The sequence below is a fragment of the Lactuca serriola genome, chromosome 1, assembly GCF_051521515.1.
Source record: "Lactuca serriola cultivar US96UC23 chromosome 1, Lser_US96UC23_V15, whole genome shotgun sequence".
NCBI lineage: Eukaryota > Viridiplantae > Streptophyta > Magnoliopsida > Asterales > Asteraceae > Lactuca > Lactuca serriola.
Genome location: NC_136408.1, coordinates 33,840,767 through 33,912,855, shown reverse-complemented (window position 1 = coordinate 33,912,855; position 72,089 = coordinate 33,840,767). Strand labels below are relative to the sequence as shown.

At 35.6% G+C, this 72,089-nt stretch overlaps 5 protein-coding genes across 6 annotated transcripts; 2 read left to right on the top strand and 3 right to left on the bottom strand.

The window, feature by feature from the left end:
• Nucleotides 1-19,440: 19,440 nt before the first annotated feature.
• LOC145082239 (protein NBR1 homolog) lies at nt 19,441-22,108 on the top strand. Its single transcript, XM_079023306.1, has 4 exons — nt 19,441-19,470; nt 19,927-20,750; nt 20,840-21,177; nt 21,303-22,108. Exons 1-3 carry the CDS (start codon nt 19,453-19,455, stop codon nt 21,150-21,152), a joined length of 1,155 nt encoding a protein of 384 aa, XP_078879432.1. The 5' UTR covers nt 19,441-19,452; the 3' UTR covers nt 21,153-21,177; nt 21,303-22,108.
• A 284-nt stretch (nt 22,109-22,392) lies between these two features.
• LOC145053371 (uncharacterized) lies at nt 22,393-22,767 on the bottom strand. Its single transcript, XM_079001415.1, has one exon. The coding sequence runs from the start codon at nt 22,765-22,767 to the stop codon at nt 22,393-22,395; it is 375 nt and encodes a 124-aa protein (XP_078857541.1).
• Nucleotides 22,768-23,762: 995 nt separating this feature from the next.
• On the bottom strand, nt 23,763-34,503 carry LOC145082213 (protein DETOXIFICATION 16-like). Of its 2 annotated transcripts, XM_079023303.1 has the most exons (8): nt 34,177-34,500; nt 33,473-34,017; nt 33,308-33,394; nt 25,524-25,580; nt 25,178-25,416; nt 24,598-24,716; nt 24,430-24,516; nt 23,763-23,965 (listed from the first exon to the last, which is right to left on the bottom strand). In XM_079023303.1, exons 1-8 carry the CDS (start codon nt 34,393-34,395, stop codon nt 23,918-23,920), a joined length of 1,401 nt encoding a protein of 466 aa, XP_078879429.1. In that variant the 5' UTR covers nt 34,396-34,500; the 3' UTR covers nt 23,763-23,917. The 2 variants fall into 2 exon arrangements, with proteins under 2 accessions (XP_078879429.1, XP_078879430.1); XM_079023304.1 differs by lacking the exons at nt 23,763-23,965; nt 24,430-24,516 and having other exon boundaries at nt 24,598-24,715; nt 34,177-34,503.
• A 21,111-nt stretch (nt 34,504-55,614) lies between these two features.
• LOC145082197 (plant intracellular Ras-group-related LRR protein 9-like) lies at nt 55,615-58,984 on the bottom strand. The gene is made up of 3 exons (XM_079023302.1): nt 58,112-58,984; nt 57,082-57,248; nt 55,615-56,449 (listed from the first exon to the last, which is right to left on the bottom strand). The coding sequence occupies exons 1-3, from the start codon at nt 58,838-58,840 to the stop codon at nt 55,804-55,806; spliced, it is 1,542 nt and encodes a 513-aa protein (XP_078879428.1). The 5' UTR covers nt 58,841-58,984; the 3' UTR covers nt 55,615-55,803.
• Nucleotides 58,985-63,137: 4,153 nt separating this feature from the next.
• LOC145053361 (WD-40 repeat-containing protein MSI5-like) lies at nt 63,138-63,981 on the top strand. The gene is made up of 5 exons (XM_079001404.1): nt 63,138-63,302; nt 63,412-63,479; nt 63,578-63,677; nt 63,783-63,862; nt 63,966-63,981. The coding sequence occupies exons 1-5, from the start codon at nt 63,138-63,140 to the stop codon at nt 63,979-63,981; spliced, it is 429 nt and encodes a 142-aa protein (XP_078857530.1).
• Nucleotides 63,982-72,089: the final 8,108 nt, after the last annotated feature.

Here is a 72,089-nt window from a genome sequence, read left to right as displayed (position 1 = left end):
GTAATCTTAATTTCAAACCCTTAGAATTTTACAAGTTTAAAATTCAACCCTATACTATTATATATTATTACAAGCTTAATTAATATATATATATATATATATATATATATATATATATATATATATATATATATATATATATATATATGTATAACTTAAAATGCTAGTCTTACCGTTAGTAGGCCTCATTCACGAAGCCGATCTATAAGGTGGGTATAAGGTTGCTGCCTATAAAATGGCGCTTAATGGGTGTACACTCACACCTACCGCTTGCTTGACTGGTGGAGGGTCGTTAGCCGAACGGGTAAGATAGGGCAACCCTCTCCTCATTAAAAGTATAATGTTGATTATAAAGTAACTACATGTTTTACAAATTCCCATTCCTAGTTACTTTAGGGTAAAATGTGAAAATGATGCTAATCCATGGAATTACACTTCGTACCCTTGTCAAACGTTGATGGAGCGTGTGTGGTTAACCGACACATCAATTTGGGGATGACATTGGTAGCGAAGGGTGACTCGATGTTTGTCATAGATCAATGGAGCGTGTGTTACCGGCACATTGATTAGGTGATAGAGACATTGAGTGCACCACGTTGATTCGCATGGTTATTCACAAATTTGTTTGCGATCCTCGGCATCCCAGTCGCAAATTTGAAATGCATATCGAGATTTAAACATGTCATTGAAAAAGTTCAATGAATCTCAAAGATCTAGGAGTCTTCAATAGATTTAAAACCTAAATTGCTTTTTCGTTTTTCATGGTGAGAATTAGTGAATCGTCATTTACTTACCTTCAAATTATTTACTTTTAGAGTACGACATCCCTTTCTAAGTTGTAAATAATGTTGTTGGATCCTAGCCCTAATTTCTCATTTGGGTGTTTAATTAGGGATTCATTTCTAATCAAACTTTGTTCCCTTCTTTTTCAGATGTCTGCAAACAACAACAAAAACAACAACAACAACAACGCTTCTGGGTCATTCTCGTTGATGAACTTGTGTCAGAAAGTGACATTTGATGGTTCAAACTTCAATGAATGGATGAGGTATATCCGCATGATCACACGCTACGAGGAAAAAGAATATGTCCTCGATGAAAAGCTTGAGAAGATCATCCCAGATGTTGCTACTCCTGAAGAATTGGCTGCCTTTGAGGCCCATGAGCATGATGCCACGAAATTTCACTGCATCATGCTGGCCACCATGAACCTCGAACTCCAAAAGTCCTATGAGGACATGTACCCATATGAAATACATCAGGATTTGCTGGACAGGTATCACCAGAGCGCGAGGCAAGAGCGCTATGAGATCATTACTAACATGATCACCGCTAAGATGGGGAGTGGAGAATCCCTAACCTCTCATTTGCAGAAAATGTAGAGGTATGTTGATCGTCTTCTCAAACTTAATGTTAAGTTTGATGAGGATTTGGCTATCGACATAATCCTCCACTCCTTGCCCTCCTGCTACAATCAGTTTAGGATGACCTACCATATGAACAGAGGAGGTCTCCTTGAGCAAGCTCCAAGGACTCTTGAGGACTGCTGAGAGAAACCTCAAAGACAAATCCGTTGCACCGTCCCCTGTTGTGGCCGCTCCTGTGATGGCGATAGGTCAAGGAAAGGGCAAAAAGAGGAAGGCTCCATGTAAGAGCCACCATAAGGCAAAACCCCGTGATGGTTCATCCTCAAGTGGGACCAAAGCAGGCCCCGTTAAACCCTCTTCCGATCCCAAAGAAGCACAGTGCTTCTATTGCCACCAAAAGGGCCACTGGAAGCGAAGCTGCCCACAATATCTACAGGACATAAGAGATGGGAAGATCAAGCCCACTTTTGCAGGTATGTATTCTATTAAATCTAATAACTCATCATTTTCTACTTCATGGGTTCTTGATACAGGGTGTGGTTACCACATTTGTTCTTATATGCAAGGCCTAAAAAGAAGTAGGGAGATGGAACATGGGAAGATGAACGTGATTATGGGAAACAGAAGATCGTCGCCTGTGACCAGAGTCGGTGTTTATTCTTTAATGTTAAATAATGGGTTAGGGATAGATTTAGAGAATTGTTGTTATGCGCCAGATATGGCAAGAAACATTATTTCTTTTTACGGGTTGTTTAGACAAGGTTTCAGATATTCTTTTGATAATAGTAATGGTTCTATTAACGTTTATTTGAGTGGTGTATTTTATTTCAATGCATTACCTTGTAATGGGATTTATGAATCTGTGATGATTGTTGATAATTTAGGAAATAATGTTTTGAATATTGATTCGTCTACTATTCTAGACAAAGCATGCTTGTGGCATTGTCGCCTTGGCCATGTCAACAAGAAACGCATAGCCCAAATCCAGAAGGATGGAGTGTTGGAGTCATTTGACCTTAGGGACGATGACACATGTGAATCTTGTTTACTTGGGAAGATGACCAAGTCACCCTTTACTGGAACTTGTGAAAAGGGTGAGGGTTTATTGGATCTCATACACACCGATGTATGTGGGCCCTTTAGATCCACCACAAGGGTTGCTTGCCGCTTCTACGTGACTTTTACAGATGATTATAGCAGATATGGATATAACTACTTAATCAAGCAAAATTCGGAAACCTTTGAAAAATTCAAAGAGTTTAAGAATGAAGTGGAGAATCAACTGGGCAGGAAAATCAAGATGCTTCGATCAGACCGAGGAGGAGAGTACCTAAGTCTTGAGTTTCACGACTATCTAAAAGAATGCGGAATCGTTTCGCAATTGACGCCTCCGAGGACGCCACAATTGAATGGTGTGGCTGAGAGACGTAATCGGACCTTGTTGGACATGGTTCGTTCTATGATGAGTCGGACTTCGTTACCAATAGCTTTCTGGGGGTATGCCTTAGAGACTGCCGCCCACATACTTAACTTAGTTCCCACCAAGAAGGTTTCCAAGACTCCTCACGAGATGTGGACAGGGAAGGCTCCCTCGTTGGCACATATCAAGGTTTGGGGTTGCGAGGCTTTCGTAAGACGAGAGACTCACGACAAACTAGAACCTCGTAGTGAGAAATGTTATTTCATCGGCTATCCGCAAAAGTCTTTTGGCTACCTTTTCTATAGACCGAGTGACAATGTTGTCTTCGTTGCTAGAAGAGGAGTTTTCCGAGAAAGGGAATTGATAGGCCAAGAAGACAGTGGGAGTCAAATTGAACTTGAAGAAATTCAAGATCAAAGTGATGAAGGAACCTCTGACACTGGCACTCAACTTGAGGAGGAAACTCCTGTTGAACCTGTTGACGAGTCCTTACCTCTTCGACGTTCCACTAGGGCTAGTGTTCCACCCCAGTTTTATGGTTTTCATATTAATACTGAAGGGGATACATTTATTAGTGATAGCACACTAGTAAATTTGGATGAACCTAGCAGCTATAAGGAAGCCATGGCAGGCCCAGAGTCTGAAAAATGGAAAGAGGCGATGGACAGCGAGATTCATTCCATGTACGACAACCAAGTTTGGAATTTGGTTGATAATGTACCGGGTCGTAAGACAGTCGGGTGCAAGTGGATATTCAAGAAGTAGACGGACATGGATGGGAAAGTGCATACTTATAAAGCGCGATTGGTTGCGAAGGGCTTTACTCAAACTCCCGGAGTTGACTATGATGAGACCTTCTCACCGGTTGCGAAGATAAAGTCTATTAGGGTGATGCTTGCCATAGCTGCATTTCATGATTATGAAATATGGCAGATGGACGTGAAAACCGCTTTCCTTAATGGAAAGTTGGCTGAGGATGTCTACATGAATCAGCCAGAGGGTTTTGTCGATGCGAAGTATCCAAATAGAGTATGCAAGCTTGAGAAATCCATTTATGGATTGAAACAAGCGTCTCGCAGATGGAATCTTTGTTTTGACGAGAAGGTTAAAGAGTTTGGCTTTCTGCGAAGCGAAGATGAATCTTGTGTGTATGTCAAAGCCAGTGGGAGTATAGTAAGCTTCCTCGTATTGTATGTCGACGACATGCTACTCATAGGAAACGATGTCCCAACCTTGCAGGAGGTCAAGTCCTGGCTTGGGAATTGTTTCGCTATGAAGGACCTCGGAGAGGCTGCTTATATTCTGGGAATAAGAATAGTAAGAAACAGGGAAAAGAGACTGATAGGACTCAGTCAGGATACATACTTGGAAAAGGTACTAAAGCGTTTTAGTATGGAAAATTCCAAGAAAGGGGAGTTGCCAATCCAAAGCAATACCAAGCTGAGTAAGACTTAGAGCCCGAGTACAGAGGCAGAGATAGCTGATATGAGCCGAGTACCTTACGCTTCCGCAGTAGGCTCTATCATGTACGCTATGACTTGTACTCGCCCTGATGTGGCCTTCGCTTTGAGCATGGTCAGCAGATATCAAGGCAATCCTGGTAGAGCTCATTGGATTGCAGTTAAGAATATTCTTAAGTACCTTCGGAGGACCAAGGAATGGTTTCTAGTCCTCGGTGGGAGTGATGACTTAAGGGTACGAGGGTACAGTGACGCTAGTTTTCAGACAGATCAGGATAACTTCCGATCGCAGTCGAGCTGGGTCTTTACCCTAAATTGAGGAGCAGTGACTTGGAAAAGTTCCAAGCAAGAGACCGTGGCTGATTCAACGTGTGAATCAGAGTATATTGCGGCGAGCGAAGCGTCAAAGGAGGCTATATGGTTGAAGAACTTCATTGGAGACCTTGGATTTGTGCCATCAATAAAAGAGCCGATGGAAATTTTCTGTGATAATGAAGGAGCGGTTGTCTTGACCAAGGAACCGAGAGATCATGGCAGATCTCGACATATTGACAGAAAATACCATTTCATCAGACATCGGGTAGAAGAGGGACTCCTCGTTGTGAAGAGGGTATCATCAGAAGAAAACCAAGAAGATCCCCTTACGAAGGGACTGAGTAGGGTCAAACACTTGCAGCACGCTAGGAGCATTGGGCTGAAGGATGATATAAGTGTGGATTAGATAGGAAATGTGTAATAGATAGTTTGTACTTGACATTCGATGAATAAATAAAATGTGTTATTTATGAGTAAAGCTACTATCTTGTGTTGGTTATTTATCTATTGTTTCCATTTTGCATGTTTTGACTTCCTGAATGATATGATTGTTCAAAAGGTCCACAATCGGTCATATTTTGGAAGTAGATATGAATGAAGACTGTCATGAATTGTTTGTAGATTGTCTAAAAGGTTTTAGACATAGCAAAGGTTTGCTGCAAAGTTCATGAGTGCTTATGAATATGAGTTGAGCATTGGATAAAACCCGAGTTTGCTGTATCACTTTGTGGTGTTTTATCTTAAGTGATCGCAAAGCGATAACATCATATAGTCTTAAAACTTAGAGATATGGTTGTTGTTTTCTGGTTGGTTGTACATTGATAATGTGTAAACGCATCAGTAACTTGATGTTATAAAACACATTATTGTGTATGATCCATTAGTAAATAATAGATGCATATGAGTCGAAGTTGATCTGTTCCTTTTATTCTATGAGAATAAAAGTGATATATTGGCCACTTGATGATTTGGTTTGACTTATGTGTCGGGCCCGGTCAGAATGAGGTTGATGTGTTCAACTAAATTCTATGTCGAACAAATCGGAAATCAAGGAACTACAGCTGGACAATAAGCATTGTCAGCATGATATCCAGAACAGAGGATTATACGATCCCTTATCTAAATGACAAGTTGATCAGAGTTGACAGCGAAGTATAAGAGCTACGATTGCTAATCGGATTCTGAAGTCATATGTGAGATATAGTTACTAGACTTATCCAAGTGGGAGACTGTTGGAATAGTGTCTAAGCCCGTAACTATATTTGGTATGTACTTGACCCGGTTATGCATGGTCCTTTTGGGTTGCCTTCTCCAAAGCAACTTGACAAGGTAATTTAAGGAGAAAGAGAGAGTCTTATGATTTATTAATATATTATAAGAATAATATATTAAAGGAGAAATCATATTTATTTAAGTAGTATTGGTCATAAATTAATTAGGAATTAATTTGATGATCAAAAGAGATTAATTGAATAAAGGGGTATAAACTGTCAAATGTATGATAGTTGAGTTTTAGGTTAAGGAAACCTAATGGGCTTAAGGGGGAACGGAATTATGATGGGTAACCATCATATTTTCGTCCAAGGCCTTATTCCAGAAGGTTCCATGGGCTGCTTAGTGGCTAAGTTGTCCATTAGGGTTTAGACTGAAACCCTAGTAACCTGTAACTATAAATATGACCCCTAGGGCATTGAATTCGGCTACCATTTGATTCTAAGAGACCCCTAGGCCGATTTCTAGCCTCTCTCTCCCTCTCTCATATTGCCTTCTTGCTTGTGGGGTTTGTGAACCATTAGAGGAGTTGCATTTGTGACTCTAAGCTCAAAAAAAGAAGAAAGTGAAGATCTAAGCCGACAATTGAAGAGGTAAACATCTAGATCTGATTCTATATGTTAATTTAGTTGTTTATATGCTATATTAGGGTTTGTAAGTCTTGGAATCAAAGCATGTTCAATAGTGAAACCTAGATCCAAGCATTAGGGTTTGCATGAGCACATAGGAATGTTTCTTATGCCTAAAACCCATCAATTCCGCCGAACAACTTGGGGGCAAATACAATAAAAGATGTTGATTTAGTTATTTCTTCACTTAAAACCTAAATAACCGCATACCGATGAAAATCTATCAGCAAAATTGTAACATCCTATTTTCATGAGAAAATTTTCATTTTTAAATAAGGTAAAATCATTCTTTACATAGAATCCAAGTTATAAAAACCCATTTGTTCTAAAATACAGTTGTTTGAAAATCAGAGTAATATAAATAATGTGAAATCTTCATTGATGTTGATGTGTGTGTACAACACGCCTTCGCCTTTCCATGATCACCAAAGGTACATGAAAAACATTTAATCCACAAATTTAAGCCAAAGCTTAGTGAGTTCCTCCCAAAATATCACATACAACATAGCATAATAAAGAACTGTAGGCTATTAGGAACCCTGGGGACTATCAGTTATCTCCATGGGCTAACAACATGCCCTGTGGGTTATGAGAAACCTGGTGACTATCAGTAGTCCTAATGAGCTAACAACACATCATTTGGGTTATCAGCAACCTTGGAGACTATCAACAGTGCCAATGGGCTTACAGCTTGCCCTGGAGCTATTAGTGGCTCAGTAACACTTAACAATAATATGTAAATAAGAACATAAACACAAGCAACACCTACACTAGTCTACTAGACTAACAGCTTACTACCACATGTCAGACCTCAAACTATAGACCACTATGGAATGTATAATTATATTTAATCAGAGTTGAGATAGACAATCGAATATATGATCCTGCTCTAGAGCCACAACCAAACAAGGAACATGCAGGAAAGCCTAGATCAAGAGTTCTCAGGCTATCATACATGACTACATACAACCCCCAAGGCATTCAACTATATGATCAATAACCTCCTGACACTCTAACCAATGTACCCTTACCCCTATGTCAATATAAACAACTATAGGTTATCAATAACCCTGGGACTATCAACAGCCCTAGAGTTATCAACTCGGTAAATACTCATAACAACTATCAGATACTAAGACTCAACTAGTCTAGCATGCATCCTATTATGACATAGGTAATATAGCGAGAAAACTCACTTGAATTGAAAACCCAAGGAAACACAATAACACACTCACTCACTGCACTGATCGCTCTTATGAACCGACAAACACCAAACCAGGGTGGAACCTTAACCGATACCCCAATTCCTTCATGTTTTACACAATGTCAAACTGGTTAAAAAGTCAATGATCAACGGTAAATCCTCACCATGATGTGGAAGACTCTTAGGTACGTCATGGGAATATCTAGATAAAATAGTCGCGAGGTCTTCAATCGTCACGGCGTGACAGACATGTCATCACGTTGTGGGAACTGACTCTAGACAACTTAATGGATTAATCCCTTAATCCATTAAGCCACACAATTATCTCCCCTAGAAGGCTTCCTTACACCCAAAGATTCACAAAAATTATTTCTTTATAGATATGCATGCCCTATGTAAGTCTTTAGCTCAAGCTAGGTCACAAATGATGAAAAAGAGGTCAAAACCTCTTTCATGAGTTCAAAACTCTACCAAACTTCAGATTTAAAACATCTAACCACAAAAGGACTCTAAGGATCCATAAATTTGCCACCTTTATGGAATCCAAACACTCCAAATAGTCTAAACATGGAGAATAATGCATAAAAGTCTAGATCTAGCAACATAGAATCATAAAGCTTGGAGCTTGAATACTTATAAAGGTCCAAAATAAGTGCTAGAAGATGATGATGATGAGGCTTTCAAGTTGGATCTATGCACCAAGGATGATCCATTCTCCTACAAGGCACCAAAACACCATAAAAATCTTAGGAACTTAACAATGGGTGATAGTGTTTCGTTGAAAGGGTGGAGACTGAAGAGGATTCCCTAAAACTTGAGTTTATGGGCTTAAATATGGAAGAAACCCTAAAATATCATGGGCTTGGGCTGCAGCTGAGGTCACGTCGTGACCTTCCTTTCGTCACGTCATGAAAGCCATCCCAGATATGTGTTCATTCAATTGGCATGTCACATTGTGATGCTCTATTTATCACGTCGTGACACACATTTTTTGCCAAACACCTTACCTTTGATACATTTAAACCCTTAACAGATCTATTCTGGAAAATAGGTGTTACAAAAACTGAAAACAAAAGCCCACCAATCGAAAATCACAACTCAATAATCAAATCTTTTTGTTTTTTACAATCACGATGGAAAAATGATCATCTTTCTCAATCGATTCATCCTAATCATACAGACATCAATGTTATTTGGGAGAAAGATATGCAGAATGGGGAAAACCTAGAGCTGTTAGGGATTAGCCTATTGTTCATCGTCTTCTTCTTGATCCTCATGCTCATTTTGTTCATTGTCCATCTCGCAATTACTTTTCTTCATTTTCATCATCATCTTATTCTTCTTGGATATGCGAGCTTCTTAGGTGTGTGCCTTACCGGGAATTGGGTGTGTGCCTAGCCGGAAATCGGAGAAGATGAACACAGAGGTATACCCATCGGAAAGTAGAGAAAGAAAAAATGCATAGGCATACGGTTAAGTATGGGGGCGTAACTGGATTTTAATTTTGTTTTAATATTAATAAAATAAGGAAATAAATGAAAAATGAAAATAAAAATCATTTTGGGGGTATATTAGTAATGTTAAGTTGGGTTTGGACCAAATACACAAAAAATAGGTTTGAGAGGGACTAAATTCATCGAAAATTTATGATTTTGGACTAGTGGTGCAAGTTGAAATTTTTTTGGATCCTATCCACAATTTTTTTAAAACTACTGGGACCAAATTTGCAGTTTAGTATAATATGAATAACAAAGGATTCTATACGAATCATTTCTTTATTTTTAGATAATATTACTAATGGTCCTTTATATTTTTCGTTTGTCCCTACGTGGTCCTTATGAAACTTTTTTCCTATCGATGATCCCTACAGAGCAAGCCTTGCACATAATGGTCATTTTAGTTTTAAATTTGTCCCATTACTTGTCCTATTGATTAAATCTATTTAAAATGTCTAGTTAAACCTATATGAAAATACTAATATACCCTTAATGAATATTTTGTTTTTTATGATAATAACTCTCCCCCTCTCTATCTTTCTCTTTCTCTCTCCATTACCACACTATAGACGCAAAACAAGAGAAACACAAAAAAATCCCTTGTTCATCTTCATTTTGCTTGGATTCTAAGGCTACAACTTCTTTTTTCTTCCATCAAAATACAAACACGCAAACCATTGAAGATAGAAATACCCAAGGCACCACAAACCATCACAAACTTAGGATTAAACTTAAAGGGTATACAATGAGAAAATATGTGTTATTGTTTCTTGGTTCTCAGAATTATAAATGCATAAAGGGGGTAGACACACATACACACAAAAGCAAGAAAAAAAGGAGAACAGGTTCTAACAGTCTAAACACAAACAAGAACGCTGATCGTAAAGGAACATACTCAAAGGATGGTGATGATGAAGTTGATGATCAAATTATTACCCACTAGCATCGCCATTAAACATCACCACACCACCTGCCACCCACCTTCATTCAATAGTACAAGTGTAACGTCCCAACAACCCAAGCTAATTTTTTCATTTTTAAAATAATATAACATCCGTTTTCAATAAAGTTACATTCCAAATGAATCATTTTTTCATGGACCATTATTTAGAAATCAGAGTTTTAATGAAGACAGTGCAAAATCTTGAATCATAAAGTTGTTGATGTGTGTGTACAATCACGTCTTCGCAATCTGAAAAGTACCTACAAAAAGTTTAATCCACAACTATAAGGATAAAGCTTAGTGAGTTCCCCAAATATCTCATACAACACACGATATAACAATAGATCTGGAGCTATCAACAATATTGAATATCACATACAACACACAATATAACAATTGTGGGTTTTCAGCAACCCTAGGGACTATCAGCGGTCACTGTGGGATCACATCATGCCCTGTTGATTAACAGCACACCTCACAGGTTATCAATAACCCTAGGAACTACCAGCAGTCCCATGGACTTACAACAGTCTAGGAGTTATCAGCAACCCAGTTCACATACAACAACAATCAACAACTAAGACCCAGTTGGTCAACATATACTACCACACAGGCACGTATAGTGAGAGGACTCACCTTTCAAGTAGCAGTTAAACACCACATCTCTCACCCGACTAATCCTACATGGCACCTAACAGCAATAAAGAGTACCCTCTCAGTTTGCACTCCAAAACCCTCAGTTTGACAAAAACTCAACCCATGCCAAAAGTCAACGGTCAAAGTCAAATTCAATACCCGATAATGCCAACTAACCAACCTCACATCGTGAACATACCTTGATCACGTCGTGAGAGTCCACTCGGTCCGATTCCAACTTGTCTCGACCCAACCTAGCCAATTCAGTCAAGGAAAATCATATGAGTTGACCTCACGACGTGAGCAGTCTTTTGTCACGTCGTGAGCCCCAAAAAGCATAGTAGAAACGGGGTCATTCACTCCTTACGTCATGAGACCCTATGTCTCACGTCGTGAGCACAGTGTAAAGGCAAAAATCCAACGATTTAAGTCCTTAATCCATTAAGCTTTTTATTCTAATTTTCCAAAAGGTCTCATAACTCCATAGGACACTTAAAAGTTGATGCTATATGGACATGTATGTCAAATACATGTCTAGATTTCATTTGGGACCAAAAATGTAGAAAAGGTCATCCAAATTTCATGAAAAGATTCAAAACCCAACCATTCACCATATCTAAACCTCATGACACTCCCTTACAACCCATAAAGTTGCCAACTTTATGGTTTCCAATCATTAAAACTTGCTTAACAAAGAGAAGAGCGGGACAAAACTTAGATCTAGCCATATGCAACAATAAAGGTGGAAGCTTTGACACTTACAAGGGTCCAGAGACAATATGAGGTGATGATAATGTTGATTCCTTGCAAGCTCCACCAAAAGATTACTCTCTTTTTTCTTTTCTTCTTCTTCAAGCCAAGAAAAGCTCCAAAAAATCTCAAGAATTAAACAAGGAATGAGTGTTAGGGTTTTCTAAGGTGAAAGAGAGTTAGAGGCTGAAAGTGAACCCTAACAATGGTTTAGAGAGGCTTAAATACGAAGGAAACCCTAAAAGATCATGTGCTTGGGTTGTAGCAGTTCTCACGTTGTGAGCCTCTATGCCTTACGTCGTGAGATTACTCCCACACACAATTGACATTTTAACCTATTTCACGTCATGACCACTCAAAGGTCATGTCGTGAGACTCTATTTCTTCCAACAATCAACCTTTGACTCCTTGAAACCCTAAAACAATCCATCCTAGGAAAATGAGTGTTACAACTCTCCCCCACTTAAATTAGATTTCTCCCCTGAAATCTGCCATTATCAATCACTATGAAACTGCCCCCTCCTAAATCCCCTCGAGGGATCTTCTAGACCAACTACTTCTTACTCGAGCCATCACCACCCTGAATGCTCGTATCAGTGACTGAAAAGCCCAATGATTTTTAAATCAGGTGCACACGCCAAATCTAAGCAAAGACTTCCCAAAGTCAAAAATGACGTCCCCCGACAAAGAATGAAGATTCACGTCTCACAACCAACCGAAACAAGACAAACTGGATCCCTTGACCTAACCTGAAAACTTTATGAACATGTCTGCCTCCCTGACAAACAAGGCCTCCTTCCGCATCAACCATGCTGACCAACACTCAAAGATCTAACCCAAACAAAACCTCCCCAATCTTATGTCATCCCGTTGACAGAAGAAGACAGGTGATGTGTGCAAATAGATACCTATCTAGTTTTAAATTATAACCTAACAAACTTCTACTAACTATTCACCTATAGGCAGTGTACCTAGTCAGATTATAGTATAGCTTTGGGTAAGTCGGGTATTGAACACAGGGAACGATATTGATTAGTTAACCTACTTACTATTAAATTAACCTAAGATTCTAGCAAGGTAATGGTTTTTATTTAATTTTGCAAGTTTAGACAAACTCAAATTCTCAAACACATTGATGTGCCGGTTAACCACACACGCTCCATCAACAATGATAATTTTTCGAGATGCCCATCATATCACTTTATAGTCCATATTAGTTTGTTGGTTAACCACAGACGCTCCACTAACGACATATAAAATATGATGTGTGTTTTCATGGATTAACATACATTTCATATTTTTCGTAAAGTAACTAAGAGTGGGATTTTAAAAATAGTTTAGTTACTTTATGTCATCATACTTATTAATCAGATTATGTCCTATCAAATATGTCCGGCTAATGACCCTCCACCACATAGGAGATCAGTGGGTGAGAGTGGACATCTATTCAACGACCATTTTATAGTTCGTTTCCTTATACCCCCTTTTATAGCATGGTTTCGTTAATGAGACGTACTTGCGATTTAACTGACTATTCTTATACATATAATATATATTAAACTTTTAATTATATATACATAGTATAAGGGGTATTTTAAAACACTTTAAAATTGCAAGGTTTAGTCTTAATAAATTAAACTTTTTAATTTAATTAAATTTAAACCATTTTATGGATTTATTAATTATCTTTTAATTAATTATTTAATTAAATTAAAAATAAGATCTATAAGGATAATATTAATTAATCTTATAATTAATCATTATCTTTTCTAAGATTATCTCCTAAAATTTAGGGTTTTATTTAATTATCTAATATGACCAAAAATCGGATTTGACAGATTTAACAAGAGATAATTACCAAATAACAACCATATAAATCAAATTAGGCAAGAAAATCAGAAAATTTGAAATTCACTATGCTCACGTCGTGAGTACAAACTGGTAGAAAACAAAATTCTAATTTTATTTGTGTTCACGTTGTGTGGATCCAATCTCAGGTCGTGAGATCAGTTTGGCAGGAAAATTTTGATTTGTTCAGCTTCAATCAATGTACATTCAATTGTTAGACAACCATACGTTCCGATACCACTGATGGGTTTTACATGTATTAACGTGGATAAATCCTTAACACTTAAGGGTACATGCAACTTATTAGATCTATGTCATAACACTATTGAAGTAGCATTCTATTGAACAACAAAAAACTATGAACCCTATGCTAACTTCGAAAATCGCAAACAAATTAGGGTTTACATACCTTTTTTATTGTTATAGTAAACAATCAAACCTATCATTTTTGAAATACTCTTGGAAACAAACACCACAAGTGGCGTGCCTCTAATGATTCACACCCAAACCCTAGTAACCAAGGAACTTGAAGAGAGAGAGGATAGAGGTAAGAATTTTTGGCCTAACCCTTCAATAGAAATCATGGCCGAAAGTTGGAGGTATAGGGGTCCTTATATAGTGCAACTTGGAAACCCTAGATAAGCCCAAAACCAATATAATAATATTATATTGAATTGGTAATTATCTAGCTTCTTAATTATCCTCCATGGATAATTATAGAACTCTAAAACCTTATAAAAACCGTCCAAGGCTTCTAGGAAGGTTCTAGAATGCCTTTTGCTCAACTATTGAACAATTACATTTTAACCCATGTATTTTTAATTAATCCAGTTAATCCTAAAATTAATTTTAATTAATTTCTTATTAATTCTTAATTAAATAATAATATTTATGATTAATATATTATTCTCATAATATATTAAAAATCATTTATTTTGAATTCTAATTAATTATTAAATATATAATTAATAAATCAGTCTCTCTCTCTCTCTAAAAGTTATCATATTCAATTACTAGGTTTGAGGGCAACCCAAAAGTATTGTGTTACTATCAATTCAAGTTTATACCAATTATAGTTATGGGCTTAGACACCCAATCCAACACTTTTCACATACGAGCTCGCAGTAGAATGCTCTTCTAGGAACTCCACCAATGTCAGGTCGATCAGCACAACCATATGCTTCGAAAAGCCACCACAAGTTGCCTAGATTCCTAACTTAGACTTCCTCTTATGTAAGTTCTCACACTAGAATACTCTAGTACTCCATATGATCATTAGGAATACTCACTCCCACCATACTATCAGCTACGACAGAAACTTATACCAATGTCAACAAACTATCTTACGAATACAATTACATGCAACAATGATTAAACAATTCTTCGACTAAAAGATCTTGTACTACAACGATTGCACTTAAACAAAACTTGCGCAATAGGCCAAATCGGACATTCTAAAACTATTTAATTCTTACGGCATGTAACTTAACGTATTCCTTTAATAGCTAACTAACGTTAATATAAGTTTCACATAGCATAAAGCAAATAGAATTCAAGCAAAAAACCAATAGGCAAAAGGAATCATAAAGATCAGACAATTTCTAACACACAATTCCTGAGGATCCTTAGCCTACACATCATCCTACATAGGACTGTTTACTATTTGGATAAAACCGAATTATCCAATTGGACAATTTGGATTGGATTATTTGGTTCGGATATTCAGATTTTTGGATTGGTTTTCAACAAAACCGAATTATTATTTTGGATTTCGGATTGGTTTGGTTTATAAAATAAGAACCGAATAGTCCAAAAAAACCAAATAAACATTTTTTTTATCTATTTATAATATATATCTATAGTTATTTATTAATTTTGTAATTTTTTTTCAAATAGGAACGTTTCACCCGATAAAAAAACATTAATATGCATTTTCACTTAAAAGTTTTCTATCTATAAAATATTTAACTATAATATATCTTCTTGTTAGTTGTTTATAAATTTCAAATCACAATTAAGTAATTTGTTTTTGCTTCTTGTGTAAAGTTTATTAATATTATAATTATTTGTCGTTTTAAAATGTTTCGGTTTTTGAAAACCGAATTATAAAAACCGATCCAACCGAATTGTAATTGGATCGGATCGGATTGGATTTACATTTAGTTTGGAGTATTCGGATCCATGTTTTGAAAACCGAAATCAATTTGGATTCACTTGATTGGATCGGATCAAACCGATTCATCCAAACGAACACCCCTAATCCTACATCTCTAACAACTCATATATCACACATACAAGGACTCTCTCCTAAGCATGCACTCTAGCTTGCAACCCTGTGTGGATCCTTAGCCTAAGTTATAGCATTCACATCATACTATAACACATATAACAACTCAAATACAACATATATAAAGCAAGTATGGATATCTTAGGAAATCACTTTTTCCGATCTGTTGTTGATTGTACACATCACATCTTCTCTTTTCTTATCTTGAAATGAATCTTTTTGAAAAAGGTTTATAAAAACTCTCAACTTTATAGTTTAAGTTTGGAATTCCATGAGTGCTCATCCAAATCCCTCAAACCATGACTCTGATACCAACTTGTAACATCCCAAAAACCGAATCTAAAATTTACATTTTTAAAATAATATAACATCCATTTTCAATAAAGTTACATTCCGAATGAATCATTTGTTCATAAACCATTATTTAGAAATCAGAGTTTTAATGAAGACTAAAACATCCCAAAAATCATGACAAAAAAATTTCGCTTTAAATTATTAAATAACCCATAATTATCAAAACCATCTCATCAAAACATACATCATAGTATCTCAAAACATCATATCAAAAACACATGTAAATATATTAGAGTAAAACATCTCAAGCTAAAACAGCGTGGTGTGTGAAATGCAGTCATCCCGAGCTCTTCCCCATATACCGAAAGTATGTGAGACCAAAACTAAAAACTATAAGCACGAAGCTTAGTGAGTCTCTCCAAACTACCACATACCATACCCATAAGCACATATAAACATATCGTGGGCCCCACCCAACATCGGACATTATCCGGTATCGGGCCCCGCCCAACATTGGAACGAAATCCAGAAGCATACAAACATTCCCCGTGCATTGCCTTGCATCGGACCGTAATCCAAAAACATACAATACATAAACATGCAAGAATCACGAAGACATCAAGCATACAAATATTCCTCGAGCACCGCCCGACATCGGATCGGACTTCGGAAACATATAAATATACATCGAGTACTGCCCGGCATCGGACCTTAGTCTGGAACATACTAACATACATAAACGGGCCGATATTGGTTCCTTCGACCTATTCCTACAAGAGGAAACTCACCTCGCAAAGTTGAATGCAAAATCTCGCGGTAAGGAATCTCTAACGGTTGCTCCAACGACTCCCTGAGCTATCATTACCAAAATAACACTTAGTCAAAATCCAATAATCCTTCTTAGGGAAAAATGTCTATTATACCCCCTAATCTAATTGGACCATAACCTAGGCCCAATTCCATAACATCCATGGTCCAATTCTATATAGCCTTTCCAAGCCCACTTATAGCCCAATTTTCTAAATTGGGCCCAACTTCTCAAATGGGCCTTCCCTTAAGCCTAAACATGTCCTTAGCCCAACAACTAACTTCTAATGGCCCACTAAGGCCTAATAGCTAAGAAGTCCAAAGATCGGCCCAAACCAAGGCCCAGATGACAAAAACCCATATCCAGTGGGTACGCGGGACGTACTCCTCTATACGCTAAGTGTACAACTTGCATGGCTTGTACGCTGCGTGTACGACCAGCGTACTACCCTGTTAAGCCATAAACTCCAAAAAGGCTTAATCCCTTAAGACCGTAAGCTCCAAACACAAATCTGAGTCCAATAAAGTGTCTTAACCAATAAAGTTGATTACTTGGTGTCTTGCAACCCACCAAATGGACCCAAACTTGAAATATGGCAACTAACTTCCATAAAACTCATGCATGGCCACAAAAAGACCTTCAAGATGGAAACTTTTCTGTTTTTGGGACTCATATAGCACTAAGGGTGGCAACCCCGAGCCTAGAAACGGATTTGGACCATAAAAATCCATTCTTGGGACCAAAAAGGTCCAAAACACCATTATTATAGATCTAAGCATACATGAGGCAAGTTGTGAGCTTTTTACCTCAAATGAGTGCTAAATGGTAAGGATATCTCACATCCTTGAGTTCATGCTATTCAAGTTCTTCTTCACCAACTTCCTCTTTCTCCTTCCAAGCTTCAAACCACCACAATGAGCTTTACAATAACAAAATCACACAAAGATGAGGAATGGTTGGCTTTCTAGGGTTTCTGAGTTTGAGAGGTTAGTAAGGAGGCCAGGGTTTGGGAGATAATGTGGTATTTATATGGATTAAACCTTAAAATTAAGGTTTTGAGTCAGATCGCGTACGCGATGCGTACTCCTTGGTACGCTACACGTACGCGCATCAACCCACCGCATCCAATGCCTTCATTATGCCCAGCATACGCCAAGCTTACGCCCAACATACGTCTTCAGTCAGCCCAATATACAACGGCCCACTCACTAAGGCCTAACTCAAAAATCCAATATTAATCTCATAGTCCAACAATTAATTATAAAGAAATTAAATAGTTATTACCTCAAGTCACGGGTGTTACAAAGACAGTGCGGAATCTCGAATCATAAAGCTTCTGATGTGTGTGTACAATCAAGTCTTCGCAATCCAACAAGTACATGCAAAATGTTTAATCCACAACTATAAGCGCAAAGCTTAGTGAGTTACCTAAATATCTCATACATCACATGATATAACAATAGCACTAGAGCTATCAGCAATACTGAATATCATGAACTTGGGCTGCAGCAGTTCTCACGTCGTGAGCCTCTATGCCTCACATCGTGAGATCAGTTATGGACACAATTTACATTTTAACCCATGTCGTGAGACTCCATATCTTCCAAAAATCAACCTTTTGACTCCTTGAAACCCTAAAACAATCCATCCAGGAAAACGTGTTTTACAACAAGAGACAGGAGAGTGGTCAGAGCTCTCTTTTTCCTACACTCATCTCTCCATGTCGACACCTCAATTTAGACTCCAACCATCAAGTGGATAAAAACCCACAAGTTCATATCCAAAATCAATATCCAAAGGTCCCAAATCCAAAAAAACCCATTAAATAGCACAAATCGAAGAAGCGATCAAGACCATTCCATTTCCATTTCAACATAGACCTCACATAGTCTCCTTCTTTATCTTCTCTTCAACCATCATAACCACAACCGAATACCACCTTTTGTTTATTATCCCTCGTTTTGACCTAATCATCATCATCACACCACCCAAACCATCATCATCACACTCATCGTCTACAGACACAACAAAGAAACCCTAATCCCAATTTGTTATATTCTCCAAGTCTCCAGTTCATCATCGTTTTCTTGTATGTGGGGAGAGGGACGCCGATTTTTTGGAGTGTGTGTATGTGTGTGTCGATTTTTATAGAGATTTGAGGTTTGAAAGAAGGAAGATGAAGGTTAGTTTGGTGGATTTAAGAGAGAAAGATAGGGGACATCGGTTAACAATTAAATAAAAGAGGGGCAATTTAGTCTTTTCATATTATATTTAACAGAAAACTAGTGGTGTTAGTCATAAGGACCATTTATGTGTAAAGTTTGCTTCGTATGGACCATCCATGAAAAAAAAAGTTTCATAAGAACCCTTTTAGGGACAAACGGAAAAGCTAAAGGACCATTTGTAAAAATTTTAAAATTTGTTATTTCTATAAGTATGAATAAAAAAGTAAACATTAGTCATAAACTAAACAACATATTTAATATTAATTTTGTTTTAGGAGTCTTCAAATTTATATGATTATTGTAATGGTAACAATTTACATTTTGAAGTTAAATATTAATATTTCTATGCATATATATTGAATATAATTATAATCTACAGAATCGCGGATATCTCTAGGATTACAGTTACAGATAGCGATCAATAGTTCGCTTTAGCTATATATATCTGTTCCATCGACTACCCTCTTTTCATTGTAGGGTTTTTAGTCCTATCTCATCATGGCAACTGTAATCAAGGTTTGTTTTCAGCTATATCCTTCTTTTTCTTCTTCTTCTCTTTTTGAATTACTCCACCGAATTCTCATTCTGTTTTCATAAGTGTGGTTGAGTGTCGCACTCATATTAGTAAAATATCGGCATACTTTGCTAGACGTACCTTTAGTGTTTTCACACGCTCTTTAAGAGTTCACGTTATTGTAGTGTAGATGAACCTCATGTGAATTGAAGTTTCTTGCGAGTTGTATTTTAGTTTTAGAAGATTAAGATTTTACTTTTGTGGTTTTCGGGTTGAATCCCAATTGGTATGATTCTCGTACTGAAGTAGCATTACATACAATTTTTTCCATTATGCAAGTATGTCATGGATTTTTGTGACTTTCATGGTTAATGCGTGCATGGTTTTCTTTGAAAACCAATTGATTTGACTACATATACTTTTAAATAATCCTCAAATACGTGTCATGTTTGGTGCAGATTAAATTTGGAGACACAATCAGGCGCATCTATGAGGAAGATCTTCTAGATTTTGACATGGAAATGTTGAGGGAGAAGATCTGCATCCTCTTCGGTCTAGATCTTGATGCTGATTTTACACTCACTTACATCGATGAGGATGGAGATATAGTCACTCTTTGTGATGACAATGATCTCGATGATCTTGCGGCTCAATCTCTGAATCCACTAAGGATGACTGTAACATTGAATCCTAAATCTTCTCTTACATCAACACAAGACCAGCTTCAAATCAATTCCTTGAACTCTGCGGTTTCTTTGATCTTGAAATTTGTGCCAGAGCGACAACATAATGCACTTTTGAAGCTTTTGCTTGACGTTGCATGGGAAAACATGATGGGTGATCAACAGGGATTGAAGATTGAAGAAGCATCCGAGACATTATTACCATGTAAAGACGGAAGCCCAGACTCAAACAACGAAGCTTTGCAGGTTGAAACGGTGAAGAAAGATGGAGTTCTTGACAATGTAGATCTTAATGTTCCTTATTCTGAGTCTGAAACTGTTAAAGGCTCTGATGTTGCATCTTTACATGATGACAATGCCAAACTGAGGAAATCCGTTGATTTTGAGACTTGTGTAGACCTTAACGAATGCCCATTCATCGGGATGCCTCTATCTAATGACTCAATCGTGCATTCATGTCCTTGTGAGACTTGTGTCTCTCCTCTTAAGAAGGCAGATATCGGTAGTAAAGGCTTAGGCAGTCTAACAATCCATGAGGATATTACGTGTGTTGGGTGTCGAGTTTGTCCCATAATTGGACCCCGATTCATATCAAAATCGTAAGTTCTTTTGAAGCTTGTTAGAGTACATGTATATATATTAATAAATATTTTTGGTTATTTCTTGAATCATTACTCTTTTTGTATAGGAGTATTATTGTTGATCTGTGTTGCACTTGCTTCGAGAAAACGGGACATGATGCTGCTGATTATATCAGAATGGATGTCTCACCCTTTTCTTTTTTCTGTGACGAACCTCCTGTTGTGTGCAATGACAAATTAGACCCAGAAGTCGAAGTTGTGAATACCAATATGGATCAAGACATTAATGAAGTTTGTGAAAAGGAACCTATTGGAATTGTGGAACCTGAAGATCTGTTTTTAGATGCAGTACAGCCACATAAGGATCAGGAGACGAGCACCTGTAATAGTCATGTTGCGGTTCCATCAAAACTGGTGTAGGTGGAACCAGTTGGCTCGAACCAAGGTAAAGTTCCGATCTTTGGAGCAATCCAAATATCCAATCTCTGTTGGTTTCATAATAAAGTGAGCCATATATCTAAATTGCCAAAAAAACTTATAAAACATAAAAACTTCTTTGGTGTTATGCAGCGTTTTCATGATCCAAGAGTACTGGTTATTGGTAGGTTAATTGGGATAATGATTACTAATAAAAGCTCTTCAAGACTCGATAGTATTTTAGTAGCTTTGAACCTTTTATGGTGTGCTTTTTTTATGCGCCACGTTTAGTAAGTATTAGTAAGTAGGTGTTTTTATGTAGTTTAGTTATGTCTTTAATCCTAGACTTTATTTATTTAGTACAATTTTTTTTTTATTTTTAAAGGTTGAGGCACATGTTATCTGTTCATCAAAATGGCCCTTGTACTCCTATCACATGCGGATGAGCGGAACCCTTTGGGGCCAGGGAGGGCCATCGCCATCGCCATCGCCCCTCGCTTTTCAGCCCACTTATATATAACTGTTATATATTTAAGTTATTTCTAAGTTATTCAAAATAATAAGAATAATAATAACGTTGTGAAGAAACTTGAAAGGAACTGGTATGCCACAAAAATAAAAACTAGAAGTTTTATAAATTACCTAAAAATCCTAATTTGAAGGTCACCGTAGTTAAACGAATTCTAAAATTTTAATCAAATCATTTAATAAGGCCAATGAAAAAAAAACTAAAAACTCTCAAAAATATAACTGAAAACCTTAGTAAGGTTTCGGGGGTCTCAACAGTTTTGTAGTTGTTCTATGACCGTGTTAAACATGGTCTCACCTGATTTTGTGTTTTCTAATTCTTTTCATATCATACCATAATATTTTCCTTGTAACTATATGTTAAAAAAAATACAATAAACCTACATAATACACCTGTTAAAATACCTTCAGTTAGATCATATCGAAAAATATCGTTTTAGATTTTATTCTTGTTTATTTTCTATTTTAATCAACTCGTTCATATGAGCTTCTAACATATTGAATATATATAAAGATCATTCGGTTTTACAACTCTGAATAGAACTTTTTATACAAAATTGACGGATATCTACAAACTTTACATGGAAACCCCAATTACAATACAAAAATAAATATCTATATTAACTTATTTCACAAATTACCCTAAAATGAAATAAAAACCAATTCTTTTGGTCAGAAAGGAAAAGTATAACTGCGAGTTTGGTGGACTTATGGTTCACGCAACCCAAACCATGGCGATGGAACTCAAAAATGTAGCACAAGCAACAGCAACAATGCTTCTCTCTTTGATCACGACTTTCAACAAATGCATTGCAACATCTCCGGTGATCTTCCTCCCTTCCACCGCCAGTACACGGCGGCGTTTCCCTGCAAAAGCCATCATCACCAGCACCATGGTCCACGTCACGATGGTGGCTCTCACCATAACTGCCATCAAACCTCCAATCAACAGAACACCTGCGATCATAGTCCACATGTGGAATGACGACCGCCGTGATCCAGTGTGATCGGAATCATGAGACATGAAGATGTAGAATGAAAGAAGCAGAAAGAACAAGCATGATGCAGTGGTTTTCGATCTGGCGATCATCTGGAGGCTGAGAGAATGTGATGTTGGAGAGGAGCTCAGGAGATGAAAATTGTGTTGAAGAAAGAAGAAGGAAGAATGTTGCTTTTTAGATGAGGATGGAGGAGAGAATTAGTATCCATGTGGTATCGGCTTATTTGCACATGGACTGGTTGGCAATAATCACACCAACTTTAATTTTATAATAAAGTTCTGGCAAATACCCTCCTAATCATCTGATTTTATGATAAAAGGACAGCGACTTTTATATAGAAAAAGAACATTTTTTTATCACTTTTCTAGACATTCATTGGGTACTTTGTGAAGGACGATACTTTTAGTTGTCCGAAAATCTCAAAATTAAAAATCATGCCTAAATAAATCAAATTTGGGTTGAATTTGTGGAGTTGAAGTTGATTTATTTTAATCTTTTATGTTATAATATCCTAGATTATTTCGTGAAAATATTATACTATCAATGTAATAATATAGTTTTTGTTTTCATATGTAATTTTTAATTTGATGGATTTTAGAATAATTAAGAACAGAGAGATCATTCATAATGAAGGTTAACCATACATACTTACAAAAGCTATGTTTTTAGGCTGGATGGAATGGTGCTACAGAAACCGCACTCTCTTCATTGTCACGTAAACATAAAATTCCATTTTTACAATATTTACTTTAAAATGTGAATGGAAAAGAAACTTCCAAAAATCTCAAAAAACGAGGTAAATATAAAATCAGGAAACTAGTGGATTTTGGCGTGATCACATTGGACCAAAGAAAAGTAGCCCTTTGCCTAAATATGTTAGTCGACTACAACTTTTGAGTGTCAACTCATTTGTACAATTCCATCAATGTTAAAAACTTTGATCATTTAAACTCATCTAGTTGTTTCCTTCTTCCTTTTTTATATTCCAATCGGTCCTTTTTAATAAATAGGTGTTCTTTTTATTTATTAACTATCATTAATTCAGTTTATATGAACTTATGATAATGTAGTCCGCATCCAAATATTTGTGAAAGTTACGTATTGTAAGCGACCTTGCCAACCACATTGAATCATCATATCCCAGTACCATGTACTTGTATAGTTGTATACTTTGCAACATTCACACGAAACTATATAGCGAAGAAAGCAGCTAAACACAAGCGAGGGCACAATTAATTATCACTTGGGCAAGCTAGTATAGTGGACCCGATTATGAGCTTTTTTGGCCTGATGTAAGAGCTAGAAGTTAGTTATAGTCATCATCTTCAATCTAAAAACTAAAAAGGTCGAAGAAACTATAACACCTCAAATCCAAAGTTATAAATAGTGCTAAGAACATCTCCAATGGGGATGACACACGAAGTGTATGGGGTGAGGTAGAGTTGCATGGGTGTGGTAGATATTATAGAGTTATGAGATAGAGTGTGGAGTTATATGATGATACAATGGTTATATAGAAATTAATTTTATTTTTCTTGTTCTTTTTAGTGATAAAGATCTAAAGAATGTGAGTAAGGTGGATTAGTACGAGGGTTGTATGGGTTGGAGGGATTTGAAGGGTAAGTTGTATATAAGTGGAATTGTGAGGTGGATTAGTATGAGGGTTGTATACTTGTATGGATTGGAGATGCTCTTAGTAGTGAATACTTTATCTATGTAATCCAAGTTGTTATAATAGTGTATGTTTGTACCTCTTGATCCCAATTTGTATGCATGACAATATAGATGAAAAGTAATGCTTGGATGCCGCTCCCACCGATGATTCCCATCCAGAGTCCCTACATCGAAGCCAAGAATACAACCAAGATAACCACAACCGAAATTGATTAACAATAATAACATCAAAAACTCTTTCTTACCTTTCCTCCATAAGAGAATACAAAAGTCCAAAGGATTGCAAAAGGAAGACCAACAAGGTAATATGCCCCAAGATTCACAAAAGCACCAATCTTTTGCCATCCACATCCTCTTACAATACTTTTTTTTTACGAAAATACATCAATTGATTGTAAAATGAATAAACGTTAAATTGAGTAAATAAAACATAGATAAAAGTTAAATTTAATAAATAAAACATATAAATAATATAATATCATTCGGTCTATCAATTCAATGGATACCCACATAAGTAAAAATTTTAGGGTTTTCTTTATAGTTTTAATCATTACGATTTACCACCGACGAGCAGTCTACTGTTGGACTGCCCTCAACAGAAGTCTCTCGTGCCACTACACGAGAGTCAACCGGAAAGCACTTCAGGGTGGTATCATTTTTATCCACCTCGAAGTGAATAGTTGGTGTAAAAATTGTCATGACTCGATAACCGTCAAAATCTTGAAATTTTCTACATTTGTGATACATACGGCAATTTCAACTCAAGATACTGAAATTTCTTGTTTAGGTTTATAACTTATTCCTCAAATAATTAGAAACTCTAACCTGAAAGTACCCCCTGAATTCCATCACAAAAGTTGGAAAGTGCAAGAATCGGCATTATAGATGATAGATAACTCACAACTTCCACTTCATACGTAAACAAATAGCCCCATAAGTCACGAACCACAACTAAAATGAAGCTAACCACTAAACCTTCGGTCATGGCCACAAGCATCACAACATGTGCAGCTCGGTGTGCAGCCTGAGGTCGCCCGGCTCCTAACTCGTTTGAAACTCTTGTGCTTCAACAATGAATTTGACACGTGTAATTAAAATAGACCAACATAAATTTGTAGTTCATATAATTAATTAAATTATATATGGATTAATAATTTTGATCCAAATTTACCTTACTGCACTGCCAAAACCATAAGGAATCCTATAGATGAGCGTACTGGTCGTGAGGCTGGATAACAAAAATAATTAACATTATCACATCTACATTTTGATGTAGATGTGCATAAAACCCGAATTTATCCAAACCGGATTATTTTTACTTGGATCAGATATAGTCGGATTTTGCTATATTGGATTTCAGATAATCCAGACCGAATAAAATCAAATTTTTGGTTGGATAATTTTTAATTTATATGTTACTCGCTAGTTTTGCAAAACATGTCATTTTGTTGGAATGAAATTCCTATCTAGATCATATAAAATTACCAAACCACCCTTTAAATAGCTGATTATTTGATTCTTATTCTTGAAATAGCAATAATCAATTTAAAAACACAAATTATTTTTAGGGTCAAAATAACTATATATGGAGAAACAGGTAAGAGTTGCTGACTTGCTGTAACGAAACTGTTATCGAGATATACGTAAAAAGAGCAAACTAACCCTAACTTTAATTAACTAATCATTTGATTCAGATTTTTGAAGTCAAATAATAATCTAACTGGATTACAATCAAAATTTGTAAATGCAATGTTTTGACTGAGATCATCGATATTTCAAGCTTTGGATTAAGAAGAAGGTCAGACATGAGAACCAAAAACTCGAATGCCCATGATTGTATATAAAGAGCATAATTTTTTTATTTATAGTTCATTTTAAAGGTAGAAAGGAGTGTAATTAGTAACCATGATTGTATATAAATAACGTAAAAATGATATGTTGGTTTTCAAAATCTATATATCTCTTATAAAGGATGTCATTAAAAAAAATAGTATGGTTTAAGATAATACACCTACATACACCTACAAAAAAATATATGGTTTAAGATAATACACCTACATATTTATTTGAAACTCCTTTAACTTTTTAACTTATTTTATTAATTGAAAATTGATTACTTAATTAAAATGCTTTACCTATATAAGAACCTTATTTTCATGTTTGGCTACTTATTGTTTTTCGTTCCCTAATATTTCCGATTTTGTTATTGCATAATGCATGTAATCATAAGCAAAACCAGGTGCAACCATTGAAGCAAACCATTTTTTGCATTGTTGCTAGACCACGTTTTGGAAGGCTAAACATTTTTGGTTTTGTAGCATTAGAAAAAAAAAAAAAAAAAAAAAAAAAAAAAAAAAAAAAAAAAAAAGGTACATAAATATTTAGACGAATATGAAGTATAACTATTGAACTTAGCATTAACGTAACAGGTACACGCAGACCGGTGTTAGCATTGTTGTTAGACCGCATTTTGGAAGGCTAAACCATCTTTGTATTTGTAGAATTAGCAAAAAAAAGATACATAAATATTTAGACGTCTATAGAGTATAACCATTTAACTTAACATCAATCTAAAAAAACCATTATAATTACCATTGCTAATTGAAAACTATTTAGATTTTTAAAGATTTTTAATCACCAGTTAGTTTTTATATCTTACTTATAAATAATATGTAATAAATATAGATTAATAAAAAAAAGTACTTAAGAATTGATTGGCCACTAAATAATTTTGTTTTAGAAGTATATGTGTATAGAAATTTGAAAAACTTAAAAGTCAATATTGTTAAAGAACTTAAATGTCAATATTTATGTTTTTGTTGGTAATTACGAAACTAAGTAATAAATTGTAACACCTCAAATTTCTAATGTTCAATGAAGGGTCAAAAGTGTAAATTAAGGAAAGGGACTCGACGAGTAGGTCCGTTTACTTGCCGAGTCGGAGTGGGATTCTGTCGCGGTTTAAGTGGCCAACTCGCCGAGTCGGCGGCTTGGACTCAACGAGTTGGTGCTGAAGAGAGAAAACTCTAATCTCGGGGGTTGTGCCCTATATAAAGCACATTATAACCCACCCTCAGCCTCTTTGCTACCCTTTTGAGATCCAGAAACCCTAAATCGTGAGTGAGAGCCCTTAGAAGCAATTTGGAGCCTAGATAAGTGATTTTGGTGGAAAGGGGCTTGAAGATCAAGAGGTTGCTGCAAAGGAGGGGTGTAGATCCGGGATCTACATCAGTTGGAGCTTATATTGGAGGTAATAATCTGTTGCTTGGGCTCTTTTGCATCTATTGTCATGTGAGATTTGGGGCATTTTTGGTATGATTAAGAGTTATTTCGAGTCAGAGGCTTAGATCTGAGGTTGCTACTTCAGATCTAGGCTTGTGTTGGTCCATAATGTCATAAAGCTTTTGTCTAAGAGTTATTGGTGAAGCCCCTTTGTCATAAACCCTAGCCCTAGAGTGTTTTGGGCTTATATCTCCTTGGTTTCACGTAAAGTTTGCAACTTTATGTGAGGGTTAGGCTGCAGAAGAGTGGATCTTTGGATTGGAGCCCCTGCATGGCTCGAAAAGCCTCTATATGGATTGAGAACTGAAGAGACTCGGCGAGTCACATGGGTGTACTCGAAGAGTTGTATGAACATGTGCATGGACTCGGCGAGTTGGAAGAACAACTCGGCGAGTCTGTTGAAGATTGCCTTGGACTCGGCGAGTCTGTTCTTGGACTCAGCGAGTCTGGTCGCAGAACTCAACCTCTTTTGGTTAAAGCTTTGGATTAGTGAGTCGGTTGGCGACTCGGTGAGTTGGACAGGATGGAATTCCAAGATCGTTCAACTCGACGAGTCTTGGGGCGACTCGACGAGTTGAGTCGTGTTGTGGGAGTTTTCTGAGTATAGGAACTCAACGATTCGACAGGTTGACTCGGTGAGTAGAGTCAACCAGGAAGGTTGACTTTGACTGGGGACTTTGACTTTGACCAAGAGTTGACCAGTTTGATTTCCAAGGGTATTTTGGTATTTATGGAATTGGTTCTTTGGTAGTGTTCTGTGGTGGAGTTCGTGTCGGTGGACGGAGCAGCTTGGTCTTATCTCTTCAGTCGGCAATTACAAGTGAGTTATCCTCACTATATCGACAGGGTCTACGGCACCAAGGTCGACCCTTTATCTGATGGAAATTCGGGTATTGTTTGTTCTGTTATTACTTTGCTAGATCTTCATCCTGGTATTTAGGATGATATTATGTTAGTGACCTGGTTAAGGTTGGTACCCGGTGTTTAGGGTAATGCTATGTTAGTGACCTGGTAAGGGTCGGTACCCGGTATATAGGGTAATGTTATGCTAGTGACCGGTTAGGTCGGAATCCTGGTTAGGATGTTGATATGCTATGTGATCTGTTAGACTGTTTTTCTGGTTAAGGATTTGTTATATGATTAATTGTTGTATGTGCACATGGTTGTTTGACGGGGGTTGGGTTGAGGCGGGTCCTGCTTTGTGCTGTAGGCCAGCATACCCAAGGCGGACCGGATATTCCGAAGGCCCAGCGAGCGGTCCGGATAGGCTGAAGGCCCCAAGAGGGCGGACCAGACGTGCCAAGGCTCGGAGAGTAGACCAGACCGACTGAAGGCCCGGTGTGGACGGACTAGTCATACTGTAGACTCAAAGAGTGGACCAGGTGGATTGAAGGCCCGGTGCGGGCGGACCAATCACACTGTAGACTCGATGTACATGGCTAGACTCGGAGGGTGGACCAGGTGGACTGAAGGCCCGGTGCGGGTGGACCAGTCACACAGTAGACCCGATGTGCATGGTTGTTCTATTTGTGATATGTTATGAGTATGTTTATGTGTGGTTGGTATTTTGGGAGTAACTCACTAAGCTTTCGGGCTTACAGTTCAGTGTATTGTTTCAGGTACTTCAGGAGATCGTGGCAACGCAAAGGCGTGATCGTACCGCTCCTCATGTTTTATGATTTATGTGATATGGTTCTTGGGGATACTCTGATTCTTAAACTATTTTGGAAACGAGATGTATGAACTTAATGGTTTTTGAATGGATTAAAATGTTTTATTTTGGCTCAATTTTTATGTTCGTTACATAAATACAATTACTAAACTAACTAATAAGAATTTAATGAAAAAGAAAGTAGAGAGAAATAATTGATGAAATGTGTTTACTAATGGATTTATAAACCAAACTTATTATGATTAGTTATTATCATAATTTTAAGGTTATATTTTTTTAGGTAGAGAAGATTTTTTTTTTCGCTTGTTTAATATTAATTAAATAATTTGATGGATTTGAATATTTGATACATATCTCTTACAAAGTCATAAAATATTAAATATTATTATCAATATAAATTAAAATAAGCAAATTTTATATAATAAGTCATAGATTTATAGAAACTCTATTATTAGAAGAAAAATTCATGTTGTAATAACATTTGACAAAACTTATTTTTCCAACTTTTTATATTTGAGTTGCAGAAATATGTCCAAACAAATTAAAATTTTCTATGATCAAAACATATTTATATACTACTAATATAGTTACATTATGCATAATAAAAGGAAAATAAAAAAGTCATTACCAATTAATAACTACAATTTAAAATAATAATAATAATAATAATAATAACTCTTAACTACAATTTAAAATAATAATAATAATAATAATAATAACTCTTGAGTTATAGTGATCAATTAACTTAAACTTGAAATCATTAGTACAAATAAATTAAAACACCTGTGAGTTGTAGTTGAGCTTCAAATAGATTTGATGCAAATAAATTTATTTTTTGAATTTATTTTTATTTTTCTATTCAATTTTTTTATATATAATTAGTTTACATTTAAAATGTTAAAAAAGAAAGTTTTATATAGACGTAACGGTAAATAAACAATATATAACTATATATATATATATATATATATATATATATATATATATATATATATATATATATATATATATATATATATATATATATAAAAGCCCATAAATATCATGTATCATAAGTAAAAAGAATATTTTGAGTTGTAGTGGCTAATGCTTAATAATCTTAATTTAAATTTGAAAAGGTTCGATATTAAAATAAAACTTTTATATAATTAAACAATTTTCATTGGATTAATATGGTTCAAAGGTTTATTAACGTGGATACATATCTCTTAAAGAAGTCATTAACTATTAAAATCTTTTATCAACATTACATCACATCAATATGTTTGTTACACGGTTCTTGGTATGCATCATAACTTAAAAAAAAGTTTTGTAAATATTGTCTTCCTTTTTCATCCTAAAATTTTATAATTTTACACTCATTTATTTTTTAATGATAGTTCCTAATATAGGTTATAGATTTCCTACGGATACTTTAAACCGTATAATTTTATTCCTGTGCAACGAACGGAAAGACGCCTAATTTGTAAATAATGAAGGTTTTAAAAAACGTATGAGTTGACATATTTAAAAAAAAAAAAAAAAAAAAAAAAAAAAAAAAAAAAAACTTTATTCTTTAGAAAAAATAGTGTGGAGTTGGCATATCTTAAAAAGAGACGAGAAGGAAAAAAAAAAAAAAAAAAAAGCAATAAATGTGACATAACGAATTAACAAAAAATAATACTAATAATTAAATGCGTCAAGTGACTTTTTTTTGATAAAAGGTAATAGGCCATCTAGCAAACGTGAAAGCAATGAATTGTTAGACCTGTAGGTTGTCGCATGCTGCGGTAGATGGCGTATCATCACGGTGGTGCGGTGAACACATCTTTTAGTCGAGGGAACTACGGTAAGGCTACCACAAAGAATGAGAATATACCACACCTTTTTTTCTTTTGATATATAGTTGTGTGTGTAAGGTAAGGTGTGATATTATGAGTTTTATGGGGTGAGTGGAAAATAATATGACTGAGGTAACATGAAAAAAAGTATAGTGGGATTTATTACCACACTATCGGTCTTATAATAAAAGATAATTTTCAAATTTTCAAATTTTCAAATTTTCTTAGTTTTAAGGTGATTAAATATTTTATTATGATTCTTGATGTGGAATTAATTTAATTTAGCATACAATAAACTTGTTTCAATAAAATTAGTTGCAAGTTGATACATGTAGCGTTTATTTGTATATAAGTATATATCAAAAGTAACATAAAGGTTTTAAAATATGTTAAATTACATAAAAAAACTTATTTAAAATACCTCATTGATTTTCAAAACAGATAATTCGTTCGTCGAACAAAACTTTTTTTTCTCTTTTCAAGCTATTATTTTATATTTTACTCCCTCCGTCCCAAAATTATAGTCTATCTTTCCTTTTTGGTTTGTCCCAAAATAATAGTCCACTTCCAAAAATAAATAGCATTTTTACCAAAATACCCCTCATTATTACTTAACAAACTAAACATTTAATGGACCATTAAATACAAAGTAAGGACAAAACTGTCATTTTATTATATAAAGTTAGTGGTAATTAATGTTTTTCTTAATCTGTGTGTTTTTTGTCTGTGGACAATAATATTGGGACGGAGTAAAAGTTTCCAAAAACTGTATGCTGAAGAACTATTTGATTATTCCAAACTAACCGTATTTGGAAAAAGCAAACAAGGAGTTGTTGGAATGAAATTCCTATCTATATGATATAAAATTACCAAACCACCCTTAACTTTAATTAGTTGATTAGTTGATTCTCATTCTTGAAGTAGGAATAGTCAAATTAAAAACATAAATTAGGTTTTTGGAAAAACTAGATGGTAGCAAGTAGATAAGTTGTATCTTTTATTTATTATATAAGTATTTGACAAAAGTAGTTAAAAACTTTTAAAATAAATAAAATTACAATAAAAACAAATGTTTAGAAAAGATAAATATATAAATATATTTTTATGTGTAACTATAAAAATTGATTCTAGAAGTCCAATGGTTTTTTCTTAAACAAAAAGATATTTCAATATCAACCGTATTTGGAGCACGTAGGGGGTTGTTGTATCGAAATTCCTATCTAGATCATATACAATTACCAAACCAGCCTATAATTAGCTGATTATATAGCAATAATCAATTTAATATATATATATATATATATATATATATATATATATATATATATATATATATATATATATATATATATATAGGGTTAGGTTCATTTGAGACCACTTATATTTTGTGAGACCGTGAGACGCATTTGTTTATTTTTTTTTTATTTTTTTTTAGTTAATTCATGTTCCGAAAATAATATTTAAAAAAAAAAAAATTTTGATTTTTCCATTTATTTTGCATTTTAAAATTATTTTTAGAATATGTACAGTGTAATATTCTATTTAGAATATTTCACGTATTTTTCAAAAAAAATAGAATTTTTTTTTAATTTTTTTTAATTTTTTTTAATTTTTTTTATTTTTTTTAGTTAATTCAAGTTCCGAAAATAATATTTAAAAAAAAGAATTTTTAGATTTTTCCATTTATTTTGCATTTTAAAATTATTTTTTAGAATATGTCAGTGAAATATTCTATTTAGAATATTTCACGTATTTTTCAAAAAAAAAAACGGATTTTTTTTTATTTTTTTTATATTTTTTTTAGTTAATTCAAGTTCCGAAAATAACATTTAAAAAAAGAATTTTTGGATTTTTCCATTTATTTTGGATTTTAAAATTATTTTTAGATTTGGTCTCACGGTCTCACAAAATTAGAATGGTCTTAAATGAACCTGAACCTATATATATATATATATATATATATATATATATATATATATATATATATATATATATATATATATATATTTACGGTCAAGCAAGAGTGTTGACTTGCTGTATGGAAACTGTTATCAAGATAAACATAAAAAGAACAAATTAACCCTAACTATGATTAATTATCATTTGATTTAGATTCTTGAAGTCACAATAATAATGTTATTGGACTACAATTAAAATTTGTAAATGCAATATTGTATGTACCTCACTGACATCATCGATATTTCAAGCTTTGGATTAGGAAGAAGGCCCGACATGAGAACCAAAAACTCATACGCCCAGTACTCCAAGCTAATTCACATAAAAACATCCCATAATTAAAATCTAAATTCTCTCTACAAAAACCAAAAAATAACTTCAAAATTTTACCAGATCATGAGTGCAGAAGGTATACTCAACGAAACAAACTCTTCAAGATTTAGAAATGCTTCTTTAGAAAACCCTGTCCATGTCTTCTCAAAAGCGCGTGAAAACTTAATATAAATCGCCAAAAACGACACTTGAATCCAATAAGAAATAGCACAGGCCAAAGCAGCCCCATTACTCCTTAATCCAAACTTAAAGATCAAAATCCAACATGCAAGAATGTGAACTAAGCATGTAAATCCACTGCTCAACATCAACACTTTTGTATTACTTTGAGCTTGCAAGAATCGGAATTGACACTGAAGAATCCCATATGGGAAAATACTGGGAATCAACCAACGAGTGTAGGTTTCGGCTTTCATTGAGATCTCTACATCTTGACCAAACCAAATGAAGATAGTGCCTGTGCAAGTCCATATGATTGATATTGGAATAGCTATAAGCATCAAAACTAGCATAGCTCGTTGAGTGTATACTCCAAGCATGTGATACTGTTGTGCTCCATAAGCTTGTCCACAAAACGTCTCGAGTACACTTCCAGTTCCTAGCTAATTATATATGGGTCATTTTTTTCAGGAAAACAACAACCCAAGTTTTTTTTATATGATTGTGTTGATAAGCATGCATGGAGATTAGAGTACATAAATCAAGGTGATGATTGAAGGGTAAAAGGTTAAGAAATGAAAACTTGTTCTTTTTATAATTACCAGGAAGTGGGAACCAGTGACTGCAGCAAAAGAGGAGGCCATTGAAGCAACAGAAAGGGAGAGCTCTCCGAGATGGCCGATGAACATGACCGATATAATCTGCAAACTGTAATCTAAGAAACTGACTAAGCAAAGAGGTCCAGCCAGTTTCAGTTGTTGCTTCAGTTCTTCCATGGTCGCTGATGATTTGATTGTACCCATTTCTTGCTGCAACTCCATGATTTTTCAGTAACAATATAATACCTTGTTAAAGAGCATTTGATCGAGTAAGAACTAATGAACTCATGATCATATAATTTATTCTAGTTTATCTTATGATATACTTTTAGAATATCAAACAATAGAAGATAGAAGATGACTAAGAACTCACTATATAAAGCATAGAATTATTGGTGTGGATATTTATCATAAAATCATGCATGTTGATTGGTATGATTAGATTTGCAATTTTTTAATCTTTTCCTTGATTATTATGATTCATGAATTATGATATTGGTGTCAAAGTGTACGAAATTGTTATTCTTCATGTTATTTATCAATTTATTTTGATTGAAGTGTATATCTATTTATTATTCGTAAGTTTCGACACATTTATTCAAGTTTCAATACTAATTACATCTTATAAGTTAACTAAATATAATGATTCATTTTATTGTTATATATATATATATATATATATATATATATATATATATATATATATATATATATATAGGGAAGGGTTATATATGGAAAACAAAAAAAAAACCCTAAAAAACCTTAAAAATCATAAAAATGTATTAAAAAAATATTTACAGATCACAAATCTTTTTTTTTTTGACTTTATATTCTTAAATAACGCATGCTTTTTTATAAATTCGTTGAAAAAAAATCGATTTTTTTTATTTTTTTATTATATTTTTGTTTTATGGTTTTTCTTCAGAAAAAATTTCAGCGAAATTGTATAAAAAGTTGCAATTTTTAAGAATATAAAATCAAAAAAGAATTTGTGATCTCTAAGTATTTTTTTTCATGTATTTTTATGATTTTTAGAGTTTTTTGTTTTTCATAGAACTTAAACTTAAACTTATATATATATATATATATATATATATATATATATATATATATATATATATATATATATATATATATATATATATATATATATATATATATATATATATATATATATATATATATATATATATAGAGAGAGAGAGAGAGAAGTTCAACAAAGAATCATTTTAAACCATAAAACCAATGAACTATTATTTTTTCAAGTTTTAGATCTTGTTAGTTATCGAAAAAAATTCTAAAATATAGAAATTCGTAACTTTTTATCTTTTATCCATTGATATCAAATTTGATAATTTTTTTTTTACTTTTTTTATCTATTTAGATTCGCATTGTAAATATGCACTATAAATCATTAATTTTGTATAAATTCACTGTATAAATCTGTACAAATTCACAGTGTGAATCTACACATATTCACAGTGTGAATCTACATAGATTTAACATGGTGAATATGTACAGATTATTAATGTGAATCTGGACAAATCAATTTTTTTTATCAAATTTGATATCAATGGATGGAGGATAAAAAGTTATGAATATCTATATTTTTGGTTTTTTTTTTACGAAAAAATTGCTCTAGAAGATGAGAAAAGATCAGTTCCTTGGTCCTAAGGTTTAAAATGGTTCCTTATTGAACTCAAACATATATATATATATATATATATATATATATATATATATATATATATATATATATATATATTAAGTAATACTTTTGTTCACAATCTGGATGGGTGTTCCTATTGAACGATGGAGCGGTGGCGTAGAAGAGTTTAAAGCAGAAGATAGTGGCTGATTCTACTTGTAACTCAGAGTACATAGTAGTGAGTGAAGCGTCAAAAGAAGCCGCTTGTTTGAAGAATTTCATCGGGGATCTTGGAGTCATTCCAAATATTGAGGAACTCATTTGTAATAATGAAGGTGCAATTGCTTTTACCTAAGAACTGAAACATCATGGAAGGTCCAAGCACATTGATAGGAAATATCATTACATTAGATATATAGTTGAAGATGGGCATCTCCTAGTGAAGCGAGTGTCATCAGAAGATAATCCTACTGATCCTTTCACAAAGGCTTTAAGCAAGGGGAATCACATTGAGCATGTTAAGAGCACTGGTTTGAGAGACGACATGTAACAACGTAAATTTCAAAACAAATTTTTCATTTTTTTCATCAACCAAGTTCATATAAAATATTCTCAAATATTTCCAACAGTAGTTTTTGAAACATAACATATCCCAAGATCATAAAAATCAAACTCTCTCTCTAGTGTGTACGAGTCACGCCGGCGCCTTTCCACGGTCCTCGCTAGTACCTAAAACATATAACACAACAACTGTAAGCATAAATGCTTAGTGAGTTCCCCAAAATACCGCATACAACACATACGCCACTCGAGGCTATAATACAACCCTCTGGTCGTTGTGTCTTAGCGGGACCCTCCAGTCCCGTAGCTCTTTGGACCCTCTGGTCCGGTCATAGCTTGTTGGACCCTCCGGCCCGGTCTGTATCGTTGGACCCTTCAGTCTGGTTTATAACATCATACAACATACATATAACATATAGCACATAATATCATATATAACACGTAGGACCCTCTGGTCAATATATAATACCACTCTAGGTACGTATAGTGAGAAGACTCACCTCAGGTGTCTCGGTAAGTCTCTGACTCGGTAGAAATATGATTTAGCCTCCGCCTAATCACATAAAGTAAATACTCTCATAATTATAACTATACTCAAACCTTTCTTAACACCCTCAGAAGGTTAAAAGACCATTTTACCCCTCTTTTGGCTTAAAGGCCTCATTGTTGACCAAACCCTAAAAGTCAACAAAAATCAACGGTCAAACTTTGACCCGACTCGTCGAGTGCACTTGGGCGACTCGGCGAGTCTACACGTGTCCGCTAATTCTTTAGTCCCGCTTGGCACGTCGAGTTCCTCCCCTTGCTCGACGAGTCACCCCTAGCATGAATCGCGGGGCCACCCCGACTCAACTCGCCAAGTCTCAAGAACAACTCGGCAAGTTCCGCCTTGAACTCCAGTCCTCTAATCCCCCTCTAACTCACTGAGTTATTTCCCCAACTCGGCAAGTCTACACACTGAGTGATTTACGGGAAACCCTAACCCTACTCGCCGAGTCTGATCTTTGGACTCGGCGAGTTCATGCCATGCACAAACTCCATAGACCTCCTGAGGTCAGATCTGTTCCTTTAATCCATAGATCTGACCTTCCCAAGCATGATAATCACGTAAAGTTCAGACCTTGACACTCAAATAGCATCTAGATGGTCTTACTTGGTGGTTTAGTCCCAAAATAACATCCTAAGTTCAGGACTCCCAGAATAACTCCAAAAAGCCCCAAGGGTTAAGGTCTCTGGACCTCTTTGAGTCCAGATCCAAAGCATGAACTCGAGAAGGGACCAATTGCTCCACAAATCCATCCTCTAAAGGGGTTAGAAAACCCAAACTCTAGGAATCAACACCACATCTGAAGAAGGTCCGAAAAATACCTCAAGATGAAATCTATGAGCTCTAAAATCACCAAAATCACACCTCCTTCAGCCTCCTCTTGCCTTGGTTTCCTCCTTCTTGCAATTACACCAACAAAATGATCACAAAAGGTCTCTCCTTCCTCACAAACGCTCTAGGTCTCTTAGGGTTTCTCTCTAGGGTTTGGTAGCTGCAAATGAAGGCCCTAAGGGCCTTTAAATAGGTCCCAAACCCAGGGAATTAGGGTTTCATTAAACAACGTGGACTCGTCGAGTCCACTCATGAACTCGCCGAGTCCAGCTGTGAACTCAGATAAGAATCCGCGACCATACTCGGCGAGTTTAAACACCAACTCGCCGAGTCCCCTCTCAACTTCCAAAAATAAAGGAATAAAATATTATACCCGGGAATCCGGATGTTACACGGCATTAGTTTTAGTAATTAGTTGATAGTTTGAAAATTTTAAAATTTTAAACAAAATAAATTGTAATTGTTTTTTGTGATTATATAATGGAGATTTATTTATGATTATTGGTACTTCCTTCTTTAATTCTTTATTATTGTGTTTCATTTTGCATGTTTTACTTCCTAAATAATTTTGTTATCAGATTTCACAGTCGTTCATAATTTTCGAAGTAAGTAGTGAATCAAAATTGTTATGAATTGATTATAGCTTGTCTATGAGTACTTGGAAAATGGGTATTTTGAGTATCGAATAAACCCACGCTTAAAGATTACTTCATGGATTTTATCACAAGTAATTCTAAGATGATAATATCTACTATTCTTAAAGTAGAGATGTATAGTTCATAGTTTACGAATTAGTTATGCATTCGTTACCCAAACACCTCTCGTAACTGGATGTTATAAAGAGTAATTTCATGCATGATTTGGTAAGTAAAGCGTATGACTATATAGTCAAAGCTATCATATCTTTTTGCCCTAACATGAAAAGCGATTTATTTGGGGTCCCTCGATGATTTGATGTTAACATTGTTGTATTGGGCCTAGCCAGGACTAGATTGATGTGTTCAATAAGTATTATGATGACTTCATCATAAATCAGGAAACATAATCTTATACAATGAGATTGATTATAATCCATGTCTTGTGTCCATACGATATCTTGAAGAATGAAGGAGTAGTTGATCACTTATCTTAAATGTCTGATATGATTCAGAAATCAGTAGTGGTTTTGGAAAGCACTCTTTATTGTTTAGTTCAGGGTTATATTAGCAATTGTAGTTATAGAATTATCCAAGTGTGAGACTATTGGATTAAGGTGTCTAAGCTCATAACTAAATTGGTATAAACTTGTAATTAGAAGCAAAGTCATTTTTGTGTTGTTCTCATAACTAGAAACTGATTAGAATAACATTTTTAAAGAGGAAATAATTTATTACTTTATTATATGATTAATAAATTAATTAGAAATAGTTTAAATTTATTAATAATTGATCATAATTAATTTTTGGTCAATTAGAATTAATTATAAGTTCAAGGGATACTTGGTAATTGCTTAATAGTTGAACAAATGAGAGTGCTAGAAACCTCTTAATGGGGACAGTTTTAGAGTGTCTTGCAAGGCAATCTAGAATGCTCCATTTAATTAAAGCAAAGTAGATAGTTATCAGGATTTGAAATAATATTATTTTATGTTCAAATCTAGGGTTTTTGGGTTTTCCTATCAGCTATATAAAGGGGCATTGGCTTGAAAATTTCATCCATTTTATTCTAGAGAACCATAGCTGAAAATTTGCATCCCTCTCCTCTCTCTTCTCTTGTGTTCTGGTTTCTAGTTTTGGGTGTGAGCCATCAAAGGCATCATCATTTTGGTTCTTGCTTTATACAGATCTACAAAGGAAGGAATCAAAGGAATTGTTTACAATAACAATTCAAAAGGTGTGTAACCCTAATCTATGAATTTCAAAAATAGTAGGGATAGTATAGGGTTTATAGTTCGTAGTATAATGCCTTAATGTGAAGATATAGATCCTTAATAAGTTGCATGTACCCTTAATTGTTAAATGTTATTTTCTGCATTGTACGTGAATTTTATAACCTATGAATCCCATCATACATCTCTTTGTCAAATGCCGACTCCAACATCGCCATGTGTCGTTATGTCGTGGTGCCACGTGTCACATGCTCATTGGGCCACGTGGCATGCTCATCAAGCCAAGTATTTTTCGCAAATCTTCCAACGGCCATAACTTTCATATACGAGCTCCGTTTTCGACATTCTTAATATCCACATGTAGCTATCTACGAGTACTACAACATTACTTTAGACCCCAACAGATAATTCTCACTCTATTTTAAATTCATATTTATATAGATATTACATTGTTAAATTATGTGCAAAAATCATAACTCCTTCATACGAACTCCATTCTCGGTTGTCTTTATATCGAAGGATTCATATTTACAAGATATTCAACTCTCATTGATATTGTTTTGGCTGACACTCAACCGATTTAAATTTCAATTTCTGTGTCAAACACTGATGTATCGGAAAATGTTATTTTTATCACTTAGTGATAAAAGATCTATATAGTCCGTAACGTGCACGACTAATAATTATCCTATTTGGGAATTTTAATTATTCAATAAAATGAATAACTACGACTAAAACATCTATCCCTTGACTCATGAGTCATGACTGTGCAATCTTTTTTAAATTCATCAATTTCAGATTTATATTTGGAAAAAGGAATATTATTGGAAGTAAGAATAGAAACTATCTATTGGGTGATTATACCCTTGGCATCATAAATGATTCAGCCTTGTTAGTTGTGAAACTGCCATCATGAGTTTCCATGAAAGCTCTATGAGTTGACGCCTCATCTCTTCATCATCTGAAGTAGAGGACCAAACTTGTGTGCCTTCGTAATCATTTTCATGAGCAATAAGTAAGAGATCTTTTGTTTGTTCCTTTAGTTCACAAATTTCTTTCATCTTCTCAACATAGTAAGCTTCATCCTTATCATATCTTCTTTCAATTCCCTTTTCTTAAGCATGAAATATTTTGTGAAATGATTCTTTCCGTTACAGTAGTTGTAATCAAATCTGGAATCACCAACTAACTTCTTCTCGTTCTTTCCATTGTGGTTAGGTGGAAATTGCAACCTTGGGCCAAAAAGGTTTGGGCTAGAACTCATGGTCCAAAGGTTTACATTTTGTTGCCACTTTGGTCCAAAGGTTTGGGCTCGTTCCCGTCTTCTTCACAAGCCCTAACACAATTACTATTCATGCTTTCATCTGTAGAAATTGAAAATGGTGCTGTGTTTCTGTGGTAAAATGGCTATTGTTCACACTTCATGGACCAACAAAAACCCAGGTTGATGTTTCTGGAGATGCCCTATTAAGGTAAGCAAATGGATTTTGTATTTTTATCATTATTCTCCCATTACATGTTAAGATCGGGTGTTAGCTTTTTTTAAAGGGATCCAAGTGTCACTTTATTGGGTGGTATGATGGTCCAATGTGTGAACATTCAAAAGCCATCATACATGGATAATTGAGGACAATTAACAAATTGAAGGTTCAAACCACAAGACTCAAAATTTATTTGTTATGCAGTTAGATTTTCTTTGTGTTTGTTCTATTTTACAAGTAGTTTGGAATGTAATAGTTTGGGTAGGGTGGTATTCTGTTGAAGATGTAATCAGTAAGCAATGTAATCTTTTGGTAAGTTGCATGAAAGTAGAATTTGTTTAATATGTAAGCAATGTAAGCAATGTAAGACATGTTTTGCAACAAAATGTCAATGGAAATTATATTTGGTATCTATATGTTGACCATTCTATTTTGTGTATGATTTAAACATTATAAAATATGCAATTAACATCAAATTAAACATACCATAAACCATAGCATCAAATTCCTGATAAGTTGTTTCCACAAATCAAAATACATACTAGACATGTCTACATACTATCAAGTACCAAAAAGGACATCAATGTATCTTCCACACCAAAAGACATCAACTACCTAACATTCAATAAATATAAGCAATTGACATTTAAACCCCAAAAGACATCAAAGTAGCTTCAAACCCAATCAGTTTCCTGCTTGGCCCTTGCAAGTTCTAGCATTGTTCCCTTTATTTTTGCACTTGCTGCAAGTTACATTGATAAACTTCCTTGTCATCTTCCCACTCCCACTAGCAGCATGAGTTTGACTCCCACTAGCACCATTACCATTCTCTCCCTTCTTTTGGCTTCTCTCCCCCTCAGATTTTCTTCTCCTTTTCTTGGGCCTCCTAGGCTAATTATGGTGTAGAGGAGGGTGATTTTAATTGTGCATTCACTTATAGGCCACATTGCTCTCCCTTTAATAGGCTCTACCTTATAGACATAAGCTGGTTTCTAAGTTTCTAGAGCGCATCCTGTGGACATAAGTATGTAACTCTCCAATCTTCTCATCATTATCTGCTTTGTCATTTAGGACTGCTAAGACATGTTTATAAGGGAGGCTAGTTAATTCCCACTTCCTGCAGTTGCACACCCTTTCAGCCATTTTAATAACTTGTTGATCCTGCCATGGCCCGTTCACTTGGTACTTGTCTGACCCATTCCACCTAGTTGTGTATTGAGATGCCAAATTGACATTTTTTATCCATAATCTTTGTTGCGGAAGGAGTTAGTGGCCCTACACACTTATTTTGCACGTTGATGACATTTCAGATTCTTTTCATCATGTATTCCCTGATGTACTCCAAGCAAGTTATTAGTGGCTTGTCTCTTCCTACAATCAATTTGTTGTTGAAAACTTCACAAAGATTATTCAAAAGCATATCTGATACTGCTCTCCTGAAAATTTTGTCAAAAGCAAAGAAAATGGTAAACAAGACAGTGCACTAACAAAGTAATACACCATAGGGGCAAATTTGGAAATTACCTGTGAAGTGGCTTCTTGTCCAATGTTGTGGGGGGATCTGCTTCAGCCAATTATATGCATCTTTGTCAAATAAGTTGAATTCATTCATCAAATGGTTGAACTCTTGGATTGTTGTTGTTATGGCACAATTCCACAAGTGGTCTTTGTGTTCATTGGATCTCCATGTTCTCTTCATACTATCATGTATATGCCTGAGACAATAAATATGCTCAGCACATGGGAACAACTAAGCAATGGCAGCCTGTAAACCCTATAAAAGAAATAAAATATAGTTACTATATTACATCCAAATATAGCATATTTAAACTACCAATTACATACCTTTTGTCTGTCACTTATAAATGTGAAGTTGGAGTTTGCATATAGGTCCAGGTCATCTCCTAAACACTCAAGAAACCATTTTCAGCTTTGAGTGTTCTCAGACTCAACAATGGCATAAGTTAGGGGTTTATTTCATTGTTGGATTCTACCTCAACTGCATTTAAAATCTGTCGAAACCTAGAAAATCCTTCAGGCAAGCTCTAAAACCCTTCTTCATTCCACCCAGACACACATAAATTCTTTTAAACCTTCTTAGGGTAGCATTGGAGTTGGGTCCAGACTCAAATTCTAACTTCACAGTTGTATCTGGATTGGTAGACTGTAACTACAAGATGTAATCTCTGAGAACCTCATACTGCTTTTTGTAATCTCCTTGAACTTGTTTTTTTGCATTAGATTTAGCCCTAAAAATTTGATGTATAGAGAAACCCACTTGATACTCCTTTTGCAGTTTTTCTTTTAAAGCTTTCACTTTGATTTTTGGGTTTGATTCAACCTGATCCATTATTTGCTTACCAATAAACTTTGCAGTTGCAGATCTAACTTTTCTTGTGTGCAAGCATCTGTGTTTGTGGTTGTATGTTTAAATCATCCAACTACCATCTTTAGTTGACCTAGAACCTTGTATCACTCAAGGAGATGGGGTAGGTTCACCAACATCGCCCTCATTAAAGGCTACAGTCCCTTTGCATAAAGCCCTTAACCTTGTTTTGTCGTTTTTCTTAAAGAATATATTCCTCCTAGTTTCCAATGCATGAAATTGTATCTTTTCCTTTAACTCCTTTTTACTTTTATATTTTTGTCATATCCTAAAAGTTACTTTATGTATCTCTCCTTGAGAGCATCTTGTCTCCTTCCCCAATTCTTTTAATAAACCTCTCCTTTTCCTTTCCATATCAGAACCCTCATCCATTGAATCCTATTGGTCATTATCAATTACATCCAAATCTTCAAGGTCTTTAGGATCTTCATTACTGTCATTATGCATGTGATTTGTTACTCTCTTTTCCATAAATTTAGCTTTCATATCAACACTCATGTAAAAATCCTTCATATCTACCTCTGCATCAGGAATTATGTTCTCCTCATCTACCCAAGAGTCATTGTCATTACTATCCTCCTCCCCATCACTTTTTTCATCACTTTCTTTTTTACTCTCATTAGTCTCCTCCATCATATCTACATTATGAGTAACTTCATCTTCAATTCCAGCATCCATCTCATAACCCCCATATCTACATCATCTTCAACTCTAGCATCCATCTAATAATCCCTCATATCTATAGTATCACTAACTTCATTAACTACCTCCTCCCATTCCTTCTCTTCATTGACTCCCTTATCAAATTAAGAATTAGATTGTAAAATCTTTTGGTACAACCCAAGATCAAATTTATAAGTTGCCTCATCAAAATCATTAGGTGTATGATCCTTATCCCCACGTACATTAACTTCACCAACATCATCCATGGCCAATTTCTTACTACATGATGAGAAAGCTTTGTCCTTGCTCCAACTCCTTTTTCCTATTATACTCAGGGAATAAAGACAAAGCACCTTCATTGCCTATGATTCCAGCTTGTTTTGGTGAAGTTACCAGATCATTATGTAAAACAGGAGATGTATATCTATGTGGTCTATCACTAGCTTGGTTATCAGTTGTGGTGGTTTCATGTTCCTCAATTTCATCTAATTACTCAATAATAACCTTTTTAATAGGTTTAGGAGCCATAAAGTAAGTAAGCAATTTTGCCATACTGTGTTTAGTGTACACCTTTATGACTTTATGCTCCTTCACATATCGGGCAAGATTACAAACATCATCATCGTTTCCTAGGGCACGTAGTCCAAAATGCATGTCTCCCTTGGGAAACCGAAAATGATAATAGATAACTGGAGGAACTGAGTATCCTAACCCTTTCATGATGGCATCCATTTCATGAATAGAAAACTCTTCTATATCCACCATGTCCACGTATGTCATAGTTCCATCAATGTAGTTCACATCTGGAAACTTTGTAAACTCACCCTCATGATGTAGCTTGATGGTAAACAGAGTAAGGTGTGCATCTTCAAAACAAGAACAAAAAAGAAGTTTCAGATGAAAGGATTTCACATAAAAATGCAACTTAGTGAGCAAAATAAAAAATACATACCATAAACCACCCTTGCGTTGAATGGTTTCTCATACAACTTTACATTCCATATTGGTATTTGCATTAACTGATCAACTTGCCTGATCAAAGCTCACAACCTGGAAATGGGATTAGGGTTCTTGATCCTTAATTAATGACAATCGAAGTGGAATCGACCAACTGTCTAATTAGGACTATAAATGTGAGTATGATTGATGCTTTTATCCTTATTGCAGTAAGGGGAAATACGTAAGAGGGTTTTATTAAATAAATAAAGGGAGTAAAACAGGGTATGACGAAAATACCCTCCCTTTTACAAGTCAAATGGATGGTAACGGGGGAAAAGTGACGGCAATTAGGATTTTGAACCAAAGTGGCAACAAAGTGTAAACCTTTGGACCATGAGTGCTAGCTCAAACTTTTTTGGCCTAAAGTGGCAATTTTCACCTAACCATTGGGACCATTCTTGCAATTTTTTCTTTCAATTTTAATTGATTAAGATTTTGCTTTGTCAAAAGAGTTTGGTTTCCATGCTTTTGTACCAGAATTTTCACCATTCGTAATTGTTGAGCGAAAGTTTGATGATGGTTTCTTGTAAAACTTTTTCACATTTGAGTTGTTTACATAGAGAACTGTTCATCATTATCAGAAACTTCAGTTAAAACTTCTTCATCAGACACAGTTTGTTTCTCACATTCTTCTTTTGCTAAAAGTGTGAGTGGACTACCAAAGGTTTTCAGTTTCTCATCATCAATGAGATATTCTTCGTGAGTTCTCAAGATACCAAAGGTTTTCAGTTTCACCCATGTGAGGACAATTCTTCACAGATCTCCAAACGTCTTCATCAATGGCATAGGTTGTTGGATAAGGTGTCTAAGTCCATAACTTATTTGGTATATACTTGACCCGATCCGGCATGGTCCATTTGGGTTGCATTTCATCCAAACTATTTATGGATAATTTTATGAGAGTTATACACATATGATTATTAATATATTATAAGTTATAATATATTAATATGAAGTCATGTTATTTAATTAGTCTTAGTCTTGAATTAATTATGAATTAATTTAGAGATTAAAAGGAAGACTAATTAGATTGTGGGCTATTAGTTTTATATGGTGTGGGCTAACACTCATTTGTTAATGGGCTAGGCTTGTATGGAAGTCCATGGATGATCCATGGAGCTTTTAACCCATGGATCCTTGGAAAAGGAAAGGTCATGGGTTATTAGGGTTTCACCCTAATCATGTACATTATATAAGCATGCTTATGTTGCATGAAATAGCCACTAGTGGCACTAGTTGTGTGAGACTTGGTGTGTGGCCGATTTTATAAGTGTGTATACACTCTCTCAAAGTTTTCCAAGAGTTTGTGGTGATTTGTGATTCCATTTGAGGCATTCACACTATTGGTGCTTAGCCCTCAAACTCCTCAAGAATCAACCTCATCAAAAAGGTATGTAATCTCTTCTAACTCTTTTATGTTTAAAAGTACCCCATGCCATGTTAGATAGGTTATGAACCTTGGAAAATTATTATTTTGCATGTATTTAGACAAACATAGATCCAAGGTTTATTAGGGTTGCATGCACACTTAGGAAGTGTTAGATTGCTCAAAACCCAACATAGGTATAGTATTCAATGTGTCCTACCCGGTCATCATAGTCACCAGGAAGCAACATTGATGCTTTGTTGTTTGATCCACGGTTGTTAGAGTAGTTGAGATGAATGACTTGTTGATGGAAATTCTCCATAATTGAACAGGAAGCGAACAATCAATAAATACTTTAGAGAAATATAAAATCTGAATGAAATGCGGAAAACAAGGACCGTAAACAGATCAAAAATCTCATAAGGATATGTGATTCCTACTTTGATACCACTTGTAGTGTGACATCCCCAATTTTCACGGCCAAAAAAGACAGATTTTGTTTATGCTTTATAAAAATCAGAGTACTTCATTTCATAAAAATGTTGCGGAATTTGTTCCCAGAAAAACACAATAAATACGTTATCAAAACATTTTCAAAGAAACGTATTTTATTCATTTTAAAATGTTTGGGATGTCATCGTCAATACAGAAACATAAGCATAAACAGAACTTACATTTATTTACACTAGTGATCTACATCTCTTTAATCTCTCAATGTAATGTGACTTCGTATCAACACCTGTGATATAAATAAACTAAGTGGGTCAGGTTGGAAAATCTGGTAAGTACATAGGGTTTTCAACCCACAATATTATAATTATTATGTTTAAACAATCAAACAATCAACCCAATTACCCATCCCCATTATCTTCTTTACTCTTAAGGATTTAACCTAAGAGTCATCTATCCTGCATTCGTTTATTCCGAAGTCCCTTACTTCCAGGGTTATAGGACTGGCACTAAGTCCATAGCTGCCAATGTTCGTTCGTAAAGCACTAATTCCATAGCTGCTATAGTCTATTCATCGGGTACTAAATCCATAGCTACCAGTGTTTATCTAATAGGTACTACGTCCATAGCTACCAATTCCCAACAGGTACTAAATCCATAGCTACCGGTGTTTGTCCAATATGCACTAAGTCCATAGGTGCCGATGTTTATTAGGCACTAAGTCCATAGCTGCCAATGTTTACTCACATCATCTTTTATCTCTCATCGTTCATCTACCCATGTCATACCCAACATATTCGTATATATAAAATACGTATACAGTTTAAATCCTTTAAAACATGCATAAAAACGTTCATCCAGCATAGACAGCAAGTACTCAAATAATATGCACACTTAGCATGTAATTTATATAAAATACTTCATATCTATGTGTAAGATGAAAGTAACTATGCACTCACCTGAAAGGTGGTGAGTCGGCACTCGGACAGCACTTCGTTACTCTTAAAACAATTATCCCTTGACGAAACCTAGTATCATTACCACTAGAGTTTAGTCTAACGCTTGACGAGACTAATTTAATAGTCTAGCTATTATTACTATTATATAAGCGTTAAATAACACTCAATATAACTCATAATAATAGCCCAAATAATTATTTTAAGGTCCTAATAATGTTACTATAATTAAATAAAATCTATATTAAATATAGTATAGGTGTAGCTCACTTACAGCGAGTTTTTATTAAAAACCGGGCTTCGCTGGAGCAGCGTTTCCGAGCCGAAAGCTTTTCTTCTCGGAGCCGTCGGGCGCTCCGGGGCTTTCTTCTCATGATAGGGAGGTTCCCTAGACTTGGGAGGGGTTTAGGGAGGTTAGAGAGAAGTTAGAGAGAGAAAGAAAGGTTTGAAGGTGTGAGGAAATTATGAAGAGTTCATCTCTTATTTATAGGAATTGTATAGTAAAGTAGTCTCCAAGCTTCGTCCGCAACTTTTGCATACGAGCTCTGTTTTTGTCTGTCTTTTTACCGTTGTGTTCCTATTAATGAGATCTTCAACTTTCATTTAGACCTCGTTGGCTAATTCTCATTCTATCTTGGATTTACAAAACTGTATCGAATTCGCCGCGCTCGAAAAGTAGAGACTAAGCTTCGTCCATAACTTTCGCATACGAGCTCCGTTTTTGTCTGTCTTTTTACCGTTGAGTTCCTATTAATGAGATCTTCAACTCTCATTTAGACCTCGTTGGCTAATTCTCATTCTATCTCGGATTTACAAAACTGTATCAAATTCGTCTCGCTCGAAAAGTAGGGACTAAGCTTCGTCCATAACTTTCGCATACGAGCTCTATTATCAACGTTCTTTATATCCACGCGTTGGTATTTACGAGTACTACAACTTTCATTTAGATCCCGTCGGCTAATTCTCACTCTATCTCAGATTTACAAAACTGTATCGAATTCGCAACGCTCGAAGAGTAGGGACTAAGCTTCGTCTATATCTTTCTCATACGAGCTCCGTTTTCGACCGTCTTTTTATTGTTTAACTCCTATTAACGATATCTTCATTTATCGTTTAGATTATTTTGGCTAAAAATCGACCGATCTAAAATTCAGATTTCGGGTTGTGCACTGCTATGCTAAATCTTAGAAAAATCACAACTTCCTCATACGAAGTCAGATTTGGATGTTCTTTTTATGCACACTATCGGTTTAACATAAAATACGAATTTCGTTTAGATCGCTAAGGCTAAATCTCGCTCTATCGTAAATTCACTATTTACGCCTCCCGGTATCGTGTCGGTTCCGTCGCGAAACTTCGACGGGTCAGAAATTCTTTGTTATAACTCGGATTTCGACGCTTTTTATATGTACGGAAACCTTGTAACATATACTAAAACTTGGTTGAGATTATTTATTCTTAATAATCTTTTTTTCGAAAAGTCGTTTTCGACCCCTATTGCCTCTAAATTGACTAGCTCGGATCTACGGGCGTTACATGTAGGACCACAAAACTATTTAAATGAAAAATATGATGTGGAAATATAATCCACAATGAGGAGTAACTTTTCAATATTTTATTTTCACTTCAACTTGTTCAAATGATGAACATGATCAAAGAAACCTATTAGTAGGTCGTCAACAGAAAAGATTTCTTGGAGATTACAGGATCAACCACACATGCATGCTACAAAACATTAAAAAATTGCGAAAAAACATCTTGTTATGAGGCTTAATTACTTCGCAAACATAAGGTGCTCATTATAAAAACTTACAATAAATATAATCATTTTAGTAAATAACTATTTTATAAATTTCATATACCATTTTTTTTTCTAAATTATAGCCCTTTTCTATGATTTACAAATAGACCTTGCCTCCTTTATTTACTTATTAACTAGTGTAGCACCCCATGCTTCGCATGGGTCAATGTATTGCATTTTTTGCATAGGCAAGTGGGTTTATTGTGTTATTCTCCCAATTTTGTGATATCATACCTTAGGAAATACAGTCAAGAGAATGATGGAAGAAACCATCAAAGCAACATGAAAAACATGAAATGTTATTAATTATTAAGAGTTGAGAAAAATGAGAATAAGAAGGCAAATGATTCACCTATACATCCATTGTTTTGATCTGATCTGACCCATACTTCCCTTTCCCACTTCAATGTCATAAGTTGATCTAAAAAAAACTTGGATGATTGATGGTTGGGCAAATTAAGTAGGTTGGTTTTAAGGTTGTTTTCCAGGTCATATGTTTGTGACAGGTGTAAGTAGTTTCTACAACCGCTAAATCCAAAAACTTATTCCACCTGCCGCAAAGCAACAATTTTCTTTTGGGATTATTCTAAAGAATAGTTTATAAAATTCAGAACTTTGTATACCTGATACTGATCTGCTATGTTCACACAGACACAATCCTGTTCGTGAATATTCATTAAAAGTTTGCCCGGCCACTTCAACAGCAACGTCCATGTAGAAAGCAAATTTAAACGCGATAGCTCATAGATTCTTCAAAATATAATCCAAACAAATTACACATTTAGCATCAGCATATTGGGAAAAAGCTTTAAAAACTACATACCCAAATAAATAGAAAATATAATTAATAACATATTACAGTAACTTCATCATCCGTTGCAATACAGTTGAAAAAGCCACTTAATAGAGTGGAGAAGGATTTTCTACATTTATTGAACTTGAAGAAACTAATACACTAAAAAGTCTTTTTAGAATTGTTGAATAACAAAAGATAAACCTCTGTAGAGTGTAGAAGATGATGATACAGGAAAGGAGCCCATAAATTCTCATCCTCAAACCAATTCCTGCCTGTTGATACCAGTAAATTTATAAGTAAAGGTAATTAAATAGTAATATTGTTCCTCACTCTGAAATTAATTACATTCACTACAGAAGTTCAATGTCTACAAATACAAATCTGATGAAGATAGTGAATCATGTCAATGAAATACTCACCACACTCCAATGACAATGCCTCCAACTGTCGAGAACCAAAGCGATGAGAACTTGTACCTTCATCGAAGGTTATCCCAATCATATCTAACCACGACTCTCCTGCAGAGCTTCCTTGAAGACCAACCTACATCCGAATGAAAAAGAACTAAAATCAAGCTTAAAAATGCAATAAAATAAACAAATTTCAAAGTTATTTGTATATCTAATTATCTATCATTAGGAAAGTTGTATCTATGAAACCAAAGAAGCATAAATACAATCCATCGAAGAAACGGCATCCACCATTTTCTCAATGACCTTCTCAATCCAATCAACAACATCTTGAATAGTTGCAATGGTCTGAGCACTTTCTTTTTCCATGCTGATTCGAAATTTTTCTTATGAATAAATGGTTTGAACATGTCACAAATTTAGTGTACATATACAAATAGGAAAAAGGATTTTGAATTTTCAACCATAATAAAGAAAACAAAATACCGTATGAAGAGAATCAGCTCCAAGTAAAGCATACTTGGATTCTCCCGTGACAGCAGACACTTTTGGTAGTGGAAGTTACTTCCTAACAATGGGAAATTAGAAGCCCTGGTAAGTGCCTCTAAAGAGAAGGAATTGCATTCATAAATAGTAGAAACAACCAAGAAACAAAAACCCTAGGTAAAAAATCGACAAATAAGCAGAAATTTAGCATAAATTAGAAACAGAAACAACGAAGAAACAAAAACCAAAACCCATGCATAACGATTCCACAGATCACGTATAAATCACAAAGAAGAAGCCTTCAGAAATTAGAGAGACAAACCTGATTTGATTGGAGAGATTGTTGGGGGTTGTAAGGTGCTCCGGTTTCCACTGATAACGGTAGTTAACAGAGATACCACTTGTAATCGGAGATGGAGAGCAACATTGATTTAAGATGCCGCCACCGAAACACTCATGCTGCTGGCTGGAGTCACAGTCCCGACTGTGTTTTCTTGCTTTTTCCTGCTTCTTCCACGGAGGCTATGGCGGAGGCGGTGTCGCCGAAACCTAAATCGGAGTCCGGTCGATCGTCATCTTCATCGTTACTCTATTCCCATCGTGACCGACAGTTTGCCTTCCTATCATGGAGGCGTTGATTTCTTCGAACGCGATGAACATATATTGGAGAGAAGCGAGCGTTGAAGGACAGGAGATAGTCATCATACTCTCCAGAAGACAGTGTCTAAATCGGGGAAAATATGGAATAAATGGGGAAGATAGAGATGAATGGTGAAATCGATCTACATGCGGAGGAAGAAAGAAAGAGATTAGCAAGAATGGCGGTGGAGAGCACGTAGGCACATGAGACGATCGGTAGAGCTACACAGTGCATCCGGCGATTGGGTTATAGAGGCGGTGGAGGGGGCAAGCTGATGAGTCACAAACCATTGGTGGTATTGAAGCCAAGCCAAAACTTCCAAGCCACAGCTTAATACCGGACACTGTAGCTAAGAACGTTGGAAATTAATTGTATATATAATTACATATATTGCAAACAACTTTTTTTATGTATTTTAAAGTAGTTTGTCAAATCCTTTAATTATTTTGAATCCGTTTTTTGTTTTCTAGTACTTGTAAAATCGTATCGTTCAAAATACATGTCCAAAATCCGTTCTAATAAATGAAGGTTTTTTTTGCTACATGTCATACTCTCATTCAATTTGCCAAATATCATTTTGTGGTTATTTTGATTTAATTTCTTTTCCACATGTCATTTTATGGTTTTTCTATTTTAATAAATTACACATAATACTTTAATATAATTATTACAATAAATGTAATAATAAATGAATATCAATTTCATTAATGGGTTTACCTTCTTATTTCAAAATAACCAAATTAAAGCTCATTAATTTATTTTGTTTATTTATTTAAATTTAAAAGATAAAAAAATCAGTTTTAATAACTCATTATTTTTCTTAGACAAAACTTCAAAATTGGTCCATGTGGTTTACGAAAATCTGAAGTTAAGTTCCTAATTTATAAAAACCTCACAGATGGTCCCTTTGGTTTCAAAACTTTTAACAAATGGTCATTTTCGCTAACTCCGTTAGCTTTTGGCCGTTAAGTGAAGGGCACATCTGTCATTTCACTTCCACAGGGACCATTTATGAAGTTTTACCTTATTTTTTTTAAAAAAAAAAGGGAAAAAAATAGAGTAAATTACTAAAATCGTCCTTATGGTTTGGTCAAAATTACATCTTTATATCTAACTTTTTTTTGCACTCGGATCGTCCCTGTGATTTGATTTTGTTGCGTTTTTCGTCCCTATGGTTTTGTCAAAATTGTGTGTTTGGTCCCTAACTTTATATATGTAAGGGGCGAAAAATGCAACAAAAGCAAACCACAAGGACGATCCGAGTGCAAAAAAAAAAAGTTAGGAACCAAACGTGCAATTTTGACCAAACCATAGGGACGATTTCAGTAGTTTACTCAAAAAAAATATAATTATTTAATATTAAAGGGTCTCACCTATCTCTCTCTCTCTCTCTCCAAATCTTGTATGGATGGATGAGTGAACATGTTTGACTGAAAAAGTCAAAATTGGATCGAGACCTTTCTTAATTGCTCCAGACACCATCTATACTTCTTCCACCCCCCTTCTAACATCTGGTTCCGGTTCTTATGCCAATGGAAACCATCGATTACCACTTGCACCAAATAATAAATGTACCCGAATTCATTGGTCAAAACCATATATTAAATCAAGCTATCAAACCTGAAATCAAAGCTCAAAACCATACCAAAATACTACATGGAATCTAAGCTCGGAACCGAACCTTATAATCAAAATCGTAACCGAAAACAATACACATCCAAACCACAGAAGATGAAACTAGCTTGACACTTTAATGAATATCCTCTCTCTTATCTTAATCTCATGAACTATTCAGCAACAAAGACAAAAGAAAACAACTTATATGATGAACTTGAAGAATTACACATGTCTTCCACTTCGTTCAATAATTTCATGAGAAGCAAACCATTAACCAAAACAAAACACGAAATATACACCATCAAAAATCACTAGACCAATCGATATACTAAATCTGAGCTATGGTTCTCACCTTGCTGATTTTAGGGACAACATCTTTGAACATGTGAAGTCGGTGGGATTTTTTGCCCTAAATACGAGAATACTCGTGTCCTGGTTCGTGGAATCTCACATTGTCGGTTTTGACCCAATTGAGAATTCCTTGTTCGTTTGACTCGAATAGAGAAGAGAAAGAGAGATGAGGGTACGGTGAGATGTAGTGGAAGTTATCGATTTCCACCATCTTCTTCACTAGCCAATTTCGTTGGTGGCCTTCCAGGAGTAACCTGCATCTTCCCCTGTTCCTTCCTATGGCTAATGTCATCGATCAACAATCACTAAAGGAGAAATTCGAGTAGGGTAATCGTACAAGGGGGATGATTAATTGTCGGGATCTGAAGGCGATTTGAAGAGGTCGGGATATAAGATTGTTGCTAGTAGGAGTGATAAGTAACGAGATGAACCTTTATGATAGCTTTTGGAATCTTGATTGCTAGATAGAAAAAGCCCTATGGAAGTTTGTTTTAGATCAGTTGAAAAAATGGCACTAGGAGAGAGAGAGAGAGAGAGAGAGAGAGAGAGAGAAAGAGAGAGAGAGAGAGAGAGAAAGAGAGAGAGAGAGAGAGAGAGAGATAGGTGGGACCCTTTAATATTAAATAATTAGTTTATTTATTTATTTTTTTAAATAAGGCAAATCTTCATAAATGGTCCTTGTAGCAGTGAAATGACATAATTGCCCTTCACTTAACGGCCAAAAGCTAACGGAGTTAATGAAAATGATCATTTGTTAAAAAATTTGAAACCATAGGGACCATCTGTGAGGTTTTTATAATTAGGGACTAAACTTCAAATTTTTGAAAACCAAAGGACCATTTTTGAAGTTTTGTCTTTTTCTTATTTTCTTATAAATCTAAAGTTCTTAAATATTTAGACTTATATTTATTTTTTTTAATTAACTCATATAATACATGGGTTTTACACCTAGTCTAATTATAAAAGAAAATAGAGTTTTCGCTAAAGCAATTCTTAATTTCGAAAACCCATGAACCATATAAGGATTCAAACAAATTATTTTATAATATACTATAGAAAACTTTATGCCAAGTTTTAATTGTTTCGAAAACCCATGAACCATATAAGGATTCAAACAAATTATTTTATAATATACTATAGAAAACTTTATGCCAAGTTTGAAGGGAGTTGATTCCTCCGCAATATATTTTTTCTATATACACAATTTATGTTTCAATAAAAATTAATAATAATAATAATAATAATAATAAAAGCGTTGTGTACAAAGAAAAAAATGTGTTGTGTACAAAGAAAAAAATGTGTCCAAATCATTTCCCAAGTTTGAAGATAACTTTAAACGTATCTAACAACTACCATTTGTAAAATAAAAATAATAAAAATTCAAGATCAACCAAAAAAATAACAAACTTAATTCCAACTTTAAAATCAACTCTAACCAAAAAAAATAGTACTACAATTTTTTCTACAACGTATAATCCCAACTCATATAGTAAGTAAATCACAACCCAAGGTAGAAATATCCGTTTGTAAAATGGAATGAAGTTTAGCATGTTACACACCCATCCCAAATCACTACAACACAAAGGGAAGAAACACAATTGTGCTACAAAACCATCAAAATTTTAAAGTAATGTAATGTGCTTATCAAAAGGACAAGCCACATTGTGTATGCTTTGTTTCCACAGAAAAAAAGTTATTCTTTCAATAAACCCATATTAGGTACTCAGTATCCCACTAGATTGACCGACATACAGCCAGTAACATGGTCATAGACTCATAGTTGCTGATTGAGGTAAGGTTCATCGTTTATTTTTGTGTTTGTATTCCCAGCACCTCCCAAATATCCACCAACAGCATTGGTCAACCAAGAGGTGCTACGACTCAACCAACCACCACCACCCTGTGTCTGATCATTCTCGGGGTACTTACTTTTCTCCTCTTCTTCTAGTAAAATCTCAAGCAACCTCTTAGCCATAAACGCCTTCACAGCTTCAATCCCTTCATTCACTATTTCCTTAGGAGGAATCACCAACGGGTTTTCATCAACATTAAGTTTTATAAGATTCTCAAGGCGACCAAATGTGGCAGGCAGTTCATGGATCTGGTTGTTACTGACATCGAGTTCTTTGAGGCTTGTTAGATCGCCGATTGTGTAGGGGAGTGATGTGAGGTCACTGAAGTTACCACTGAGATTCAGAATCTCAAGGTTTGAAAGCCTCCCGATTGATGGTGGCAGGTTTCTGAGTTCGTTGAAGTGGGCGTCTAGGAATTGAAGAGATGTCATTTCGCCAATTGATGTAGGAAGTGACCGCAGCTTGTTTAAAGGGACTGAAAGTCGCTTTAGATTCTCAAGTTCATACCCGATGTTGGTGGGTAGATATGTTAGCTTGTTGAAGCTGGCGTCCAGTTCCACCAGTGACCTAAAACAAGATCATTGTTATTCATTTTGAATTTTGGGAGAATGTAAGAAATGGAAATGTACGTTTGTTGACTTGTTTAATATTGCATCCTACTTTTCTTTTCTTTGTTCCTATTACAGCATTGTACTTTGAAAATATCTACCCAATTATAGCACTGTAATCCATATTGGGTAGGTTTTTCAAAGTACAATGCTATATAATTGGATAGAATTTTCACAGGACAGTGTCTTAATAAGAAAAAATAAAGTTCAAAGTTTTGTAATAGAAAGAAACGGAAGTAGTATGCTATAAAAAAAATAAATGAAAGCACATTGCTATTTTCTAATTGCACTGCTAGAATTGAACGATTTTTTTTCAATGTATATTGTTCTAATAGTTCTAATAAGAGAGTTTTGAAAGTTTAATGGTATAACTGAATAGAGTTTTCCTAGAACAATACCTTAATAAGACTAAGAGAAAACTTCAAAGTGTGTAATAGAAAGAAATGAAAGTAGGATGCTGCCTATAATAGACAACTAAAAATGGAAGCATGTTGTTGTTCCTTCCATTTAGCCTTATTTAATTATTACAATAGTTTACTAAGATAGGTGAGAGAGAAGAGGAAACTCAGTGATGTATCTAAATACATGTACCTGCAATGACAGATGCTATCAGGCAAGGACGTGAGCTTGTTGCTAGAGACGTCTAAAGTCTTCAATTTCAGCAATAAGCCAATGGAATCTGGTAATGATTCCAAAAGATTGGAAGAAGCGTTAAGCTCCTCAAGATTCTCAAGTCCAGCAATTGAATCAGGAATGGCCTGTTCAAGTACACAAAGGGTGGTCAGTATGGAAAGTGTACAGTTAAGTTAAGTAACCTCAATCAACCACCAAACACAATATATTTCTAGTTTTTCCTTTCCTATTATACCCTTAAGGTAAAGCGGTAAAGCCTAAACAGCCAATGAAAAATCCAACTTTTGTGGTTCTAACCTTCTAATGAAGGATACTGTAGTCAATGGAGCATCTAATGACCAGTCACTTGTGGTAAAGTGATAATAATTATTGGAAGGTAAGACCATTGTTAGAGAAAGAATGGAGTATATGGATCCAACTTCACCACCAAAAAATAATTATAAACCCTACAAGCTCCATGGTGTGATAACTGATAACAAGTCATGTGCCATTAACTCACTTTGATTGCCACTGGCCAAAGTATTACAAGACTAGCATTTCCAAGTATATATTCCTAGATGAATAGTCTTTCTAATCACAAAAGCAATTCACTTTGCATAGATCAATCCACATCAGAGAAGCAAATTCCAGTTTGACTATGAAACAATCAACTAGAACAGATTAATGGTATATCTAAAGCCTGGTTCGGTAACTGAAAAATTACCCATCACATCAAATGGTTAAGCTGGATCTTCAATTATAATCTAGGCTGATTCTTGTCTATCTAACAGATTCACCTATGATTGATCGTGCAAGGTATAACTTGTATAGTTGTATGCAAGCTAATAGCAAGATAATTGACATCTCATCTTAACAATTATTTAAGTCCACCAATACAGATTAGGCAATAATGCAAAGAATACCGAAAATCAAGATCGTCAGATGATTGAAGTAGATAAATCAATAAAATGATAATAATATGATATGGTGATGAAATTATTAGACTAACCTGAAGTTGATTCGAGGATATCTTTAGAGAAACCAACATACGAAGCTTCCCAAAGGCTTCAGGAAGAAACGGCAACCGCCTCTCCGATAGATCGATCCTTTTAAGATCATTTGCTAACGCATCATTCAGAATGGCAACAACTTCATCCTTGACATCGTCCTCGACAGTTGGAAATTCACTAGAACACCCTTGGTCATCAACCGCGACCGATTTTCCTCCCTTCTTAGCTTCCTCATAAAGCTTCTCAAGCCTCTTTTCCGCCTCACTCAACATCTTCTCATACGATTGATGCATCTCATACAACGAGATAACGGCCTTGAACGACTGTTTCTCCCTCTCTTCCTCCTTCTTCCGTTTGTCAACCTCCACCGCATCTTTATCGGATAGAGCGACCTCTTCAAGTTGATTCGCCAAGCTTTCTTCGATCTCCGCCAGCCGCGACCTAGCGATATCAACAAATTCATGATCGGGACACTCGCCTAGGGTTTTTAGTACAGATCGTGTCCGAGATACATCGTCGACAGTTGCACGCATGGAAGCAAGAAGTTCAGGATCGCTTAAGTGAGGCATGCGTTCAGTGAGTTCGAAGTAAGGTTCCGGTTCGGATGTGGAAGGAACCGTCGGCGGTGGTTGTTCAATGTCGAACTCCGGTGACTGAGACCGGCTGACACTGGGGATTTTGGCCATTACGTAAGACAGAATTGGAAACTTCTTAGGGTTTGGATCCATTGCAAATCTATCACAGATCGATGGCCTATACGCCTGCTTTTGGATGCATTGTCAAAGGAGAGACAAATTGAACGATTTCTACAAGTAGTCTATCGTAGTCATGTGATGCCGGTGGAGTATTCGTTTTAGTATAAATTCCACCTTATCTCATAGGGTGACCGGGTCTTTTTGGTCCAAAAAGAACCTCGTTATCAACGCCAAAAAAATTAATCCATAAAATCTATATTTATATCTTATAATAATAATAATAATAATAAGCAAATACCATTAAAATAACTTTTACACACCTAATTGAAAAAAGTTTATATTTAATTTTACATTCACTGGCCTCGATAATTACAATGTCTTATCAATTAAAACTTAATAACCGTTTAACAAACGGTAACCTTTCTCAGTCAGTCATCTCTTTCGTTGAAACACTCATCCATCACATTTCTTTCCATAATTGTTCATCTTTTAGATCTCAAAAAAGGGTTTCATTCAAGAGGGGTTTGAAAAGGGATTGTGAAGAACCACCATTGTCATTTCGTTGAGCTCAAGAATCCATTATTAAGACACCCAACAAGTGCAAGGTATATAGATGGTAACATGAAACTGAAGTGTAAGTGGGTTTTTTCCTCACATAATTATCTGTAACAAGTTCATTTTTTGGCACATTTAACAGATGGCTTCTACTTCTGGTACTAAGAAAGAAAAATACAAACGACCCTTTTCTTAACTTTTTGTGTGATGAAAATATGTTAAATAGGGGGATAGATGGTTTGGGGGATGATCAAAATTGATCTGGTGTCAGTGAGGCTGAGCATGGCCACATATCAGAGGTAAATGATGAAGAAGTTGTTGTGAAGTATATGGTCCATGATCCAAAACAACTTTGGAACGAAATGAAGCCTGGATTAGGTAGGTGTTATGAGTTCCCTGCTCAACTAAGGTTTACATTAACAAACTATACAGCCCATAATGGATAAGTATTTTACTTTGAGCAGAGTTATAGAGTTAGGGTTATTGCTAGGTTTGGTAATAATTCCAATGATCATAATCCATGTCCTTTTAGGTCAGCAGCTAGTTAGAAGTATAATAAAAAGACATTCCAAATTAAATCCATTGTTAAGACTTATCTTTGTGATAGGAATTACAACTTTAGTATCTTAGTTACTTCTAGCTGGTTAGCCAAACACTGCTTACAAGATGCCATCAGGAAGCCCAAAATGACATTGGATGAGATGAAAGAAGATGTTTTGAGGAGGTTTTCAATGAATGTATCAAAGGGAAAATGTCAAAGAGCAAGGTCACAGGATAAGGAAATGATAGAAAGAAAGTTAGAGGAACATTATGGTAGGGTTTGGGACTATGCAGATGAAATCCTCAGGTCTAATCTAAGGAGCACATGTAAGGTTGGGGTAGATGTTAATACTGGTGGAATCAACCATTTTAAGAGGTTTTGTGTATGCTTTAGGATTTCAAGGATGGATGAAAAGAAGGTGTTAAAAAGTGATAGGATTGGATGGATGTTTCTTGATTGGGTAGGTAAAAGGTTAGTTGTTGACTGTTATTGGTAGAGATCCAGCCAATCATGTATACCCAATAGCATGGGCAGTGGAACATTTGAGAATAAAGACAATGAGTCTTGGTTCATTGAGTTATTGGTGGATGATTTAGATCTTGGTGGTGGTAATGGGGTAGTTATTATTTCAGACCAATACAAGGTATGTCTATTATGTCTTTGAGTAAAAAGTTGTACAATTTTTTTTACTTATGACTTTGTTGTCATATTACAGGGACTATTGCATGTTGCACTACTAGAAAAAAGGCCTTTTACGACGCGCAAAATACGACGCTCATTGATCTATGTTACGCAAAGGAGAGTGACATTAGAAAAATGTCATCTCTTCAAAAAATTTAAGGATAGAAGACACGTATTATTGCGCGCCCTTAAATTAGTGTCTAAAAAAACACGGAGGGCACCTATAATAAAATGCGCGTCGTCTAAGGATGTCGCTTTATATTTTTTAATGGAACGCGCGTTCCATCCTTTAATAGTGGGGGAAAGGGGGAAATGAAATTCTGAAAAAATTAAAAACCCCGCCTTCCTTTTTTTCTCCTTTTCCTCTTGCCCAAATTATGAACGCTCCTTCCTTACTGCCGCCTACTTCTTCCCCCACTTACTTCTACCCACTAGAACCACCATATCTCCCACTCGATGTTGAAATTGTTAGAAAAAACCCTAATTATACTCTCAAGTCTCAATATTAGGAATGTGAATCTTGATTCTCGTTTGTTTCAGATTCCCCACAGATAAATCGAAAAACACACAGATGAAGAACCGTAACTTCGCTCCATTAGCTTCCCGATTGCATCTCGTCATCGCCTTTGAAACTTCTGCGTTAGAGACCCAGGTAATCAATTTAATTTTCATTCCTTCACATATCTTTTTCTAGTTTTGAATGATTTGGCGGTTCTTATGTAAAAATTTGGACCGTATCCTGCAAAAAAATTAGGCATATTTGAATAGAAAGCGGATCTGAATCTAGCACTCTCGATATGATTATCAGGCTCAAAGGAGTGGGCGTCGTTAGGAAGGTCGTCATGGGTCGCTAAGGGCGCTAAACACCGCCCGATATCTTCTGCCAAAGGGGTCGCCAGCCAAGTCTCGCCAGCAGCTTAACGAGAAGAGAGAGAGAGAGAGAGAGAGAGAGAGAGAGGAATAAAGATGTTCAGGCCTTCATAGTGGTAACTTCCATCCCTAAATCGACTTATGTTCTTCTGTTTTTTTACTTCTCGATTTATTATGTTAATCCATTGTGCATCTCTATTGTTTTTTTTTTGTTCATATTTCAATAAATTATCAACTCCTATACTCCATTTTTGTGATTTATGTGTTTGATTTCTGCAATTTACCTTTGTCTTTCCATGGTGTTTAGACGAACACCAAGTGTTCGATGAAATTCCCCAGATATCATTAAGTCTTTAGCACTTATTACATATGTTTTATGAAGTGAGAAATGCTTCATTTGATAATATTCACATGTATTTTTATGTTTTTAATAATTTGTGCTCTGTGCCACTATATGACTACATGTGTGATTTAACTATATGCATTCAATTCTGGGTGTTGCTGCACTCAATGGTAAGATATTCTTGAAATTTTAATCCATTGTTACATTTTTTTCATGTTAATTTAATAGTTGATGGCCAAAGATGTTTTTATTTTGTCAAATTTAGGGCACATCTGGTTTGTGTTTAACCAATGGATGGAATTTAGTTCCATTGCAATCATTTAAAATACCAAAATACCCCTTTGTATGTATAACGATTAACCAAAAATCTTAAATTAACTATTTTTTGTGCAAATGATTTTTCAGTCAAAGGCAAATTCGCAAAGAAAAGTTGCAGCTAAGGCACACCACTAAAAGGAGTTGTAGTGATTTTGTGTTTTGAATAATTCTTGATGATGAATTAGTGTGGCCATTGGCCATGTTATATTTTATCTTTTGCTTGTAACTCTTCGATTTTCAACCATGAGAAATGGTAATACATTTTCTTAGTTTTTTTTTTCAACCATGAGAATGTATGTTTATTCAAGTATGTTAATTTAACTTGTTCTAAATGGATCCATGACATTGTGAATTTTAGAAATTTTTTATTTTTTTACACGGTAATTTGATATATAAATTGTTTATACATTGATCCCTAAAAATTTGTTCAATACTAGTTCTCAAGAAGTATTTTATTATTGAATCCCCAATATTTTTTATTGAATTTAATTAATATTTTATAATAATTAATTTTAGATATGAAGAAGCGGAAACATTTGGAAGGAATGGCTAATGTACAAAAGGCTGCTTTCAGTATGATCTAGAATTCAATGAGCTACAGGTTTGTTATTCTTCAAAATTTGCTTGGTTGAAAATGGTGATCTGTTCTATTATATATATATATATATATATATATATATATATATATATATATATATATATGTTGCTTATTTGTTAGAAATTTTCTAACAGGGGCAACTGTGTCATTTAACAGAGCTGATGTATTGAGAGAAAACATAGAAGCAGTGTTTGCAGCTTGTGATGCAGCTCATGGAAGATGGGCAAAACTTCTTGGTGTTCGTGCTCTTTTGCATCCAAGACTAAGGCTTCAAGACTTTTTACAAATATATAACGTGTCACAATAATTTGTAACTACAACAGAGAAGGTAAACAACAATTTGTTTGATTAATAATATTATTATTGTTGTTATAGATGACAAAACTGAAAGCAATGCTTGATCAAGAAACATGGGTTGAAGTAGATGTGCCTAATGAATTCCAGGGAATTATGGATTCCCTTTCTAGAACAATTGTTCACTATTTCTAAATTCCAATTACTTTGTATGTTTCAGTGGTCTCCTGACAAATCATCCATCTTTGGAAGCTCAGCAGAAGATGGTGTCTTGAACATCTGGGATCACAATAAGGTGTGTCAACTCAACCAAAAACCACTTTTACTTTTATTCCATTTTCCCCTATTCTTTTCTTGCAACAAATTGTTTTTTTTTAATAAAAGGTTTGTTTGTTTGTCTACAGGTTGGTGAACGTTCTGGTCCAGCCTCAAAGTTTGCACCTGGCTTATTGTTCAGACACTCTGGACATAGGTATATATATTTAATTTTAATTAATGGTTTTCCTTTTTACATAAATAAAAAAAAATAGATAAAAATTGAAACAAGATTATATTGTGCTATGGTTGAAGGGATAAGGTGGTTGATTTCCACTGGAACTCGCATGATCCATGGACAATTGTCAGTGTGTCGGATGATGGTGAAAGCACAGGTGGCGGTGGAACTCTACAGGTATGTATATATATCACTTATTTATTATTATTTTAGTTTTTATTAAAATGTTATTTATATTGATTAGTTGAAATGTTTGTTTTGTTTGAATGATGATGTGTGTAGATATGGAGGATGATTGATTTGATTCATAGACCACAGGAAGAGGTGATTAACGAGCTGGAGCAGTTAATCACCTCATCCCTGTTTTTGATGTTGAAGTTATTTCTGAATTTGGGATTTGGAAATTTGATTCGAGTTTATTCAACTTGTGAAGTTTTCTTTAATTTATTTTCTTTTTAAAATTAGTTGCAATGGAGTTTAGATTTTGAATCAATGTTTCATCTGTTTGATAAAAAAATGTTTCTCTAGCTTTCAAGGAATAGATCTGGTACAAGCACTTAAATAATTAGAGAAAAATATGACTACATCCACTAATCCATAGTTTTTTTCAATTTTTCTATGAACGCAATTGGTATGAGACATTTCTTGCGGTTAAGTTTTTTTCATTGCTAACCAATAATTGTGACGTTGAAACCTTATGCTAGTTTCATTTCAAGTGATATAGATTCTGTGAGAAGAAGTTCTTGAGCTAATGGGAGACCAAAGAGTCAACATCCAGAAAGCATATTTATATCTTGCTCTGACCGATTAAATTATTGCTAACACATATTAATTAACTATTGTACGCATATCAAATAATTCTTGAATTGTTGGTTTTTGATTATATGCAGTCAGGTTCTTTTATCTTTTATCCCCCACTTTAGTAGCCATCTTTGGAAAGCCCTTGTTTTCAAAACAAAACAGGTGATTCTTACAATTGTCAAATTGAATTTTATCTATGGTTCTGGTTGCATAATTATTGTATTCATCATTTTAACTGAGATCTTATTTTACTTTGTCAAGATATGGACATCCAAGATAGAGAACTAGTAAATGACTGGCTCATGATCATAGTTTACAAAGAACGTGGTTTTGGCTTAAAAACATATTACCATGTGGTATGCATCTTCCTTGAAACTTCATGATCTTAGGCCTCTGTGTTTGTTTATTTAAGGTGTTAGCATAAATGGGAAAGCATACTTTTGAATGTCACATTGTTGCCTTCACTTATAATTTGCATAATGTCGATTGTGCTTTAGAATATTATTAATTTATTTTTATTTCTCCTTAGTAACTGTGGGCATAGCACCACCTGTTTTTGTGTTTCTTTTATTGTGAGGGCAATCCTTAACTGTACCAGTGGTTCCGATTATTTTGGTCTCTTAATGGGGTATTTAACCCTTGGCTGGGAATTAAATAGTTAAGCAGATTTTTGTGATGCTTATCTGAACTTGAAGAGTTTTTTCACCTCTTGAACGTGAGAATAGAGTTTCTACCTGGTCCTTTATAGGGGATACTTTTGACTGGTGCAGGGAAACTCTAATGTTACTATGGATTGTCTTAATTGCCTTAGTTTCGACTGATGCAGAGTGTTTGACCAACACTGATGCTAATGCCTAATGCCTAATGCTATATTGCTTTGTCTTTCTTTGTTGGTAAGACATTTGTATGCTAAACCAGATGCTAATGCCTAATGCCTAATGCTATCACTTGTGGTTTAATTCAGATTTTGGGACAAAAAGAGTCATAGTTGGGCTGTTAATGTTCCTGTTTGTTTTCATTTATGCAGGTAACAATCTTGTAGAAAGGACTTATGAATCAGATGTTAATGGTAACAAGTTTAACACTCGAGTCCATACGATTAGATGTTAATGGTAACAAGTTTAACACATGTGTCTTTGTTATACATACAGATTAAATGCAATGGATTGTATTTTTTGTATATGGTATTTTATTTAATATTATGCAATGGATTGTATTTTTTGCATATGGCCAACCAACCTACTTAAAGGATCTTAGTTAATCCTAAGAAAAGGATAGAAATGAAGATAAGGAGGGGGGAAGAAAAATAAGTGGGACAAAGGAGGAGACTGAGGTGGGAGGAGATCCAGAAAATGGGTCCCTTACTTGTGAAGAATTCATTAATGACATCTTAATTAATACACCTTAAGTTGAGGATAATGAACATAAGGTTGGGGATAAGATGGTTGAGGTTAAGGTAAAGGAGCCTGAGGTTAAGGAGAATGAGAATGAGGTTGTGGACATATACATGGAGCCTGAGCTTGAGGTAAAGGACACTGGGGTTTGTAGCACCTGGTTCCTGGTACTTAAAATTTATATAAGTATTTTACATTTTTAGCCTTGGACTCGGCGAGTTGTAGGCCCGACTCACCGAGTGGAGACGGGTTTGGGAGCACGTTTAAGTTGGCAACTCGGCGAGTCCCCGTTGTCTGATGAAACCCTAAATTTCAAGGGATTGCACCCTATTTAAACCAACCTTATGCGCCCCAACCTCGCCACCTTCACCCTCAAAGCTCCCAACATCGTTCAAACCCTTATTCCTTGTGAGATTGAAGTGCTTTGGTATGTTTCTTGAAGATTTTGAGAAGAAAGAAGAGTAGATCAAGAAGAGAAGAAGGAGGCCAGGCATCATTGTGTTATCTCAGTGATTTCCTTGAGGTATAACTCAGTTTCCCCCTGTTTTCATGCTTATAGTCCCTTATAGCTCCATTAAAGTCCTCCTTGAGCCATTTCCAAGCTTGATCAAGAATTAGGGTTTGTAATAATTTAATTAACCCTTATATCTAGGCATGATTGAGCTCCAGGAGCTCAGATCTACTGCCTTTATGGAGCCATATTGCATGAAAGCCCTAGATCTACTCTTCTAGTGCATTTTGAGCCCTAAAACCTTCATTAGTGTTTATTTACACGTAAAGTTGGAAACTTTACGTATTAATCAGGCCCTAGAAACCCAGATCTATGTATGGTATGAGCTGGATTCAAGCAGAATCGAGTATATAGTATTTGCATGTGGCAGACTCGGCGAGTCGAGTCGCGAGTCCCCGAGTTTTCCCCTTTTCGTGTTTGCGGAGTGGAGTAGTGAGTCATGGGGTGTGACTCAGTGAGTCGGAAGCCAAACTCACCCATGAAGAAACTCGGCAAGTCAATGCCCTGACTCGGTGAGTCCAAGACAATCTTCTTGCCTCAAGAACAGACTCGGCGAGTTGTTCATACAACTCGGCGAGTCTCAGCATAGAGTATTCTTCGGATGAAGACGAACTCGACGAGTTGTTCATACAAATCGGCTAGTAGGATGAAGGATGTTAGGACATTAGTTTAGAAGGAAAACTCGTCGAGTCGATGCCAAACTCGACGAGTAGAGACGGGACAATGGTCAGACAAAGGGATAGGGACTCGGCGAGTTGGCAGGACAACTCGGCGAGTCGGGTCAACTGGAAGTTGACTTTGACTTTGACTTTTGGCTTAGTTAGGGGTAAATGGTCATTTTACCCTGAGGTCGATTAGCAGCATTTGACTGAGTGTTTTGTGGGGATTATAGCCGGAGGATTTCCGGGGCGGCAGCAGCAGGAGACAGTCAGTTCCCATGCAGATCAGCAGCTACTTTAAGGTGAGTTACCTTCCAATAGCGATGGGTCTACGGCCACAATGTCGGCCCAACAGTAGGATTGTATGATAGATGTTTGTCTCTGTGATATTCATATAGGTTTGCTACTACCTGTGATATGTTATTGTGCTAGTATGATATGATGCTATGTGTTAGTGACAGTAGGGGAGATAGTCCCCCAGAACACCGGTCGATAGGGCCGAAGGGGCGGTCATGCCCAGCCATGCTAGATAGTTTATGAGATATATGTGTTATGTGGTAGTAGTAGGGGTGAAATAGTCCCTAGTATCCGGTCGAGAGGACCGAAGAGGAGACCAGCACCCAGATATGCTAGTCAGTATCCGGTCGAGAGGACCAAAGGGGAGGCAAGCTCCCAGATATACTGGTCAGTATCTGGTCAAGAGGACCGAAGGGGAGGCCAGCTCCCAGATATACTAGACAATATCCGGTTGAGGGGACCGAAGGGGTAGGTCGGGCACCCAGATATGCCTGACAATATTTGTATGTTATGTGATTGTATGGTATGTGGGATGTTGGGGGAACTCACTAAGCTTCGTGCTTACAGTTTTCAGTTTTGGTTTCAGGTACCTCTTCTTCGAAGGGGAAGGAGCTGGCGCGGTAGCGGCCCATCACACACACGCCTTGTATTCCGCACTATGAGATCCTCCTGGGAATTTGTACTCTGACTTTATTATGTTTTTATGAAATGTTTTTCAAGACATGCGATAACTTTTATGAAATGATATGATCAGTGAACGTTTTATTTCTAAGGTCCGCTAAGATTATGTTTTAAAAATGAAATTTTTGGCTCGTATTTTTGGGATGTTACAGGGTTACAGACATGGAGAATGAGGTCGAGGACAATAATGATGATGTGGACTTGATAAGAGACATGGTTGAATGTAACATCATATTTTTCATCTTTACTATATACTTTAATATAAAACATTTGTTATAAAATTCGAAATATAAATGTATTATTTTTTTAGCCAAAATAATCCCTTATCTAATAGCTCGTGTAGCTATGTAGACAACTCATGCATCTTTATAGGTGCTAACCGATAAGGTGCATTGGCTATCAGAGCCGCACCTGGAACCAAGTCAATCTGAAACTTCACCTGCCTCTCCGGAGGCACTCTTGGGAAATCCTCCGGGAACACATCTGGGTATTCCCAAACAATCAGTACATCATCCACGGTCACCTTACCCTTTTCCTGGGTATCCATCACATAGGCCACAAACCCATAACATCCCTACTAAAAGACAACGCATGGCCCTTGTTGCCGAACAAAGAGTCGACCCACGCTGAGCACCCTCACCGTGGATCACCAACTCTCCCCTACTTGGAGCTCGAACACATACCAACTGAATCCTGCAATCAATCATCATTCCATTAGAGCTTAACCAATCGATCCCCACAGCGACCTTGCTTTCCCGCAGGGTAATAGAAACAAAATCAATCGGATATTGCTCACTAAACAACTCCAAAGTACACCCCTAATGAACCCTCGACACTCGAACAGGGTGGTCATCAGCAATCTCAACCTCTAGTGGGTAATCAAACTCTCCCAGAACATTGTTAAACCTCTTGCTAATTGCAAGATATACAAAGGATCGGGTAGCTCCCACATCGAATAAAACCAACACAGAATAATCATTCACAAAGAATGACCCTGAACAACAATACATACATATAAGCATGCTAAATGACATGAATAAGAAGGTAAGGAGAAGATACATACCAGTGACCACATTGGATGTTGCAAGAGCCTCCTTGGTTGTCAGCTAAAATGCCCTGCTCCGAACAACTGGCGCCTACGCCTTGCCCTGGCAGCCATCAGTGATCCTCAAAGTTGTCGGAGCAAGAGCTGATACTGGTTCTCCTGCTGCTAAACTGGGGAAATTGGCCTTCTTATGGTCAGGCCAGTCCCATAGGGTGGGCGATAGGAGCGACCGTCCAGGGCCCATCTTTTAAAGGGGCCCAAATTTTTTATGGAAATTGTTATATTTAGAAGATAGTACAAATAATTTTCTTTTAATTATTGATTTATTATAAAAAACTTGATGACATTTGTGTTTTTTAAGGGCCCATTTTTTTCTCTCATCCTGGGCCCACAATATGTTTGGAACGGCCCTGCTTATGGCCTCTGATTGCAATGGAAGCAAATCAGATCAGATATCTTGGTGGTGGTGGTGGTAGCAGTACAATCCATGCCGAAATGCCCTGTCTTGTTGCACTTATAGTAGCCCGAACCACCTGTCATGTAGGATCCATCATGCGCCTTGCCACACCTGCCACAGCGGCCCCGACCCTGCTGGCCCCTCGATATAGAATCAAAACCCTTGGGTTACTTTGTCGAAACCCCAGTCGTCTGTCTGTGCTCTACCTTCCTCTTCCCTATATGCTCCAAATCAATTTCTTGTTTCGGAGCCTTTGATATCATGTCATCTAGAGTTAGACATGTAGAATAACTAACAAACTCCCTGATATCAAATCTTTGCATGTCATGGTATCTATAGTATACCCGGGTACCAATAAAGACCTCTCTCGGAACTTGGCGGTGATCTCTGCCACGGTCTCTGTCGTATGTCGCATATCCAGGAACTCTCTTTGCTAACTGTTGCACCTCAACAACTGGTGAAAACTCCGCTCAGAACCGGGTCACAAAATCCGACCAGATCATGGCCTCAATAGTTGGGGCTCCCAGAGTATAGACAACCTAATCCCACCAATCCCGATCTCGCTCCCCCAGACAGCCTGCAGTGAACCTCACATTCGACCCCTCGGTGCAGAAGCTAGTCATATGGGCACACTCAATATCTGTTATCCATCGTTTGGCTGCAATGGGGCCATTCGTGTTGGATTAGTGTCTAAGTCTATAACTATAATTGGTATGTACTTGACCCGATTTGGCATGGTCCATTCGGGTTGCATGGCATCAGAACGATTTGGATAGACTTTTGTGAGAAAAAAAGATATTTTTGATTTATTAATATATTATAAGTTCTAATATATTAATATGAAATCATATTATTTAATTAGTATTGATCAAGAATTAATTTATAATTACTTTTGTGATCAAAAGACACTAATTAAATATATGGGGATTGATTGTGTAAATCATTCATTCTTGTATATGTGGGCTTATGATCCATAGTTCTTCATGTTGGGCTAAACTCATGGAGGTTTTAACCCATGGAGCATGAAGAATATGGAAAGACATGAGTTACATGGTGTAACCCTAATAGCCACAATATATAAAGACCCCATAGCTCAAAGAAATCGGCCCAAAGGATTCATATAAGAGGGCTAGCCGATTATGAGCATAAGAACTTTTCTCTCAAGTTATTCCAAGTTGTTGGCGGTGTTGTGTGAACCATTTGAGGTGTCACACTTGGGGCACTAGGATCTTAAGCTCCATGGAATCAAGTTACAACACAAAAGGTATGTTACTCTAACTTGTATCATGTATTATTTATGTCAAAATTGCATGTTAGTTATAGCTTGATGCCTTGGAAACCATTTGCATGTATAATTAGTGAACACATAGATCCAAGTTATTTAGGGTTGTATGTGCACCATAGGTTGTTGTAGTTGTTGGATTAGTGTCTAAGCCCATAACTATATTTGGTAAGTATTTGACCCGGTTGTGCATGGTCCTTTTGGGTTGTCTTCACCAAAGCAACATGATAGGATGATTTATGAATAAAGAGGTTATTATGATTTATTAATATGTTATATGAATAATATATTAAAGGAGAAATCATATAGTTTAATTAATATTAGACAATAATTAATTAAGAATTAATTATGTGGCTAAAAGAGATTAATTAAATAAAGGGGCCTGGAACTGTCAATTGTGTGATAGTTGATTTGGGCTGAGAATCCTTTTGGATTTAAGGGGTGGACAAAAATTAGAGTGGGAGCCCATCTAATTTCGTCCAAGGCTTTTATTCTGGAAGGTTCTTTGGATTGCTTAAGGCCTAAGCTATCCAATTAGGGTTTTGACTGAAACCCTAGAAACACAAGTATAAATAGACCCCTAAGGCTTCAGAAATCGGCTAACCCTACTTCTAAGAGTACCAGAGCCGACTTCAAGAGCTTCCAATCTCTCTCCAAGATCATCCTCTTGCTTGTGGTGTTTGTAAGCCATTAGAGGAGTGACATTTGTGACTCTAAGCTCCAAGAACAAGAAGATTCAAGCTTTTCAAGAAAAGGTAACCATCTAGATCTGTTTTGTGATGTCGATTTCGAATTATATACACTAGATCTAGGGTTTGCAAGTCTTGGATGAATTGCATGTACAATAGAGAAACCTATATCCAAGCATTAGGGTTTGCAAGAGCACATAGGATGTTCTTTTGGCGCAAAACCATCAATGGTATCAGAGCTTGGTTGGCTTCAACTGTATTTGATGCTTTGTGTTTCATTCTTGCTTGAAAATCGAGTTTTTGGGTCTTCTGCATGTCGGACTCGGCAAGTCCCAATGTGGGCTCGACGAGTAGGATGAACTCGACAAGTCCATAAGGGGACTCGGCAAGTCGGAGCGTCAGAGAGAGGGATTTTTGGGATTTCTTGTTGTTTTGCTTAAGGATAATTGCCAAAATCATTTTTCACTAATAAAATGTGAATTTTATTGTTGTTATATGTTTAATCTTTCCAAAACAAAAGATAATTACCATTTATATGAATAATAACTTCCTTATGTGATAATATTTGATTATTTAAATTATTTGATGAATTATCTTGTGAATAAAATTGATTAGGTCAAATTTAGATAATCATTAAATTAAATGTTTAATTTTAAATTATCTGCTATTTGATCCTATGTATTTTGAAAAGTTCAAAACTTGCCCTCAAGTTTTGAAATTTAAAATTTTGATTAAAATTTTAATTTGAGCTATTTAAATTTCAAACCCTAGAA

Bases quoted from the DNA above. Each gene is read 5' to 3' on its own strand.
- LOC145053361 (XM_079001404.1), top strand. From the start codon at position 63,138: ATGTGCCTAATGAATTCCAGGGAATTATGGATTCCCTTTCTAGAACAA. The intron at 63,480-63,577 runs GTATATATATTT...CTATGGTTGAAG, and splicing joins TTCAGACACTCTGGACATAG to GGATAAGGTGGTTGATTTCC. The intron at 63,678-63,782 runs GTATGTATATAT...TGATGTGTGTAG, and splicing joins GTGGCGGTGGAACTCTACAG to ATATGGAGGATGATTGATTT.
- LOC145082239 (XM_079023306.1), top strand. The intron at 20,751-20,839 runs GTAAGTTCTTTT...CTTTTTGTATAG, and splicing joins CCCCGATTCATATCAAAATC to GAGTATTATTGTTGATCTGT.
- LOC145082197 (XM_079023302.1), bottom strand. From the start codon at position 58,840: ATGGATCCAAACCCTAAGAAGTTTCCAATTCTGTCTTACGTAATGGCC. The intron at 57,249-58,111 runs GTTAGTCTAATA...GTACTTGAACAG, and splicing joins TATCCTCGAATCAACTTCAG to GCCATTCCTGATTCAATTGC. The intron at 56,450-57,081 runs GTACATGTATTT...ATCTTGTTTTAG, and splicing joins GATAGCATCTGTCATTGCAG to GTCACTGGTGGAACTGGACG.
- LOC145053371 (XM_079001415.1), bottom strand. From the start codon at position 22,767: ATGATCGCCAGATCGAAAACCACTGCATCATGCTTGTTCTTTCTGCTT.
- LOC145082213 (XM_079023303.1), bottom strand. From the start codon at position 34,395: ATGGAGTTGCAGCAAGAAATGGGTACAATCAAATCATCAGCGACCATG. The intron at 25,581-33,307 runs GTACATACAATA...TTTGTTATCCAG, and splicing joins ATATCGATGATGTCAGTGAG to CCTCACGACCAGTACGCTCA. The intron at 24,717-25,177 runs GTTAGAGTTTCT...CGTAAAAAAAAA, and splicing joins AATTCAGGGGGTACTTTCAG to GTATTGTAAGAGGATGTGGA.